Below are 72,089 nucleotides of genomic sequence, written 5' to 3'. Positions count from 1 at the left end.
AAATTCATGGTATTTTATGTGTATTTGTATATATATTTTCATATAAATTTACATTATTTTATGTGTATTTTGTACAAATATTTCATTACAAATTTACCTTATTTTATGTTTATTTTGTATGTGTATTTTGTACATTTATATTTATACAAATACACATTCTTTTATTGGTATTTTGTTTATTTATTTTGTTTCGAATTTACATTATTTTATGTGTATTTTGTTTACATTTTTTTATACGTATTTACTTAGTTTTATATGTATTTTGTATATATATTTTTATAGAAATCTACCTTATTTTATGTGTATTCGTATATATATTTTGAAACAAATTTACATTGTTTTATATGTATTTTTGCATATCTCTTTCAATAGAAGTTTACCTTATTGTATGTGCATTTTGTATATTTATTTCAATACAAATTTAAATATTTTATGTGTATACATGTACAAAAAATACATAAAATAATGTAGATTTGTATGAAATGAAAACAAATACATTTTATATAAAATATATATACAAAATACACATAGAATAATGTAAAATCATATTAAAATAAATACACAGAATATCAATAAAATAATGTAAATTTGTATGAAATTAAAGATGCAAAATACCCATAAAATAAAGCATATTTTATAAAATACATATACAAAATACACATAGATTAATCAAATTTGTATTAAAATTAATATACAAAATGCACATACAATAAGGTAAATTTGTATTGATAAAATATGCAAATACACATAAAACAATGTAAATTTGTTTCAAAATATATATACGAATACACATAAAATAACGCAGATTTCTAAAGAAATATATATACAAAATACACTTGAAATAATGTAAATACGTATAAAAATATATATACAAAATACACATTAAATAATGTTAATTCGTGTCAAAATAAATAAACAAAATATCATGAAAAGAATGTGTATTTGTATGAAAATAGATATACAAAATACATAAAATAACCTAAATTTGTATAAAACTATAAACAAAAATACACAAAAACAATTTAAACTTGTATGAAAATAAATATACAAAAAACATATAAAATTAGGTAAATTTGTATTGAAATACATATACAAAATACACATAAAATAATGTAAATTTGAATGAAAATATATAAACATATAGACTTAAAATAACGTAAATTTGTATCAAATATATATACAAAAAACACATTAAATAATGTAAATATGTATAAAAAATATATATACTAAACACAAATAAAATAATGTAAAATCGTATCAAAATAAATACACAGAATATCAATAAAATAATGTAATTTTGTATGAAAATAAAGATGCAAAATACCCATAAAATAAAGCATATTTTTTTTAAAAATACATATACAAAAATACACATAGAATAATTAAATTTGTGTTAAAATTAATATAAAAAATGCACGTACAATAAGGTAAATTTGTATTGAAAAAATATACAAAATGCACTTTAAAGCGTAAATTTGTTTAAAAATCTATAAACGAATACACATAAAATAACGTAGATTTCTATGGAAACATATATACAAAATACACATGAAATGATGTAAATACGTATAAAAATATATATACAAAATACACATTAAATAATTTAAATTCTCGTCAAAATAAATAAACAAAATATCAATAAAAGAATGTGTATTTGTATGAAAATAGATATACAAAATATTCATAAAATAACCTAAGTTTGTATAAAACTATATACAAAAAAACACAAAAATAATTTAAATTTGTATGGAAATAAATATACAAAATACACATAAAATTAGGTAAATTTGTATTGAAATACATATACAAAATACACATAAAATATTGGAAATTTGAATGAAAATATATAAACATATACACTTAAAATAACGTAAATTTGTATCAAATATATATACAAAATACTAATTAAATAATGTAAATATGTATAAAAAAATATATACAAAACACAAATAGAATAATGTAAAATCGTATCAAAATAAATACACAGAATATTAATTAAATAATGTAAATTTGTATGAAAATAAAGATGCAAAATAGCCATAAAATAACGCATTTTTTATAAAAATATATATACCAAAATACACATAAAATATTAAAATTTGTATTAAAATAAATATAAAAAATGCACATACTGTAAGGTAAATTTGTATTGAAATAGATATGCAAAATACATATAAAACAATGTAAATTTGTTTCAAAATATATATACGAATACACATAAAATAACGTTGATTTCTATAAAAATATATACAAAATACATTGAAATAGATATGCAAAATACATATAAAACAATGTAAATTTGTTTCAAAATATATATACGAATACACATAAAATAACGTTGATTCTATAAAAAATATATACAAAATACACATAAAATGAATTAAATACGTATAAAAAAATGAATACAAAATACACATAAAAATCGTATCAAAATAAATAAACAAAATACCAGTAAAAGAATGTGTATTTGTATAAATATATATATACAAATTACACATAAAATATCGTAAATTTGTATAAAACTATATACAAAAATACACAGAACAAATACACATTCTTTTATTGGTATTTTGTTTATTTATTTTGTTTGGAATTTATATTATTTTATGTGTATTTTGTTTACATTTTTTTATACGTATTTATCTAGTTTTACGTGTATTTTGTATATATATTTTTATAGAAATCTGCGCTATTTTATATGTATTCGTATATATATTTTGAAACAAATTTACAATTTTTTATATGTATTTTTGCATATCTCTTTCAACAGAAGTTTACTTTACTCTATGTGCATTTTGTATATTTATTTCAATACAAATTTAAATATTTTATGTGTATTTTGGTATATATATTTTTATAAGAAATGCGCTATTTGATGGGAATTTTGCATCTTTATTTTCATACAAATTTACATTATTTTATTAATATTCGGTGTATTTATTTTGATACGATTTTACATTATTCTATTTGTTTTTTGTATATATTTTTTTTTATACAGATTTACTTTATTTAATGTGTATCTTGCATATATATTACATACAAATTTATTATCTATTATTTATTTTCATACAAATACACATTCTTTTCATGATACTTTGTTTATTTATTTTGTCACGAATTTACATTACTTAATATGTATTTAATATATATTTTTTTATACGTATTTACATAATTTCATGTGTATTTTGTGTATATATTTCTATAGAAATCTACGTTATTATATGTGTATTCGTATATATATTTCGAAACAAATTTACACTCTTTTATTTGTATTTTGCGTTTTTTTTCAATACAAATTTACCTTATTGTATGTGTGCATTTTGTATATTAATTTTAATACAAATTTAATTATTCTATGTGTATTTTTGTATATGTATTTTTTTTTTTAAATTATGCTTTTTCTTATGGGTATTTTGCATCTTTATTTTCATACAAATTTAAATTATTTTATTGATATTCTGTGTACCTATTTTGATACGATTTTACATTATTCTATGTATAACAAAAATAAATTCAGAATACACAAAAATAGATATGCAAAATACATATAAACAATGTAAATTTGTTTCAAAATATATATACGAATACACATGAAATAAGGTAGATTTTTATAAAAATATATATACAAAATACACATAAAATTAAAACAAACAAATAAACAAAATACCAATAACAGACTGTGTTTTTGTATATATATATATATATATATATATATATATATATATATATATATATATATATATATATATATATATATATATATATATATATATATATATATATACAAAATACACATTAAATAATATAAATTTGTTTAAAACTATACAAAATACACATGAAATGATAAATACGTATAAATATATATATATATATATATACACATTAAATAATGTAAATTCGTCAAAATAAATAAACAAAATATCAATAAAAGAATGTGTATTTGCATGAAAATAGATATACAAAATACACATAAAATAACCTAAATTTGTATCACACTATATACAAAAATACACAAAAATATTTTAAATCTGTATGAAAATAAATATACAAAATACACATAAAATTAGGTAAATGTATTGAAATACATATGCAAAATACACTTGAAATAACGTAAATTTGTACAAAAAAATATGTACAAAACACAAATAGAATAATGTAAAATCGTATCAAAATAAATACACAGAATATTAATAAAATAATGTAAATTTGTATGAAAATAAAGAGGCAAAATACCCATAAAATAACGCATTTTTTTTATTTATAAAATTATATATACCAAAATACACATCAAAAAACTAGATTTGCATTAAAATAAATATATAAAAAACACATACAATAAGGTAAATTTGTATTGAAATAGATATGCAAAATACATATAAAACAATGTAAATTTGTTTCAAAATATATATACGAATACACATAAAATAACGTAGATTTCTATAAAAATATATATACAAAATACACATAAAATGAAGTAAATACGTATAAAAAATTTATACAAAATACAAATAAAATAATTTAAATTATTATCAAAATAAATAAACAAAATACCAATAAAAGAATGTGTATTTGTATAAATATAAATATACAAAATACACATAAAATAACGTAAATTTATATAAAACTATATACAAAAATACACAGAAGTAATTAAATTTGTATGAATATATACAAAATACACACAAAATAAGCTAAATTTGAATTGAAATATATATACAAAATACATGAAATAAAGTAAATTTGTATCAAAATATTTATACAAATACATATAATAACGTAAATTTGTATGAAATATATAAACAAAATTCACATTAAATAATGTAAATACGTATAAAAAATATGTATAAAATACATATATAATCATACATTCGTATCCAAAATAAATAAACAAAATACCAATAAAATAATATAAATTTGTATGCATGTATGTGCATATTTTTCAATACAAATTTACCTTATTATATACGCATTTGTATATTAATTTTAATGTAATATATTTGAATATATATTTATTTTGATACAAATTTACATTATTTTATATTTATTTCAAATTCAAATTTAGCTTATTTTTTTGTATATTTATTTCTATTTTCAAATTTAATTATTTCGTTTTATTTTGTATATAGTTTTATACAATTTTACGTTATTTATGTGTTTGTATATTTATACAAGTAAACATTCTTTTATTGGCATTTAGTTTATTTATTTTGATACGAGTTTACATTATTTTATATTTGTATACATTTTCTTATACGTATTTACTTCATTTTATGTATTTTGTATATATATTTATAGAAATCTACGTTATTTTATGTATTCGTATATATATTTATTTTGAAACAAATTTACATTGTTTTATGTATTATTTATATTTATTTCAATACAAATTTACCTTATTGTATGTGCATTTTGTATATTATGTAATACAAATTTAAATATTTTATGTATTTTGGTATATATATTTTCATAAAATGTGTTTGTTTTATATATTTATTTATTTTAAATACATTATTTATTAATTTCTGTATTTATTTTGATACTATTTACATTATTCTATTTGTACATTATTGTATATATTTTTTATACATATTTACATTATTTAATGTGTATTTTCTATATTTCATATAAATTTACGTTATTTTAAGTGTTTATGTTTATATATTTTCATTCAAACTTAAATTATTTTATGTGTATATTTTATATGTATTTAAATAAAAATTTAACTAGTTTTTATGTATTTTGTATATATATTTTATACAAATTTAAATTATTTTGTGTATTTTTTAATAGAGTTTTATACAAATTTACAATATTTTATGTGTATTTTGTATATCTATTTTCATACAAATACACATTCTTTTATTGATATTTTGTTTATTTATTTTGATTCAATTTACATTATTTAATGTGTATTGTGTATATATTTTATACGTATTTACGTCATTTCATGTGTATTTTGTATATATATTTCTATAGAAATATACGTTATTTTATGTGTATTCGTATATATTTTTGAAACAAATATACATTGTTTGATGTGCATTTGTATATTTTTCAATACAAATTTACCTTATTGTACGTGCATTTTGTATATTAATTTTAATACAAATTTAATTATTCTATGTGTATTCTTGTATATGTATTTTTAAAAAATATGCTTTATTTTATGGGTATTTTGCATCTTTATTTTCATACAAAATTACATTATTTTATTGATATTCTGTGTATTTATTTTGATACGATTTTACATTATTCTATGTATATTTTGTATATCTATTTTATACAAATGTACGTTATTTTATGTGAATTTGTTTTCATTTCATACAAATTTACATTATTTTATGTGTATTTTGTACATGTATTTAAATACAAATTTAACTAATTATATGTGTATTTTGTATATCTATTTTCATACAAATTGAAATTTATTTTTTTGTTTTTGTGTATACTTTTATTCAATTTTCGTAATTTTATTTGTATTTTGTATATTTATTTTCCTATAAATATACGTTCTTTTATCGGAGATTTGTTTATTTATTTTGATACGTATTTTCATTTTTATAGGTGTATTTGATATATATATTTTTATACTTATTTACATAATTTTATATCTATCTTGAATATATATTTTCATAGAAATTTACTCTATATGTATATACAAAAAAACACAAAAATAATTTAAATTTGTATGAAAATAAATATACAAAATACACATAAAATTAGGTAAATTTGTATTGAAATACATATACAAAATAAACTTAAAATAATGTAAATTTGAATGAAATTCTATAAACAAATACACTTAAAATGACGTTAATTTGTATAAAATATATATAAAAATACATTAAATAATGAAAATATGTATAAAAATATATACAAAACACAAATAGTATAATATAAAATCGTATCAAAATATATACACAGAATATTAATAAAATAATGTACATTTGTATGAAAACTAAGATGCAAAATACCTATAAAATAACGCATTTTTTATAAAATTATATATACCAAAATACACATAAAATATTTGAATTTGTATTAAAATAAATATTTGAAATAGATATGCAAAAAACATATAAAACAATGTAAATTTGTTTCAAAATATATATACGAATACACATAAAATAACGTAGATTTCTATAAAAATATATATACAAAATAAAAATAAAATTAATTAAATAATTATAAAAAAATTTATAAAAAATAAAAATAAAATAATTTAAATTATTATAAAAATAAATAAACAAAATACCAATAAAAGAATGTGTATTTGTATAAATATAAATATACAAAATACACATAAAATAACGTAAATTTGTATAAAACTATATACAAAAATAATTAAATTTGTGAAAATAGATATACAAAATACACAAAATAAGCTAAATTTGAATTGAAACATATATACAAAATACATAAAATAAAGTAAATTCGTTTCAAAATATTTTTAACAAATACACATATAATAACGTAAATTTGTAAAAAATATATAAACAAACAAAATACATATTAAGTAATGTAAATACGTATAAAAAATATTTACAAAATACACCAATAATCAAGTCATTCGTATCAAAATAAATAAACAAAAAACTAATTAAATAATGTAAATTTATGATAAAACATATACAAAATACACATAAAATAACGTTTTAAGTTTCTATAAAAATATATGTACAAAAATGCACATAAAATTAGTTTGCATAAAAAAATATAAACAAAACACATATTAGAGAATGTAAATGAGTATAAAAAATATGTATACAAAATACCTATGAAATAATCTAAATTCGTATCGAGTTAAATTAAGAAAATAACAATAAAATAATGTAATTTTGGATGAAAATATATATAGAAAACACACATAAATAACCTAAATACAAATACAAATATACACATTAAATAATTTAAAATTGAATGAAATAAATATACAAAATAAACATAAAATAAGGTAAATTTGTAATAAAATATATGTAAGAATACACATAAAATAATATAAATTTGTATGAAAATATATATACAAATACACATAAAATAACATGAATTTGTATAAAATGATTCAAAATATATACGAATACACACAATAAAATAACGTAAATTTTTATGAAAATGTATATATAAAATACACATAAAATAGTTTAAATACGTAGAAAAATATATATACAAAATACACATAAAATAATGTAAATTCGTAAAAAAATTATTACACAAAATTCCAAAAAAAGAATGTATATTTGTAGGAAAATATATATACAAAAAACAAATAAAATAACTAAAATTTGTATAATATATATACAAATATTACACAAAATATTTTAAATTTTGATTGAAATAGATTATTCAAAATACACATAAAGTTAGGCAAATTTGTATTGAAATACATATACAAAACTCACATAAAATAATAAATTTGTATGAAAATATAAACAAATACATATAAAATAACGTAAATTTGGATAAAATATATATATACAAAATATACATTAAATATTTTAAATATGTATAAAAATATATTATATTATATATATTTTATTGATATTTGCGTTAATTATGTGTATTTTCTATATGTTTTCATAAATTTACATTATTTTATTAATTATTTTGTCTATTTATTTTGATACGAATTACATGATTATTTGTGTATTTTTTACATTTTTTATACGTATTTACATTATTTAATGTGTATTTTGTTTATATATTTTATACAAATTTACGTTATTATATGTGTATTTGTATATATTTTTGATACAAATTTACATTATTTATATATTTTATATATATTTCAATTCAAATTTAGCTTATTTTATGTATTTTGTATATCTATTTATTTTAATACAAAATCAAATATTTTATGTTTTTCGTATTTATATTTTTAAAAAATGCGTTATTTTATGGGTATTTTGCATCTTAATTTTCATACATATTTACATTATTTATTAATATTTTCTGTATTTATTTTGATACGATTTTACATTATTTTATTTGTGTTTTTGTATATATTTTTTTTATACATATTACATTATTTAATGTTTTTTTGTATATATATATATACAATATATTTGATACAAATTTACGTTAAGTTATGTTTATATATTTTCATTCAAATCTACATTATTTTATGTGTATATGTATTTCAATACAAATTTACCTATTTTTATATGTTTTTTGTATATTTATTTTCATACAAGTTTAAATTATTTTTTGTGTATTTTGTATATAGTTTTATACAAATTAGGTTATTTATGTGTATTTTGTATATCTTTTTCATACAAATACACATTCTTTTCATGATATTAAGTTTATTTATTTACACACTAATTAACATTATTTAATGTGTATTTTGTATATATATATTTATACGTATTTACATTATTTCAAGTGTATTTTGTATATATATTTCTATAGAAATCTGCGTTATTTTATGTTTATTCGTATATATATTTTGAAACAAATTTACATTATTTTATGTGTATTTTGCATATTTTTTCAATACAAATTTACCTTATTGTATGTGCATTTTGTATATTAATTTTAATACAAATTTGATTAATCTATGTGTATTTTTGTATATGTATTTTATAAAATATGCTTTATTTTATGGGTATTTTGCATCTTTACTTTCATACAAATTTACATTATTTTATTGATATTCTGTGTATTTATTTTGATATGATTTTACATTATTCTATGTGTATTTTGTATATATATTTTATATAAAATGTATTTGTTTTCATTTCATACAAATCTACATTATTTTATGTGTTTTTTGTACATGTATTTAAATACAAATTTAACTAGTTATATGTGTATTTTGTATATCTATTTTGTATGTATATTTTCATAGAAAGTTACTCTATTTTATGAGTATTCGTATATATATTTTGATACAAATTTACATTATTGATATGTATTTTGCATTTCTATTTCAATACATATTTACTTTGTTTCACGTGCATTTTGTATATTTATATTAATACAAATTTAACTATTTTATATGTATTTTTGTATATATATTTTTATGCAAATATGCGTTATTATATGGATATTTTGCATCTTTATTTTCATACAAATTTACATTATTTTATTGATATTCTCTTTATTTATTTTGATACGATTTAACATTATTCTATGTGTATTTTGTATATATTTTTTATACATATTTACATTATTTAATGTTCATTTTGTATATATATTTTATCCAAATTTACATTATTTTATGTGTATTTGTTTATATATTTTCATACAAATTTACATTATTTTATGTGTTTTTTGTATATATATTTTCTACGTATTTAAATTATTTTATGTGTATTTTGTATATACATTTTCATAAAAAATTACGTTATTTTATTGTGTGTATAAGTATATATTTTGATACAAATTTTATACAAATTCATGTTATTTAATGTGTATTTGTTTATATATTTTCATACAAATTTATATTATTTTATGTGTATTTTTTCATATATTTCATTACAAATTTACCTTATTTTATGTTTATTTTGTATATTTATTTCATTCAATTTTAAATTATTGTATTTGTATATTTGTATTTGTATTTAGGTTATTTTATGTGTATTTTGTATATATATTTTCATCCAAAATTACATTATTTTATTGATATTTTCTTAATTTAATTCGATACGAATTTAGATTATTTCATAGGTATTTTGTATACATATTTACATTATCTAAAGTGTGTTTTGAATATATATTTTTATGCAAATTTATTTTATGTTCATTTTTGTACATATATTTTTATAGAAATTTGCGTTATTTTATGTATATAGTTTTATATAAATTTACGTTATTTTATGTGCATTTTGTATATTTATATTTATACAAATACACATTCTTTTATTGGTATATTGTTTATTTACATTTATACGAATTTACATTATTTTATGTGTATTTTGTATACATTTTTTATACGTATTTACTTAATATTATGTGTATTTTGTATATGTATTTTTATAGAAATCTACGTTATTTTATGTTTATTCGTATATATATTTTGAAACAAATTTACATTATTTTATATGTATTTTGCATATCTATTTCAATACAAATTTACGTTATTGTATGTGCATTTTGTATATTTATTTTAATACAAATTCAAATATTTTATGTGTATTTTGGTATCAATATTTTTTTTAAAAATGCGTTATTTTATAGGTATTTTGCATCTTAATTTTCATACAAATTTACATTATTTTATTAATATTCTTTGTATATATTTTGATACGATTTTACATTATTCTATTTGCGTTTTGTATATATTTTTTAATACATATTTACATTATTTAATGTGTATTTTGATTATATATTTCATACAAACTTACGTTATTATATGTGTATTTGTTTATATATTTTCTTTCAAATTTACATTATTTTATATGTATTTTGTATATGTATTTCAATACAAATTAACCTAATTTTATGTGTATTTTGTATATTTCTTTTCATACAAATTTAAATTATTTTTGTGTATTTTTGTATATAGTTTTTTACAAATTTAGGTTATTTTATGTTCGGATTTACATTATTTAATGTGTGTTTTGTATATATATTTTTATCCAAAGTTACTTTATTTTACGTTCATTTTTGGACATATATTTTTATGGAAATTAGCGTTATTTTATATGTATTTGTATATGTTTTCTCTTACAAATTTACATTATTTTATTGATATTTTGTTTATTTAGTTTGATACGAATTACATGATTATATGTGTATTTTGTACATATTTTTTATACGTATTTACATTACTTAATGTGTATTTTGTTTATATATTTTTAAGCAAATTTACGTTATTATATGTATTTTTATAAATATTTTGATACAAATTTACATTATTTTATGTATTTTCTATATACATTTCAATTCAAATTTAGCTTATTTTATCTGTATTTTGTATATCTATTTTCATACGAATTTAATAACTTCTGTGTATTTTTGTATATAGTTTTATAAAAATTTACATTTTATGTGTATTTTGTATATTTATATTTATACAAATACACATTCTTTTATTGGTATTTTGTTTATTTATTTTGATACGAATTTACATTATTTTATGTGTATTTTGTATACATTTTCTTATACGTATTTACTTCATTTTATATGTATTTTGTATATATATTTTTATACAAATCTACGTTATTTTATGTGTATTCGTATATATATTTTGAAACAAACTTACATTGTTTTATATGTATTTTGCATATCTATTTCAATACAGATTTACCTTATTGTATGTGTATTTTGTATATTTATTTTAATACAAATTAATTTTTTCATGTGTGTTTTGGTATATATATTTTTATAAAAAAATGCGTTATTTAATGGGTATTTTGCATCTTTATTTTCATACAAATTTACATTGTTTTATTAATATTCAGTGTATTTATTTTGATACAATTTTACATTATTCTATTTGTGTTTTGTATATATTTTTTTAATTCATATTTACATTATTTAATGTGTATTTTGTATATTTTAAAACAAATTTACGTTATTTTATGCGCATCTGTTAAAATATTTTGATACAATTTTACATTATTTTATGTATTTTGTATATATATTTTAATACAAATTTAGTTTATTTTATGTATATTTTGTATATCTATTTTCATTCGTATCAAAATAAATAAACAAAATAGCAATCAAATAATGTAAATTTGTATGAGAAAACATATACAAATACACATAAATTAACGCAAATTTCTAAAAAAATATATGTACAAAAATGCACATAAAATTAAGTAAATTTGCATAAAAATATATATACAAAACACACATTAAATAAAGTAAATGCGTACATAAAATAACCTAAATTTGTATAAAACTATATACAAAAATACACAAAAATATTTAAAATTTGTATGAAAAGAAATATACAAAATACACATAAAATTAGGTAAATTTGTATTGAAATACATATACAAAATACACATAGAATAATGTAAATTTGAATGAAAATATATAAACAAATACACTTAAAATAACGTAAATTTGTATAAAATATATATGCAAGATACACATTAAATAATGTAAATGTGTATAAAAAAATATTTACAAAAAAGAAATAGAATAATGTAAAATCCTATCAATATAAATACACAGAATATCAATAAAATAATGTAAATTTGTATGAAAAGAAAGATGCAAAATTCCCATAAAATAGCGCATTTTTTTATAAAAATATATATACCAAAATACACATAAAATATTTAAATTTGTATTGAAATAAATATACAAAATGCATATACAGTAAGGTAAATATGTATTGAAAGAGATATTAAAAAATACATATAAAACAAAGTAAATTTGTTTCAAAATATATATACGAATACACATAAAATAACGTAGATTTCTATAGCAATATATATACAAAATACACATGAAATTATGTAAATACGTATAAAAATATATATAAAAATACATATCTAATTAAATTCGTGTCAAAATAAATAAACAAAATATCATAAAAAGATTGTATATTTGTATGAAAATAAATAATAGATAATAAATTTGTATGAAATATATATGCAAGATACACATTAAATAATGTAAATATGTATAAAAAATATATATACAAAAATCAAATAGAATAACGTGAAATCGTATCAAAATAAATACACCGAATATTAATAAAATAATGTAAATTTGTATGAAAATAAAGATGGAAAATTCCCATCAAATAGCGCATTTCTTATAAAAATATATATACCAAAATACACATAAAATATTTAAATTTGTATTGAAGTAAATATACAAAATGCACATACAATAAGGTAAACTTGTATTGAAGGAGATATGCAAAAATACATATAAAACAATGTAAATTTGTTTCAAAATATATACGAATACACATAAAATAACGTAGATTTCTATAAAAATATATATACAAAATACACATAAATTGAGTAAATACGTATAAAAATAGACATACAATATACACATAGAATAATGTAAAAATGTTTCAAAAAAAAATAAACAGCATATAAATAAAATAATGTAAATTTGTATGAAAATAAAAATGCAAAATACCCATAAAATAAAGCATATTTTTATAAAAATACATATACAAAAATACACATAGCATAATTAAATTTGTATTAAAATTAATATACAAAATGCATATACAATAAGGAAAATTTGTATTGAAAAAATATGCAAAATACACATAAAACAGTGTAAATTTATTTCAAAATCTATATACGAATACTCATAAATCAACGTAGATTTCTATAGAAATATATATACAAAATACACATCAAATGATGTAAACACGTATAAAATATATATATATATATATATATATATATATATATATATATATATATATATATATATATATATATATATATATATATATATATATATATATAAATATATATATATATATATATATATATATATATATATATATATATATATATATATATATATATATATATATATATAAAATACACATTAAATAATGTAAATTCGCGTCAAAATAAATAAACAAAATATCAATAAAAGAATGTGTATTTGTATGAAAATAGATATACAATATACACATAAAATCACCTAAATTTGTATAAAACTATATACAAAAATACACAAAAACAATTTTAATTTGTATGAAAATAAATATATAAAATTCACATAAAATTAGGTAAATTTGTATTGAAATACATTTACAAAATACATATAAAATAATGTAATTTTGAATGAAAATATATAAACAAATACACTTAAAATAACGCAAATTTGTATAAAATATATATAAAAAATACACATTAAATGATGTAAAAATGTATAAAAGAATATATACAAAACACAAATAGAATAATATAAAATGGTATCAAAATAAATACACAGAATATTAATAAAATAATGTAAATTTGTATGAAAATTAAGATGCAAAATTCCCATAAAATAACGCATTTTTTCTAAAAATATTTATACCAAGACACACATAAAATATTTGAATTTGTATTAAAATAAATATACAAAATGCACATACAATAAGGTAAATTTGTATTGAAATAGATATGCAAAATATATATAAATTCATGTAAATTTTTTTAAAAATATATATACGAATACACATAAAATAACGTAGATTTCTATGAAAATAAATATACAAAATACACATAAAATGAAGCAAATACGTATAAAAAAAAGGTATACAAAGTACACATAAAATAATGTAAACTTGTATCAAAATAAATAAACAAAATACTAATAAAAGAAAGTGTATTGTATATATATAAATTTACAAAATACAAATAAAATAACGTAAATTTATATAAAACTATATGCAAAAATACACAAAAGTAATTAAATTTGTGTGAAAATAGATATACAAAATACATGTGTATTTTGTATATTTATTTTCATACAAATTGAAATTATTTTTTTTTTTTTTTTTTTATATATTTTCATACAAATTTTCGTTATTTAATGTGTATTTTGTATATTTATTTTTTCTACAAATATACGTTCTTTTATCTGAATTTTGTTTATTGAATTTGTAACGAATTTACCTTATTTTGTATATCTATTTTCATACAAATTAAAATACTTCTGTGTATTTTTGTATATAGTTTTATATAAATTTACGTTATTTTATGTGTATTTTGTATATTTATATTTATACAAATACACATTCTTTTATTGGTATTTTGTATATTTATTTTGATACGAAATTTACATTATTTTATGTGTATTTTGTATACATTTTTTTATATGTATTTACTTCATTTTCTGTGCATTTTGTATATATATTTTTATAGAAATCTACGTTATTTTATGTGTATTCGTATATATATTTTGAAACAAATTTACATTGTTTTATATGTATTTTGCATATCTATTTCAATACAAATTTACCTTATTGAATGTGTTTTTTGTATATTTATTTTAATACAAATTTAATTTTTTGATGTGTATTTTGGTATATATATTTTTATAAATAAAAAAAATGCGTTATTTTATGGGTATTTTTATAAATATTTTGATACAAATCTACATTATTTTATGTATTTTGTATATACATTTCAATTCAAATTTAGCTTATTTTATCTGTATTTTGTATATCTATTTTCATACGAATTTAATTACTTCTGTGTATTTTTGTATATAGTTTTATACAAATTTACGTTATTTTATGTGTATTTTGTATATTTATATTTATACAAATACACATTCTTTTATTGGTATTTAGTTTATTTATTTTGATACGAATTTACATTATTTTATGTGTATTTTGTATACTTTTTCTATACGTATTTACTTCATTTTATGTGTATTTTGTATATATATTTTTATACAAATCTACGTAATTTTATGTGTATTCGTATATATATTTTGAAACAAATTTACATTGTTTTATATGTATTTTGCATATCTGTTTCAATACAGATTTACCTTATTGTATGTGTATTTTGTATATTTATTTTAATACAAATTAATTTTTTCATGTGTATTTTGGTATATATATTTTTATAGAAAATGCGTTATTTAATCGGTATTTTGCATCTTTATTTTCATACAAATTTACATTGTTTTATTAATATTCTGTGTATTTATTTTGATACGATTTTACATTATTCTATTTGTGTTTTGTATATATTTTTTTTATACATATTTACATTATTTAATGTGTATTTTGTATATTTTAAAACAAATTTACGTTATTTTATGCGCACCTGTTAAAATATTTTGATACAAATTTACATTATTTTATGTATTTTGTATATATATTTCAATACAAATTTAGTTTATTTTATGAATATTTTGTATATCTTTTTTCATTTGAATCAAAATAAATAAACAAAATAGCAATAAAATAATGTAAATTCGTATGAGAAAACATATACAAATGCACATAAAATAAAGTAAATTTGCAAATTTGTATTGAAATAGATATGCAAAATACATATAAAACAATGTAAATTTGTTTCAAAATATATATACAAATACACATAAAATAACATAGATTTCAATAAAAATATATACAAAATACACATAAAATGAAGTAAATACGTATAAAAAATGAATACAAAATACACATAAAAATCGTATCAAAATAAATAAACAAAATACCAGTACAAGAATGTGTATTTGTATAAATATAAATATACAAAATACACAAAAAATATCGTAAATTTGTATAAAACTATATACAAAAATACACAGAAGTAATTAAATTTCTATGAAAATATATATACAAAATATAGCTAAAATAAGCTAAATTTGAATTGAAATGTACATACAAAATACATAAAATAATGTAAATCTGTATCAAAATATTTATACAAATACATATAATAACGTAGATTTGTTTAAAAATATATAAACAAAATACACTTTAAGTAATGTAAATACGTATAATAAATATGTACAAAATACACATATAATCATGTAACTCGTATGAAAATAAATAAACAAAAAAGTTTATACAAAAAACAAATAGAATAATGTGACATCGTATCAAAATAAATACACCGAATATTAATAAAATAATGTAAATTTGTTTGAAAATAAAGATGCAAAATTCCCATAAAATAGCGCATTTCTTATAAAAATATATATACCAAAATACACATAAAATATTTAAATTTGCATTGAAATAAATATACAAAATGCACATACAATAAGGTAAATTTGTATTGAAAGAGATATGCAAAAATACATATAAAACAATGTAAATTTGTTTCAAAAAATATATACGAATTCAAATAAAAAAACGTAGATTTCTATAAAAATATATATACTAAATACACATAAAATTAAGTAAATACATATAAAAAAATGTATACAAAATACATATAAAATAATGTAATTTCGAATTAAAATAAATGAAAATTTGAATGAAAATATAAAAACAAATACACTTAAAATAACGTAAATTTGTATAAAATATATAAGCAAGATACACATTAAATAATGTAAATGTGTATAAAAAATTATATACAAAAAACAAATAGAATAATGTAAAATCGTATCAAAATAAAAACTCAGAATATCAATAAAATAATGTAAATTTGTATGAAAATAAAGATGCAAAATTCCCAAAAATTATCGCATTTTTTATAAAAATATATATACCAAAATACACATAAAATATTTAAATTTTTATTGAAATAAATATACAAAATGCATATACAGTAAGGTAAATTTGTATTAAAAGAGATATTCAAAAATACATATAAAACAATGTAAATTTGTTTCAAAATATATATACGAATACACATAAAATAAAGTAGATTTCTATAGAAATATATATACAAAATACATATGAAATTATGTAAATACGTATAAAAATATATATACAAAATACATATCAAATAATGTAAATTCGTGTCAAAATAAATTAACAAAATATCATGAAAAGAATGTGTATTTGTATAAAAATAGATAATAGATAATAAATTTGTATAAAATATATATGCAAGATACTCATTAAATAATGTAAATATGTATAAAAAAGTATATACAAAAACAAATAGAATAATGTAAATTCGTATCAAAATAAATACACCGAATATTAATAAAATAATGTAAATTTGTATGAAAATTAAGATGCAAAATTCCCATAAAATAGCGCATTTCTTATAAAAATATATATACCAAAATACACATAAAATATTTAAATTTGTATTGAAATAAATATACAAAATGCACATACAATAAGGTAAATTTGTATTGAAAGAGATATGCAAAAATACATATAAAACAATGTAAATTTGTTTCAAAATATATATACGAATACAAATAAAAAAACGTAGATTTCTATAAAAATATATATACAAAATACACATAAAATTAGGTAAATACGTATGAAAAAATGTGTATTTGTAAATATATAAATATACAAAATACACATAAAATATCGTAAATTTGTATAAAACTGTATACAAAAATTCACAGAAGTAATTAAATTTGTATGAAAATATATATACAAAATACAGCTAAAATAAGCTAAATTTGAATTGAAATGTACATACAAAATACATAAAATAATGTTAATCTGTATCAAAATATTTATACAAATACATATAATAACGTAGATTTGTTTAAAAATATATGAACAAAATACAGATTAAGTAATGTAAATACGTATAAAAAATATGTACAAAATACACCTATAATCATGTAATTCTTATCAAAATAAATAAACAAAATAGCAATAAAATAATGTAAATTTGTATGAGAAAACATATACAAATAACGCAAATTTCTATAAAAATATATGTACAAAAATGCTCATAAAATAAAGTAAATTTGCAAAAAAATATATATACAAAACACACACTAAATAATGTAAATGCGTACATAAAATAACCTAAATTTGTATAAAACTATATACAAAAATACACAAAAATAATTTAAATTTGTTTGAAAAGAAATATACAAAATACACATAAAATTAGGTAAATTTGTATTTAAATACATATACAAAATACACATCAAATAATGTAAATTTGAATGAAAATATATAAACAAATACACTTAAAATAACGTAAATTTGTATAAAATATATATGCAAGATACACATTAAATAATGTAAATGTATAAAAATATATATACAAAAAAAAATAGAATAATGTAAAATCGTATCAAAATAAATACACAGAATATCAATAAAATAATGTAAATTTGTATGAAAATAAAGATACAAAATTCCCAAAAATTATCGCATTTTTTATAAAAATATATTTTCCAAAATACACATAAAATATTTAAATTTGTATTGAAATAAATATACAAAATGCATATACAGTAAGGTAAATTTGTATTGAAAGAGATATTCAAAAATACATATAAAACAATGTAAATTTGTTTCAAAATATATATACGAATACACATAAAGTAAAGTAGATTTCTATAGAAATATATATACAAAATACATATGAAATTATGTAAATACGTATAAAAATATATATACAAAATACATATCAAATAATGTAAATTCGTGTCAAAATAAATAAACAAAATATCATGAAAAAAATGTGTATTTGTATGAAAATAGATAATAGATAATAAATTTGTATAAAATATATATGCAAGATACACATTAAATAATGTAAATATGTATAAAAAAGTATATACCAAAAACAAATATAATAATGTAACATCGTATCAAAATAAATACACCGAAAAATAAAAAAATAATGTAAATTTGTATGAAAATAAAGATGCAAAATTCCCATAAAATAGCGCATTTCTTATAAAAATATATATACCAAAATACACATAAAATATTTAAATTTGTATTGAAATAAATATACAAAATGCACATACAATAAGGTAAATTTGTATTGAAAGAGATATGCAAAAATACATATAAAACAATGTAAATTTGTTTCAAAATATATATACGAATACAAATAAACATAAAATACCATGAATTTGTATAAAAATATATATTCAAAATAAATATTTAATAATGTACAAGCGTATAAATATATATATACAAAGTACATATAAAATAATGTAAATTCGTATCAATATAAATCAACAAAACACCAATAAAATAATATATATTTGAATGAAAATAAATTTACAAAATACACATAACATTACTGAAATTTGTATTAAAATATATACAAAAATACATAGAAATAATTTGAGTTTGTATGAAAATAGATATACAAAATCTGATAATCTGATTTTATATTATTTTTATAAAATCTGAATTTTGTTTATTGAATTTGAAACGAAATTACCTTATTTTGTATATCTATTTTCATACAAATTAAAATACTTCTGTGCATTTTTGTATATAGTTTTGTATAAATTTACGTTATTTTATGTGTATTTTGTATATTTATATTTATACAAATACACATTCTTTTATTGGTATTTTGTATATTTATTTTAATGCGTATTTACATTATTTTATGTGTATTTTGTATACATTTTTTTATACGTATTTACTTCATTTTATGTGTATTTTGTATATATATTTTTATAGAAATCGACGTTATTTTATGTGTATTCGTATATATATTTTGAAACAAATTTACATTGTTTTATATGTATTTTGCATATCTATTTCAATACAAATTTACCTTATTGTATGTGTTTTTTAAATATTTATTTTAATACAAATTTAATTTTTTTATGTGTATTTTGGTAAATATGGAGAGGTAAATTTGTATTGAAAGATATATTCAAAAATACATATAAAACAATGTAAATTTGTTTCAAAATATATATATGAATACACATAAAATAACGTAGATTTCAATAAAAATATATAAAAAATACACATAAAATGAAGTAAATACGTATAAAAAAATGAATACAAAATACACATAAAAATCGTATCAAAATAAATAAACAAAATACCAGTAAAAGAATGTGTATTTGTATAAATATAAATATACAAAATACACAAAAAATATCGTAAATTTGTATAAAACTATATACAAAAATACACAGAAGTAATTAAATTTGTATGAAAATATATATACAAAATACAGCTAAAATAAGCTAAATTTGAATTGAAATGTACTTACAAAATACATAAAATAATGTAAATCTGTATCAAAATATTTATACAAATACATATAATAACGTAGATTTGTTTAAAAATATATAAACAAAATACACATTAAGTAATGTAAATACGTATAATAAATATGTACAAAATACACATATAATCATGTAACTCGTATCAAAATAAATAAACAAAATAGCAATAAAATAATGTAAATTTGTATGAGAAAACATATACAAATAACGCAAATTTCTATAAAAATATATGTACAAAAATGCACATAAAATAAAGTAAATTTGCATAAATATATATATACAAAACACACACTAAATAATGTAAATGCGTACAAAAAATAACCTAAATTTGTATAAAACTATATACAAAAATACACAAAAATAATTTAAATTCGTTTGAAAAGAAATATACAAAATACACATAAAATTAGGTAAATTTGTATTGAAATACATATACAAAATACACATCAAATAATGTAAATTTGAATGAAAATATATAAACAAATACACTTAAAATAACGTAAATTTTTATAAAATATATATGCAAGATACACATTAAATAATGTAAATGTATAAAAAATATATACAAAAAACAAATAGAATAATGTAAAATCGTATCAAAATAAATACACAGAATATGAATAAAATTATGTAAATTTGTATGAAAATAAAGATGCAAAATTCCCAAAAATTTTCGCATTTTTTATAAAAATATATTTACCAAAATACACATAAAATATTTAAATTTGTATTGAAATAAATATACAAAATGCATATACAGTAAGGTAAATTTGTATTGAAAGAGATATTCAAAAATACATATAAAACAATGTAAATCTGTTTCAAAATATATATACGAATACACATAAAATAAAGTAGATTTCTATAGAAATATATATACAAAATACATATGAAATTATGTAAATACGTATAAAAATATATATATACAAAATACATATCAAATAATGTAAATTCGTGTCAAAATAAATAAACAAAATATCATGAAAAGAATGTGTATTTGTATGAAAATAGATAATAGATAATAAATTTGTATAAAATATATATGCAAGATACACATTAAATAATGTAAATATGTATAAAAAAGTATATACCAAAAACAAATAGAATAATGTAACATCGTATCAAAATAAATACACCGAAAATTAAAAAAATAATGTAAATTTGTATGAAAATAAAGATGTAAAATTCCCATAAAATAGCGCATTTCTTATAAAAATATATATACCAAAATACACATAAAATATTTAAATTTGCATTGAAATAAATATACAAAATGGACATACAATAAGGTAAATTTGTATTGAAAGAGATATGCAAAAATACATATAAAACAATGTAAATTTGTTTCAAAATATATATACGAATACAAATGAACATAAAATACCATGAATTTGTATAAAAATATATATTCAAAATAAATATTTAATAATGTACAAGCGTATAAATATATATATACAAAGTACATATAAAATAATGTAAATTCGTATCAATATAAATCAACAAAACACCAATAAAATAATATATATTTGAATGAAAATAAATTTACAAAATACACATAACATTACTGAAATTTGTATTAAAATATATACAAAAATACATAGAAATAATTTGAGTTTGTATGAAAATAGATATACAAAATCTGATAATCTGATTTTATATTATTTTTATAAAATCTGAATTTTGTTTATTGAATTTGAAACGAATTTACCTTATTTTGTATATCTATTTTCATACAAATTAAAATACTTCTGTGCATTTTTGTATATAGTTTTGTATAAATTTACGTTATTTTATGTGTATTTTGTATATTTATATGTATACAAATACACATTCTTTGATTGGTATTTTGTATATTTATTTTAATGCGTATTTACATTATTTTATGTGTATTTTGTATACATTTTTTTTTATACGTATTTACTTCATTTTATGTGTTTTTTGTATATATACTTTTATAGAAATCGACGTTATTTTATGTGTATTCGTATATATATTTTGAAACAAATTTACATTGTTTTATATGTATTTTGCATATCTATTTCAATACAAATTTACCTTATTGTATGTGTTTTTTAAATATTTATTTTAATACAAATTTAATTTTTTTATGTGTATTTTGGTATATATGGAGAGGTAAATTTGTATTGAAAGATATATTCAAAAATACATATAAAACAATGTAAATTTGTTTCAAAATATATATATGAATACACATAAAATAACGTAGATTTCAATAAAAATATATACAAAATACACATAAAATGAAGTAAATACGTATAAAAAAATGAATACAAAATACACATAAAAATCGTATCAAAATAAATAAACAAAATACCAGTAAAAGAATGTGTATTTGTATAAATATAAATATACAAAATACACAAAAAATATCGTAAATTTGTATAAAACTATATACAAAAATACACAGAAGTAATTAAATTTGTATGAAAATATATACAAAATACAGCTAAAATAAGCTAAATTTGAATTGAAATGTACTTACAAAATACATAAAATAATGTAAATCTGTATCAAAATATTTATACAAATACATATAATAACGTAGATTTGTTTAAAAATATATAAACAAAATACACATTAAGTAATATAAATACGTATAATAAATATGTACAAAATACACATATAATCATGTAACTCGTATCAAAATAAATAAACAAAATAGCAATAAAATAATGTAAATTTGTATGAGAAAACATATACAAATAACGCAAATTTCTATAAAAATATATGTACAAAAATGCACATAAAATAAAGTAAATTTGCATAAATATATATATACAAAACACACACTAAATAATGTAAATGCGTACAAAAAATAACCTAAATTTGTATAAAACTATATACAAAAATACACAAAAATAATTTAAATTCGTTTGAAAAGAAATATACAAAATACACATAAAATTAGGTAAATTTGTATTGAAATACATATACAAAATACACATCAAATAATGTAAATTTGAATGAAAATATATAAACAAATACACTTAAAATAACGTAAATTTTTATAAAATATATATGCAAGATACTCATTAAATAATGAAAATGTGTATAAAAAAATATATACAAAAAACAAATAGAATAATGTAAAATCGTATCAAAATAAATACACAGAATATCAATAAAATTATGTAAATTTGTATGAAAATAAAGATGCAAAATTCCCAAAAATTATCGCATTTTTTATAAAAATATATTTACCAAAATACACATAAAATATTTAAATTTGTATTGAAATAAATATACAAAATGCATATACAGTAAGGTAAATTTGTATTGAAAGAGATATTCAAAAATACATATAAAACAATGTAAATCTGTTTCAAAATATATATACGAATACACATAAAATAAAGTAGATTTCTATAGAAATATATATACAAAATACATATGAAATTATGTAAATACGTATAAAAATATATATACAAAATACATATCAAATAATGTAAATTCGTGTCAAAATAAATAAACAAAATATCATGAAAAGAATGTGTATTTGTATGAAAATAGATAATAGATAATGAATTTGTATAAAATATATATGCAAGATACACATTAAATAATGTAAATATGTATAAAAAAAGTATATACAAAAATCAAATAGAATAATGTAACATCGTATCAAAATAAATACAATGAATATTAATAAAATAATGTAAATTTGTATGAAAATAAAGATGCAAAATTCCCATAAAATAGCGCATTTCTTATAAAAATATATATACCAAAATACACATAAAATATTTAAATTTGCAATGAAATAAATATACAAAATGCACATACAATCAGGGAAATTTATATTGAAAGAGATATGCAAAAATACATATAAAACAATGTAAATTTGTTTCAAAATATATATACAAATTCAAATAAAAAAACGTAGATTTCTATAAAAATATATATACAAAATACACATAAAATTAAGTAAATACGTATAAAAAAAATGTATACAAAATACACATAAAATAATGTAATTTCGCATTAAAATAAATGTAAATTTGAATGAAAATATAAAATCAAATACACTTAAAATAACGTAAATTTGTATAAAATATATATGCAGGATACACATTAAATAATGTAAATGTGTATAAAAAAATATATACAAAAAACAAATAGAATAATGTAAAATCGTATCAAAATAAATACACAGAATATCAATAAAATAATGTAAATTTGTATGAAAATAAAGATGCAAAATTCCCAAAAATTATCGCATTTTTTATAAAAATAAATATACAAAATACACATAAAATATTTAAATTTGTATTCAAATAAATAAACAAAATGCATATACAGTAAGGTAAATTTGTATTAAAAGAGATATTCAAAAATACATATAAAACAATGTAAATTTGTTTCAAAATATATATACGAATACATACAAAATAAAGTAGATTTCTATAGAAATATATATACAAAATACATATGAAATTATGTAAATACGTATAAAAATATATATACAAAATACATATCAAATAATGCAAATTCGTGTCAAAATAAATAAACAAAATATCATGAAAAGAATGTGTATTTGTATAAAAATAGATAATAGATAATAAATTTGTATAAAATATATATGCAAGATACTCATTAAATAATGTAAATATGTATAAAAAAGTGTATACAAAAAACAAATAGAATAATGTAAATTCGTATCAAAATAAATACACCGAATATTAATAAAATAATGTAAATTTGTATGAAAATAAAGATGCAAAATTCCCATAAAATAGCGCATTTCTTATAAAAATATATATACCAAAATACACATAAAATATTTAAATTTGTATTGAAATAAATATACAAAATGCACATACAATAAGGTAAATTTGTATTGAAAGAGATATGCAAAAATACATATAAAACAATGTAAATTTGTTTCAAAATATATATACGAATACAAATAAAAAAAATGTATACAAAATACACATAAAATAATGTAAATTCGATTTAAAATAAATCAACAAAATACCAATAAAAGAATGTGTATTTGGATAAATATAAATATACAAAATACATATACAAAATAAACATAAAATAAGGTAGATTTGTAATAAAATATATGTACAAAATACACATAAAATAATGTAAATTTATATGAAATATATATACAAATACACATAAAATACCATGAATTTGAATAAAAATATATATTCAAAATAAATATTAAATAATGTAAAAGCGTATAAAAATATATATACAAAGTACATATAAAATAATGTAAATTCGTATCAATATAAATCAACAAAACACCAATAAAATAATATATATATATATATATATATATATATATATATATATATATATATATATATATATATATATATATATATATATATATATATATATATATCTATATATATATATATATATATATATATATATATATATATATATATATATATATATATCAGTGAAAATAAATTTACAAAATACACATAACATAACTAAAATATGTATTAAAATATACACAAAAATACATAGAAATAATTTGAGTTTGTATGAAAATAGATATTCAAAATACACATAAAACTAGGTAAATTTCTTTTGAAATGTATATACAAAATAGCCATAAAATATTGTAAATTTGTGTCAAAATATATAAACAAATACACATAAAATAACGTAAATTTGTATGAAAAATATATACAAAATACACATAGAATAATGTCAATTCGTATCAAAATGAATGAGCAGAATATCAATAAAATAATGTATATTTGTATGAAAATAAAGATGCAAAATATCCAAAAAATAAAGCATATGTTTAAAAAAATATAGATACAAAAATACACATCGAAAAATTAAATTTGTATTAAAATTAATATACAAAATGCGTATATAATAAGGTAAATTTGTATTGAAAAAATATGCAACATACACGTTTACTCATACAAATTTATATTATTTTATTGGTGTTTTATTTATTTATTTTGATACGAATTACATGATTATATGTGTATTTTGTACACATTTTTTTATACGTATTTACATTATTTAATGTGTATTTTGTTTATATATTTTCATACAAATTTACGTTGTTATATGTGTAAATATTGTATAAATACAAATTTACTTTATTTCATGTATTTTGTATATATATTTCAATTCAAATTTAGCCTATTTTGTGTGTATTTTGTATATTTTCATACAAATTAATTACTTCTGTGTATTTATGTATATATAAATTTACGTTATTTTATGTACTTTGTATATTTATATTTATACAACACATTCTTTTATTGGTATTTTGTTTATTTATTTTGATACGAGTTACATTATTTTATGTATTTTGTATACATTTTATACGTATTTACTTAATTTTATGTATTTATATATATATATATATATATATATATATATATATATATATATATATATATATATATATATATATATATATATATATATATATATATATATATATATATATATATATATATATATATATATATATATATATATATATATATATATATATATATATTTATAGAAATCTACGTTATTTTATGTGTATTCGTATACATATTTTGAAACAAATTTACATTGCTTTATATGTATTTTGCGTATCTATTTCAATACAAATTTACCTTATTGTAAGTGTTTTTTATATATTTATTTTAATACAAATCTTATTTTTTTATGTGTATTTTGGTATATATATTTTTATAAATAAAAAAATGCGTTATTTTACGGGTATTTTGCCTCTTTATTTTCATACAATTTACATTATTTTATTAATATTCTGTGTATTTATTTTGATACGATTTTACATTATTCTATTTGTGTTTCGTATATATATATTTTTTATCCAAATATACGTTATTTTAAGTGTATTTGTTTATGTATTTTCATTCAAATTTACATTATTTTATGTGTATTTTGTATACGTATTTCCATAAAAATTTACCTAATTTTATGTGTATTTTGTATATTTATTTTCATACAAATTTATAATATTTTTGTGTATTTTTGTATAATTTATAGTTTGATACAAATTTAGGTTATTTTATGTGTTTTTTGAATATCTATTAAATATATATACAAAATACATATGAAACTATGTAAATAAGTATGAAATATATATACAAAATATATATCAAATAATGTAAATTCTTGTAAAAATGAAATGAAAATAGATAATAGATAATAAATTTGTATAAAATATATATGCAAGATACACATTAAATAATGTAAATATGTATAAAAAAGTATATACAAAAAACAAATAATATAATGTAAAATCGTATCAAAATAAATACACCGAATATTAATAAAATAATGTAAATTTGTATGAAAATAAAGATGAAAAATTCCCATAAAATAGCGCATTTCTTATAAAAATATATATTCCAAAATACACATAAAAAAATTAGATTTGTATTAAAATATATATATAAAAAACACATACAATAAGGTAAATTTGTATTGAAATAGATACGCAAAATACATATAAAGCAAAGCAAATTTGTTTCAAAATATGTATACGAATACACAAAAATAACGTAGATTTCTATAAATATATATATACAAAATACACATAGAATAATTAAATTTGTATTGAAATATATATACAAAATGCATATACAATAAGGTAAATTTGTATTGAAAGAGATATGCAAAAATACATATAAAACAATGTAAATTTGTTTCAAAATATATATACGAATACAAATAAAAAAACGTAGTTTTCTATAAAAATATACATAAAAAATACACATAAAATTAAGTAAATACGTATAAAAAGATGTATTCAAAATACACATAAAATAATGTAAATTCGAATTAAAATAAATAAACAAAATACCAATAAAAGAATGTGTATTTGGATGAATAAAAGTATACAAAATACACATACAAAATAAACATAAAATAAGGTAGATTTGTAATAAAATATATATACAAAATACACATACAATAATGTAAATTTATATGAAAATATATATATAAATACACATAAAATACCATGAATTTGTATAAAAAATTATATTCAAAATAGATATTAAATAATGTAAGAGCGTATAAAAATATATATACAAAGTACATATAAAATGAAAATTAAGATGCAAAATACCTATAAAATAACGCATTTTTTTATAAAATTATTGATACCAAAATACACATAAAATATTTGAACTTGTATTAAATAAATATACAAAATGCACATACAATAAGGTAAATTTGTATTGAAATAGATATGGAAAATACATATAAAATAATGTAAATTTGTTTCAAAATATATATACGAATACACATAAAATAACGTAGATTTCTATAGAAATACATATACAAAATACACATAAAATTAAGTAAATACGTATAAAAAAATGTAAACAAAATACACATAAAATAATGTAAATTCGTATAAATGTAAATAAACAATTTAACAATAAAAGAATGTGTATTTGTATAAATATAAATATACAAAATGCACATAAAATAACGTAAATTTATATAAAACTATATACATAAAATAACGCAAATTTCTATAAAAATATATGTACAAAAATGAACATTACATAAATTTGCATAAAAATATATATACAAAACACACATTAGATAATGTAAATTAGTATAAAAATATGTATACAAAATACCTATAAGATAATCTAAATTCGTATCGAATTAAATTAAGAAATACCAATAAAATAATGTAATTTTGGATGAAAATATATATACAAAATACACATAAAATAACCTAAATACAAATACAAATATACACATGAAATAATTTAAAACTGAATAAAATAAATATATAAAATAAACATAAAATAAGGTAAATTTGTAATGAAATATATAAAAAAATACACATAAAATAATATAAAAATGTATGAAAATATATATACAAATACACATTAAATAACATGAATTTGTATAAAATTTGTATCAAAATATATACTTATACACACAATAAAATAACGTAATTTTTTTATGAAAATGTATATACAAAATACACATAAAATAATTTAAATACGTAGAAAAATAGATATACAAAAAACACATAAAATAGTGTAAATATGTATGAAAATATATAAACAAATACACATAAAATGTAAATTTGGACAAAAATATATACAAATTAATATATATATATATATATATATATATATATATATATATATATATATATATATATATATATATATATATATATATATATATATATATATATATATATATATATATATATATATATATATATATAAAATATAAAAACACATAGAATAATGTTAAATCGTATCAAAATAAATAAAGAGAATATCAATAAAATAACGTAAATTTGTATGAAAATAAAGATGCAAAATATCCATATAATAACGCATATTTGCATAAAAATATATATACAAAAATACATAAAAAATAATTAAATTTGCATTAAAAAAATGTACAAAATGCACGTAAAATAAAGTAAATTTGTATTGAAATAGATATGCAAAATACACATTAATAATGTAAATTTTTATCAAAATATATATACGAATACTCATAAAATAGAGTAAATTTCTATGCAAATATACATACAAAATAGATATACAAAATACACATATAACTAGTTAAATTTGTATTTAAATACATGTACAAAAAACACATAAAATAGTGTAGATTTGTATGAAATGAAAACAAATACATTTTATATAAAATATATATACAAAATACACATAGAATAATGTAAAATCATATCAAAATAAATACACAGAATATCAATAAAATAATGTAAATTTTTATGAAAATAATGATGCAAAATACACATAAAATAAAGCATATTTTTATAAAAATACATATACAAAAATACACATAGATAAATCAAATTTGTATTAAAATTGATATGCAAAATACACATAAAACAATGTAAATTTGTTTCAAAATATATATACGAATACACATAAAATAACGCAGATTTCTATAGAAATATATATACAAAATACACTTGAAATAATGTAAATACGTATAAAAATATATATACAAAATACACATTAAATAATGTTAATTCGTGTCAAAATAAATAAACAAAATATCATGAAAAGAATGTGTATTTGTATGAAAATAGATATACAAAATACACATAAAATAACTTAAATTTGTTTAAAACTATATACAAAAATACACAAAAATAATTAAAACTTGTATGAAAATAAATATACAAAAAACATATAAAACTAGGTAAATTTGTATTGAAATACATATACAAAATACACTGAAAATAATGTAAATTTGAATGAAAATATATAATATATAGACTTAAAATAACGTAAATTTGTATCAAATATATATACAAAAAAAAACATTAAATAATGTAAATATGTATAAAAAAATATATACAAAACACAAATAAAATAATGTAAAATCGTATCAAAATAAATATAGAAAATATTAATGAAATATTGTAAATTTGTATGAAATTGAAGATGCAAAATACCCATAAAATAATGCATTTTTTATAAAAATATATATACGAAAAAACAAAATATTTGATTTTGTATTAAAATAAATAGATATACAAATTACTCATAAAATAAGCTAATTTTGAATTGAAATATATATACAAAATACATAAAATAATGTAAATTTGTATCAAAATACTTTTACAAATACACATATAATAACGTAAATTTGTATAAAAATATATAAACAAAATACACATTAAATAATGTAAATACGTATAAAAAATGTACAAAATACGTAAATTTCTTTTGAAATGTATATACAAAATAGCCATAAAATATTGAAATTTGTGTCAAAATATATAAACAAATACTCATAAAATAACGTAAATTTGTATGAAAAATATATACAAAATACACATAGAATAATGTCAATTCGTATCAAAATGAATGAGCAGAATATCAATAAAATAATATATATTTGTATGAAAATAAAGATGCAAAATACCCAAAAAATAAAGCATATGTTTATAAAAATACAGATACAAAAATACACATCGAATAATTAAATTTGTATTAAAATTAATAAAAAAATGCGTATATAATAAGGTAAATTTGTTTTGAAAAAATATGCAATATACACGTTTACTCATACAAATTTATATTATTTTATTGGTATTTTGTTTATTTATTTTGATACGAATTACATGATTATATGTGTATTTTGTACATTTTTAATACGTATTTACATTATTTAATGTATTTTGTTTATATATTTTCATACAAATTTACGTTATTATATGTGTATTTGTATAAATATTTTGATACAAATTTACTTTATTTCATGTATTTTGTATATATATTTCAATTCAAATTTAGCTTATTTTGAGTGTATTTTGTATATATTTTCATACAAATTTAATTACTTCTGTGTATTTATGTATATAGTTTTATATAAATTTACGTTATTCTATGTGTATTTTGTATATTTATATTTATACAAATACACATTCTTTTATTGGTATTTTGTTTATTTATTTTGATACGAGTTTACATTATTTTATTCGTATTTTGTATACATTTTTTTAAACGTATTTACTTCATTTTATGTGTTTTTTGTATATATATATATATATATATATATATATATATATATATATATATATATATATATATATATATATAGATATATAGGGTATTTTTTGTGTGTTGGTATACATATTTTGAAACAAATTTACATTGCTTTATATGTATTTTGCGTATCTATTTCAATACAAATTTACCTTATTGTAAGTGTTTTTTATATATTTATTTTAATACAAATGTGTATTTTGGTATATATATTTTTATAAATAAAAAAATGCGTTATTTTACGATTATTTTGCCTCTTTATTTTCATACAAATCTACATTATTTTATTAATATTCTGTGTATTTATTTTGATACGATTTTACATTATTCTATTTGTGTTTTGTATATATTTTTTTTATCCAAATATACGTTATTTTAAGTGTATTTGTTTATATATTTTCATTCAAATTTACATTATTTTATGTGTATTTTGTATATGTATTTCCATACAAATTTACCTAATTTTATGTGTATTTTGTATGTTTATTTTCATACAAATGTAAAATATTTTTGTGTATTTTTGTATATAGTTTGATACAAATTTAGTTTATTTTATGTGTTTTTTGAATATCTATTAAATATATATACAAAATACTTATGAAACTATGTAAATACGTATAAAAATATATATACAAAATATATATCAAATAATGTAAATTCGTGTCAAAATAAATAAACAAAATATCATGAAAAGAATGTGTATTTGTATGAAAATAGATAATAGATAATAAATTTGTATAAAATATATATGCAAGATACACATTAAATAATGTAAATATGTATAAAAAAGTATATACAAAAAACAAATAGAATAATGTAAAATCGTATCAAAATAAATACACCAAATATTAATAAAATAATGTAAATTTGTATGAAAATAAAGATGCAAAATTCCCATAAAATAGCGCATTTCTTATAAAAATATATATACCAAAATACACATAAAAAAATTAGATTTTGTATTAAAATAAATATATAAAAAACACATACAATAAGGCAAGTTTGTATTGAAATAGATACGCAAAATACATATAAAGCAAATCAAATTTGTTTCAAAATATGTGTACGAATACACATAAAATAACGAAGATTTCTATAAATATATATATACAAAATACACATAGAATAATTAAATTTGTATTGAAATAAATATACAAAATGCATATACAATAAGGTAAATTTGTATTGAAAGAGATAAGCAAAAATACATATAAAACAATGTAAATTTGTTTCAAAATATATATACGAATACAAATAAAAAAACGTAGATTTCTATAAAAATATACATACAAAATACACATAAAATTAAGTAAATACGTATAAAAAAATGTATTCAAAATACACATAAAATAATGTAAATTCGAATTAAAATAAATAAACAAAATACCAATAAAAGAATGTTTATTTGGATAAATAAAAATATACAAAATACACATACAAAATAAACATAAAATAAGGTAGATTTGTAATAAAATATATGTACAAAATACACATACAATAATGTAAATTTATATGAAATAATATATATAGAAATACACATAAAATACCATGAATTTGTATAAAAAATTATATTCAAAATAAATATTAAATAATGTAAGAGCGTATAAAAATATATATACAAAGTACATATAAAATGAAAATTAAGATGCAAAATACCTATAAAATGCATTTTTTTATAAAATTATTGATACCAAAATACACATAAAATATTTGAACTTGTATTAAAATAAATATACAAAATGCACATACAATAAGGTAAATTTGTATTGAAATAGATATGGAAAATACATATAAAATAATGTAAATTTGTTTCAAAATATATATACGAATACACATAAAATAACGTAGATTTCTATAAAAATACATATACAAAATACACATAATATTAAGTAAATACGTATAAAAAATGTATACAAAATACACATAAAATAATGTAAATTCGTATAAATGTAAATAAACAATATACCAATAAAAGAATGTGTATTTGTATAAATATAAATATACAAAATGCACATAAAATAACGTAGATTTATATAAAACTATATACATAAAATAACGCAAATTTCTATAAAAATATATGTACAAAAATGAACATAAAATAAATTTGCATAAAAATATATATACAAAACACACTTTAGATAATGTAAATGAGAATAAAAATATGTATACAAAATACATATGAAATAATCTAAATTCGTATCGAATTAAATTAAGAAATACCAATAAAATAATGTAATTTTGGATGAAAATATATATACAAAATACATATAAAATAACCTAAATACAAATACAAATATACACATAAAATAATTTAAAATTGAATGAAATAAATATACAAAATAAACATAAAATAAGGTAAATTTGTAATGAAATATATGAAAAAATACACATAAAATAATATAAATTTGTATGAAAATATATATACAAATAAACATTAAATAACATGAATTTGTATAAAATTTGTATCAAAATATATACTTATACACACAATAAAATAACGTAATTTTTTTATGAAAATATATATAGAAAATACACATAGAATAATTTAAATACGTAGAAAAATATATATACAAAAAACACATAAAATAGTGTAAATTTGTATGAAAATATATAAACAAATACACATAAAATAATGTAAATTTGGATAAAATATATATACAAAATGAACATTAAATAATACATAAATACACATAAAATTAAGCAAATACGTATAAAAAAAAGTATACAAAAAACACATAAAATAATGTAAATTCGAATTAAAATAAATAAACAAAATACCAATAAAAGAATGTGTATTTGGATAAATATAAATATACAAAATACACATACAAAATAAACATAAAATAAGGTAGATTTTTAAAAAAAATATATGTACAAAATACACATAAAATAATGTAAATTTATAAAAAAATATATATACAAATACACATAAAATACCATGAATTTGTATAAAAATATATATTCAAAATAAATATTAAATAATGTAAAAGCGTATAAAAATATATATACAAAGTACATATAAAATAATGTAAATTCGTATCAATATAAATCAACAAAACACCAATAAAATAATATATATTTGAATGAAAATAAATTTACAAAATACACATAACATAACTAAAATTTGTATTAAAATATATACAAAAAACATGAAAATAATTTGAGTTTGTATGAAAATAGATATACAAAATACACAAAAAACTAGGTAAATTTCTTTTGAAATGTATATACAAAATACCCATAAAATGTTGTAAATTTGTGTCAAAATATATAAACAAATACACATAAAATAACGTCAATTTGTATGAAAAATATATACAAAATACACATAGAATAATGTCAATTCGTATCAAAATGAATGAGCAGAATATCAATAAAATAATGTAAATTTGTATGAAAATAAAGATGCAAAATACCCAAAAAATAAAGCATATGTTTATAAAAATACAGATACAAAAATACACATCGAATAATTAAATTTGTATTAAAATTAATATACAAAATGCGTATGTAATAAGGTAAATTTGTATTGAAAAAATATGCAACATTCACGTTTACTCATATAAATTTATATTATTTTATTGGTATTTTGTTTATTTATTTTGATACGAATTACATGATTATATGTGTATTTTGTACATATTTTTAAACATAAAATAACGTAAATTTGTATGAAAAATATATACAAAATACACATAGAATAATGTCAATTCGTATCAAAATGAATGAGCAAAATATCAATAAAATAATGTAAATTTGCATGAAAATAAAGATGCAAAATACTAAAAAAATAAAGCATATGTTTATAAAAATACAGATACAAAAATACACATCGAATAATTAAATTTGTATTAAAATTAATATACAAAATGCGTATATAATAAGGTAAATTTGTAATGAAAAAATATGCAACATACACGTTTACTCATACAAATTTATATTATTTTAATGGTATTTTGTTTATTTATTTTGATACGAATTACATGATTATATGTGTATTTTGTACACATTTTTTTTATACGTATTTACATTATTTAATGTGTATTTTGTTTATATATTTTCATACAAATTTACGTTATTATATGTGTATTTGTATAAATATTTTGATACAAATTTACTTTATTTCATGTATTTTGTATATATATTTCAATTCAAATTTAGCTTATTTCGTGTGTATTTTGTATATATTTTCATGCAAATTTAATTGCTTCTGTGTATTTTTGTATATAGTTTTATATAAATTTATATTATTTTATGTGTATTTTGTATATTTATATTCATACAAATACACATTCTTTTATTGGTATTTTGTTTATTTATTTTGATACAAATTTACATTATTTTATGTATTTTGTATACATTTTTTTATAGGTATTTACTTCATTTTATGTGTATTTTCTATATATATTTTTATAGAAATCTACGTTATTTTATGTGTATTCGTATATATATTTTGAAACAAATTTACATTGTTTTATATGTATTTTGCATATCTATTTCAATACAAATTTACCTTATTGTATGTGTTTTTTGTATATTTATTTTAATATAAATTTAATTTTTTGATGTGTCTTTTGGTATATATATTTTTATAAATAAAAAAAATCCGTTATTTTATGGGTATTTTGCTTCTTTATTTTCATACAAATTTACATTATTTTATTGATATTCTGTGTATTTATTTTGATACGATTTTACATTATTCTATTTGTGTTTTGTACATATTTTTTTTATACAAATTTACGTTATTTTAAGTGTATTTGTTTATGTATTTTCATTCAAATTTACATTATTTTATGTGTATTTTGTGTATGTATTTCAATACAAATTTACCTAATTTTATGTGTATTTTGTAAATATATTTTCATACAAATTTAAAAAAAATTTGTGTATTTTTGTATATAGTTTGATACAAATTTAGGTTATTTTAGGTGTATTTTGTATATCTATTTTCATACAAATACACATTCTTTTACTGACATTTTGTTTATTTATTTTGACGCGAGTTTACATTATTTAATGTGTATTTTGTATATATATTTTTATACGTATTTACATCATTTCATGTCTATTTTGTATAGTTTTAAACAAATTTATATTATTTAATGTATATTTTGTATATATATATTTATACAAATACACATTCTTTTATTGGTATTTTGTTTATTTATTTTGATACTAATTTACATTATTTTATGTGTATTTTTTATACATTTTTTATACGTATTTACTTAATTTTATGTGTATTTTGTATATATATTTTTATAGAAATCTACCTTATTTCAAGTGTATTCGTATATATTTTTTGAAACAAATTTACATTGTTTATATGTATTTTGCATATCTATTTTTGTGTATTCTGTATTTATTTTTGTTATACATAGAATAATGTAAAATCGTATCAAAATAAGTACACAGAATATCAATAAAATAATTTAAATTTATATGAAAATAAAGATGCAAAATACCCATAAGATAAAGCATATTTTTTTTTAAAAATACATATACAAAAATACACATAGAATAATTAAATTTGTATTAAAATTAATATACAAAATGCACACATACAATAAGGTAAATTTGTATTGAAAAAAAAACGCAAAATACAAATAAAACTGTAAATTTGTTTCAAAATATATATACGAATACACATAAAATAACGTAGATTTCTATAGAAATATATATACAAAATACATATGAAATTATGTAAATACGTATAAAAATATATATACAAAATACATATCAAATAATGTAAATTCGTGTCAAAATAAATAAACAAAATATCATGAAAAGAATGTGTATTTGTATGAAAATAGATAATAGATAATGAATTTGTATAAAATATATATGCAAGATACACATTAAATAATGTAAATATGTATAAAAAAAGTATATACAAAAAACAAATTGAATAATGTAACATCGTATCAAAATAAATACACCGAATATTAATAAAATAATGTAAATTTGTATGAAAATAAAGATGCAAAATTCCCATAAAATAGCGCATTTCTTATAAAAATATATATACCAAAATACACATAAAATATTTAAATTTCTATTGAAATAAATATACAAAATGCACATACAATAAGGTAAACTTGTATTGAAAGAGATATGCAAAAATACATATAAAACAATGTAAATTTGTTTCAAAATATATATACGAATACACATAAAATAACGTAGATTTCTATAAAAATAAATATACAAAATACACATAAAATTAAATAAATACGTATAAAAAATGTAAACAAAATACACATAAAATAATGTAAATTCGAAACAAAATAAATAAACAAAATACCAATAAAAGAATGTATATCTATTTATTTTAATAGAAAATCTAGTATTTTGTGTTTTTTCGTATATATATTTTTATAAAAAATGTGTTATTTTATGGGTATTTTGCATCTTAATTTTCATAAAAATTTACATTATTTTATTAATATTTTCTGTATTTATTTTGATACGATTTTACATTATTTTATTTATGTTTTGTATATATTTTTTATACATATTTACATTATTTAATGTGTTTTTTGTATATATATTTGATACATATTTACGTTATTTTAAGTTTTTTTATGTGTATTTGTTTATATATTTTGACACAAATTTACAATATTTTATGGGTATTTTGTATATATATTTCAAAAGAAATTTACCTAGTTTTATATGTATTTTGAATATCTATTTTCATACAAACTCAAATTATTTGTATGTATTTTTGTATATATTTCAATACAAATTTTAGTTATGTAATGTTTTTTTTTGCAAATCTATTATCATTCAAATATATATTATTTTATTGGTATTTTGTTGATTTATATTGATACGAATTTACATTATTTTATATGTACTTTGTATATATATTTTTATACGCATTTACATTATTTAATATTTATTTTGTATATATAAGTTTATACAAATTCATGGTATTTTATGTGTATTTGTATATATATTTTCATATAAATTTACATTATTTTATGTGTATTTTGTACATATATTTCATTACAAATTTACCTTATTTTATGTTTATTTTGTATGTGTATTTTGTACATTTATATTTATACAAATACACATTCTTTTATTGGTATTTTGTTTATTTATTTTGTTTCGAGTTTACATTATTTTATGTGTATTTTGTTTACATTTTTTTATACGTATTTACTTAATTTTATGTGTTTTTTGTATATATATTTCTATAGAAATCTACGTTATTTTATGTGTATTCGTATATATATTTTGAAACAAATTTACATTGTTTTATATGTATTTTTGCATATCTCTTTCAATACAAGTTTACCTTATTGTATGTGCATTTTGTATATTTATTTCAATACAAATTTAAATATTTTATGTGTATACATGTACAAAAAATACATAAAATAATGTAGATTTGTATGAAATGAAAACAAATACATTTTATATAAAATATATATACAAAATACACATAGAATAATGTAAAATTATATTTAAATAAATACACAGAATATCAATAAAATAATGTAAATTTGTATGAAAATAAAGATGCAAAATACCCATAAAATAAAGCATATTTTTATAAAAATATGCTTTATGACAAATTTACCTTATTGTATGTGTGCATTTTGTATATTAATTTTAATACAAATTTAATTATTCTATGTGTATTTTTGTATATGTATTTAAAAAAAAATGCTTTATCTTATGGGTATTTTGCATCTTTATTTTCATATAAATTTAAATTATTTTATTGATATACTGTGTACTTATTTTGATACGATTTTACATTATTCTATGTATAACAAAAATAAATACAGAATACACAAAAACAGATATGCAAAATACATATAAACAATGTAAATTTGTTTCAAAAAATATATACGAATACACATGAAATAAGGTAGATTTCTATAAAAATATATATACAAAATACACATAAAATTAAGTAAATACGTATAAAAAATGTATACAAAATACACATAAAATAATGTAAATTAGTATCAAAATAAATAAACAAAATTCCAATAAAACAATGTGTATTTGTATAAATATATATATACAAAATACACATTAAATAATATAAATTTGTTTAAAACTATACAAAATAGACATGAAATGATGTAAATACGTATAAAAATATATATACAAAATACACATTAAATAATGTAAACTCGCGTCAAAATAAATAAACAAAATGTCAGTAAAAGAATGTGTATTTGTATGAAAATAGATATACAAAAAACACCTAAAATAACCTAAATTAGTATCAAACTATAAACAAAAATACACAAAAATATTTTAAATTTGTATGAAAATAAATATACAAAATACACATAAAATTAGGTAAATTTGTATTGAAATACATACACAAAATACACATAAAATAATGTAAATTTGAATGAAAATACATAAACAAATACATTTAAAATAACGTAAATTTGTATAAAAAAATATGTACAAAACACAAATAGAATAATGTAAAATCGTATCAAAATAAATACACAGAATATTTATAAAATAATGTAAATTTGTATGAAAATAAAGAAGCAAAATACCCATAAAATAACGCATTTTTTATATATATAAAAATATATATACCAAAAGACACATCAAAAAATTAAATTTATATTAAAATAAATATACAAAAAACACACACAATAAGGTAAATTTGTATTGAAATAGATATGCAAAATACATATAAAACAATGTAAATTTGTTTCAAAATATATATACGAATACACATAAAATAACGTAGATTTCTATAAAAATAAATATAGAAAATACACATAAAATGAAATAAATACCTATAAAAAAATGTATACAAAATACACATAAAATAATGTAAATTCGTATCAAAATAATTAAACAAAATACCAATAAAAGAATGTGTATTTGTATGAATATAAATATACAAAATACACATAAAATAATGTAAATTTATATAAAACTATATACAAAAATACACAGAAGTAATTAAATTTGTATGAAAATATATACAAAATACACACGAAATAAGCTAAATTTGAATTGAAATGTATATACAAAACACATGAAATAAAGTAAATTTGTATCAAAATATTTATACAAATAAACATATAATAACGTAAATTTGTATGAAAATATATAAACAAAATACACATTAAATAATGTAAATACGTATAAAAAAAATATGTACAAAATACACATATAATCATGTAATTCGTATCAAAATAAATAAACAAAATACCAATAAAATAATATAAATTTGTATGAGTAAACGTGTATGTTGCATATTTTTTCAATACAAATTTACCTTATTATATAGGCATTTTGTATATTAATTTTAATACAAATTTAATTATTCGATGTGTATTTTTGTATCTGTATTTTTATAAACATATGCTTTATTTTGTGAGTATTTTGCATCTTTATTTTCATACAAATTTACATTATTTTATTGATATTCTGCTCATTCATTTTGATACGAATTGACATTATTCTATGTGTATTTTGTATATATTTTTCATACAAATTTACGTTATTTTATGTTTAAAAATATGTACAAAATACACATATAATCATGTAATTCGTATCAAAATAAATAAACAAAATACCAATAAAATAATATAAATTTGTATGAGTAAACGTGTATGTTGCATATTTTTTCAATACAAATTTACCTTATTATATACGCATTTTGTATATTAGTTTTAATACAAATTTAATTATTCGATGTGTATTTTGTATCTGTATTTTATAAACATATGCTTTATTTTTGGGTATTTTGCATCTTTTTTCATACAAATTTACATTATTTTATTGATATTCTGCTCATTCATTTTGCTATGAATTGACATTATTCTATGTGTATTTTGTATATATTTTTCATACAAATTTACGTTATTTTATGTGTATTTGCTTATATATTTTGACACAAATTTACAATATTTTATTGGTATTTTGTATATACATTTCAAAAGAAATTTACCTAGTTTTATGTGTATTTTGTATATCTATTTTCATACAAACTCAAATTATTTCTATGTATTTTTGTATATATTTTAATACAAATTTTAGTTATGTTATGTGTATTTTGGAAATTTATTTTCATTCAAATATATGTTATTTTATTGGTGTTTTGTTGATTTATATTGATAGGAATTTACATTATTTTACATGTACTTTGTATATATATATTTTTATACGCTTTTACATTATTTAATATTTATTTTGAATATATATTTTTATACAAATTCATGGTATTTTATGTGTATTTGTATATATATTTTTATATAAATTTACATTATTTTATGTGTATTTTGTACATATATTTTTTTACAAATCTACCTTATTTTATGTTTTTTTTGTATGTGTATTTTCTATATTTATATTTATCCAAATACACATTCTTTTATTGGTATTTTATTTATTTATTTTAATTCGAGTTTACATTATTTTATGTGTATTTTGTATTCATTATTTTATACGTATTTACTTAATTTTATGTGTGTTTTGTGTATATATTTTATAGAAATCTACGTTTTTTTATTTGTATTCGTATATATATTTTGAAACAAATTTACATTGTTTTATATGTATTTTTGCATATCTCTTTCAATACAAATTTACCTTATTGTATGTGCATTTTGTATATTTATTTCAATGCAAATTTAAATATTTTATGTGTTTTTTGGTATATATATTTTTATAAGATTACGAAAATTTGAATAAAAATATATACAAAAAACAAAAACAAAAATTTCAATTTGTATGAAAATAGATATACAAAATACACATGTAATTAGTTAAATTTGTATTTAATTACATGTTCAAAATACACATAAAATAATGTAAATTTGTATGAAATGAAAACAAATTCACATAAAATTCGCGTCAAAATAAATAAACAAAATATCAATAAAGGAATGTGTATTTGTATGAAAATAGATATACAAAATACACATAAAATAACCTAAATTTGTATCAAACTATATACACAAATAAACAAAAATATTTTAAATTTGGCTGAAAATAAATATACAAAATACACATATAATTAGGTAAATTTGTATTGAAATACATACACAAAATACACATAAAATAATGTAAATTTGAATGAAAATACATAAACAAATACACTTAAAATAACGTAAATTTGTATAAAAAAATATATACAAAACACAAATAGAATAATGTAAAATCGTATCAAAATAAATACACAGAATATTAATAAAATAATGTAAATTTGTATGAAAATAAAGAAGCAAAATACCCATAAAATAACGCATTTTTAAAAATATATATACCAAAATACACATCAAAAAACTAAATTTGTATTAAAATAAATATACAAAAAACACATACAATAAGGTAAATTTGTATTGAAATAGATATGCAAAATACATATAAAACAATGTAAATTTGTTTCAAAATATATATACGAATGCACATAAAATAGCGTAGATTTCTATAAAAATATATATACAAAATACACATAAAATGTAGTAAATACCTATAAAAAAATGTATACAAAATACACATAAAATAATGTAAATTCGAATCAAAATAAATAAACAAAATACCAATAAAAGAATGTGTATTTGTATAAATATAAATATACAAAATACACATAAAATAACTTAAATTTATATAAAACTACATACAAAAATACACAGAAGTAATTAAATTTGTATGAAAATATATACAAAATACACACAAAATAAGCTAAATTTGAATTGAAATATATATACAAAGTACATGAAATAAAGTAAATTTGTATCAAAATATTTATACAAATACACATATAATAACGTAAATTTGTATGAAAATATATAAACAAAATACACATTAAATAATGTAAATACGTATAAAGAAATATGTACAAAATAGAAAATACACATAATCATGTAATTCGTATCAAAATAAATAAACAAAATACCAATAAAATAATATAAATTTGTATGAGTAAACGTGTATGTTGCATATTTTTTCAATAAAGATTTACCTTATTATACACGCATTTTGTATATTAATTTTAATATATGTGTATTTGAATATATATTTTGATACAAATTTACATTATTTTAAGTATTTTCTATATATATTTCAATTCAAATTTAGCTTATTTTATGTGTCTTTTGTATATCTATTTTCATACAAATTTAATTATTTTTTTTATTTTTGCATATAGGTTTATACAATTTAACGTTATTTTATGTGTATTTTGTATATTTATATTTATACTTTCTTTTATTGGCATTTAGTTTATTTATTTTGATACGAATTTACATTATTTTATGTGTATTTTGTATACATTTTCTTATACGTATTTACTTCATTTTATGTGTATTTTGTATATATATTTTTATAGAAATCTACGTTATTTTATGTGTATTCGTATATATATTTTGAAACAAATTTACATTGTTTTATGTGTATTTTGCATATCTATTTCAATACAAATTTACCTTATTGTATGTGTAAATTGTATATTCATTGTAATACAAATTTAAATATTTTGTGTATTTTGGTATATATATTTTCATAAAAAATGCGTTGTTTTATGGGTATTTTGCATCTTTATTTTCATACAAATATACATTATTTTATTAATATTCTGTGTATTTATTTTGATACTATTTTACATTATTCTATTTGTGTTTTGTATATACTTTTTTATACATATTTACATTATTTAATGTGTATTTTCTATATATATTTCATACAAATATATCTTCATATATTTTCATTCAAATTTACAGTATTTTATGTGTATTTTGTATATGTATTTCAATAGAAATTTAACTAGTTTTATGTGTATTTTGTATATATATTTTTATACAAATTTGAATTATTTTTGTGTATTTTTTAATAGTTTTATACAAATTTACAATATTTTATGTGTATTTTGTATATCTATTTTCATACAAATACACATTCTTTTATTGATATTTTGTTTATTTATTTTTATGCGAATTTACATTATTTAATGTGTATTGTGTATATATATTTTTATACGTATTTACGTCATTTCATGTGTATTTTGTATATATATTTCTATAGAAATATACGTTATTTTATGTGTATTCGTATATATATTTTGAAACAAATATACATTGTTTTATGTGCATTTTGTATATTTTGTATATGCAAAATACACATAAAGTTAGGCAAATTTGTATTGAAATACATATACAAAACTCACATAAAATAATGTAAATTTGTATGAAAATATATAAACAAATACATATAAAATCACGTAAATTTGGATAAAATATATATATACAAAATATACATTAAATATTTTAAATATGTATAAAAATATATTATATTATATATATTTTTATTGATATTTGCGTTATTTATGTGTATTTTGTATATGTTTTCTCATAGAAATTTACATTATTTTATTGGTATTTTGTCTATTTATTTTGATACGAATTACATGATTATTTCTGTATTTTTTACATTTTTTATACGTATTTACATTATTTAATGTGTATTTTGTTTATATATTTTTATACAAATTTACGTTATTATATATGTATTTGTATAGGTATTTTGATACAAATTTACATTATTTTATGTATTTTGTATATATATTTCAATTCAAATTTAGCTTATTTTATGTGTATTTTGTATATCTATTTATTTTAATACAAAATCAAATATTTTATGTTTTTTCGTATATATATTTTTATAAAAAATGCGTTATTGTATGGGTATTTTGCATCTTAATTTTCATACAAATATACATTATTTTATTAATATTTTCTGTATTTATTTTGATACGATTTTACATTATTTTATTTGTGTTTTGTATATATTTTTTTATACATATATACATTATTTAATGTTTTTTTTGTATATATATTTGATACAAATTTACGTTATTTTAAGTCTATATGTTTATATATTTTCATTCAAATTTACATTATTATATGTGTATTTTGTATATGTATTTCAATACAAATTTACCTATTTTTATATGTTTTTTGTATATTTATTTTCATACAAGTTTAAATTATTTTTGTGTATTTTTGTATAAAGTTTTATACAAATTTAGGTTATTTTATGTGTATTTTGTACATCTATTTTCATACAAATACACATTCTTTTCATGATATTTTGTTTATTTATTTTGACACGAATTAACATTATTTAATGTGTATTTTTTATATATATTTTTATACGTATTTACATTATTTCAAGTGTATTTTGTATATATATTTCTATAGAAATCTGCGTTATTTTATGTGTATTCGTATATTTATTTTCAGACAAATTTACATTGTTTTATGTGTATTTTGCATATTTTTTCAATACAAATTTACCTTATTGTATGTGCATTTTGTATATTAATTTTAATACAAATTTGATTAATCTATGTGTATTTTTGTATATGTATTTTTATAAAAATAAGCTTAATTTTATGGGTATTTTGCATCTTTATTTTCATACAAATTTACATTATTTTATTTTTGTTATACATAGAATAATGTAAAATCGTATCAAAATAAGTACACAGTATATCAATAAAATAATTTAAATTTATATGAAAATAAAGATGCAAAATACCCATAAGATAAAGCATTTTTTTTAAATACATATACAAAAATACACATAGAATAATTAAATTTGTATTAAAATTAATATACAAAATGCACACATACAATAAGGTAAATTTGTATTGAAAAAAAAAACGCAAAATACAAATAAAACAGTGTAAATTTGTTTCAAAATATATATACGAATACACATAAAATAACGTAGATTTCTATAAAAATATATATACAAAATACACATAAAATTAAGTAAATACGTATAAAAAAAATGTATACAAAATACACATAAAATAATGTAATTTCGCATTAAAATAAATGTAAATTTGAATGAAAATATAAAATCAAATACACTTAAAATAACGTAAATTTTTATAAAATATATATGCAAGGTACACATTAAATAATGTAAATGTGTATAAAAAATATATATACAAAAAACAAATAGAATAATGTAAAATCGTATCAAAATAAATACACAGAATATCAATAAAATAATGTAAATTTGTATGAAAATAAAGATGCAAAATTCCCAAAAATTATCGCATTTTTTATAAAAATATATTTACCAAAATACACATCAAATATTTAAATTTGTATTGAAATAAATATACAAAATGCATATACAGTAAGGTAAATTTGTATTAAAAGAGATATTCAAAAATACATATAAAACAATGTAAATTTGTTTCAAAATATATATACGAATACATACAAAATAAAGTAGATTTCTATAGAAATATATATACAAAATACATATGAAATTATGTAAATACGTATAAAAAAAATTATTCAAAATACATATCAAATAATGCAAATTCGTGTCAAAATAAATAAACAAAATATCATGAAAAGAATGTGTATTTGTATAAAAATAGATAATAGATAATAAATTTGTATAAAATATATATGCAAGATACTCATTAAATAATGTTAATATGAATAAAAAAGTGTATACAAAAAACAAATAGAATAATGTAAATTCGTATCAAAATAAATACACCGAATATTAATAAAATAATGTAAATTTGTATGAAAATAAAGATGCAAAATTCACATAAAATAGCGCATTTCTTATAAAAATATATATACCAAAATACACATAAAATATTTAAATTTGTATTGAAATAAATATACAAAATGCACATTCAATAAGGTAAATTTGTATTGAAAGAGATATGCAAAAATACATATAAAACAATGTAAATTTGTTTCAAAATATATGTACGAATACAAATAAAAAAATGTATACAAAATACACATAAAATAATGTAAATTCGATTTAAAATAAATCAACAAAATACCAATAAAAGAATGTGTATTTGGATAAATATAAATATACAAAATACATATACAAAATAAACATAAAATAAGGTAGATTTGTAATAAAATATATGTACAAAATACACATAAAATAATGTAAATTTATATGAAAATATATATACAAATACACATAAAATACCATGAATTTGAATAAAAATATATATTCAAAATAAATATTAAATAATGTAAAAGCGTATAAAAATATATATACAAAGTACATATAAAATAATGTAAATTCGTATCAATATAAATCAACAAAACACCAATAAAATAATATATATATATATATATATATATATATATATATATATATATATATATATATATATATATCTATATATATATATATATATATATATATATATATATATATATATATATATATATATATATATATATATATATATATATATATATATATATATCAGTGAAAATAAATTTACAAAATACACATAACATAACTAAAATATGTATTAAAATATACACAAAAATGCATAGAAATAATTTGAGTTTGTATGAAAATAGATATACAAAATACACATAAAACTAGGTAAATTTCTTTTGAAATGTATATACAAAATACCCATAAAATATTGTAAATTTGTGTCAAAATATATAAGCAAATACACATAAAATAACGTAAATTTGTATGAAAAATATATACAAAATACACATAGAATAATGTCAATTCGTATCAAAATGAATGAGCAGAATATCAATAAAATAATGTAAATTTGTATGAAAATAAAGATGCAAAATACCCAAAAAATAAAGCATATGTTTAAAAAAATATAGATACAAAAATACACATCGAAAAATTAAATTTGTATTAAAATTAATATACAAAATGCGTATATAATAAGGTAAATTTGTATTGAAAAAATATGCAACATACGTTTACTCATACAAATTTATATTATTTTATTGTTTTTTTATTTATTTATTTTGATACGAATTACATGATTATATGTGTATTTTGTTCATATTTTTAATACGTATTTACATTATTTAATGTGTATTTTGTTTATATATTTTCATACAAATTTACGTTATTATATGTGTATTTGTATAAATATTTTGATACAAATTTACTTTATTTCATGTATTTTGTATATATATTTCAATTCAAATTTAGCCTATTTTGTGTGTATTTTGTATATATTTTCATACAAATTAATTACTTCTGTGTATTTATGTATATAGTTTTATATAAATTTACGTTATTTTATGTGTACTTTGTATATTTATATTTATACAAATACACATTCTTTTATTGGTATTTTGTTTATTTATTTTGATACGAGTTTACATTATTTTATGTGTATTTTGTATACATTTTATACGTATTTACTTAATTTTATGTGTATTTTTTCTATATATATATATATATATATATATATATATATATATATATATATATATATATATATATATATATATATATATATATATATATATATATATATATATATATATATATATATATATATATATATATATATATATATATATATATATATATATATATATATATATATATATATATATATATTTATCCAAATATACGTTATTTTAAGTGTATTTGTTTATGTATTTTCATTCAAATTTACATTATTTTATGTGTATTTTGTATACGTATTTCCATAAAAATTTACCTAATTTTATGTGTATTTTGTATATTTATTTTCATACAAATTTATAATTTTTGTGTATTTTTGTATAATTTATAGTTTGATACAAATTTAGGTTATTTTATGTGTTTTTTGAATATCTATTAAATATATATACAAAATACATATGAAACTATGTAAATAAGTATGAAATATATATACAAAATATATATATCAAATAATGTAAATTCTTGTAAAAATAAATAAACAAAATATCATGAAAAGAATGTGTATTTGTATGAAAATAGATAATAGATAATAAATTTGTATAAAATATATATGCAAGATACACATTAAATAATGTAAATATGTATAAAAAAGTATATACAAAAAACAAATAATATAATGTAAAATCGTATCAAAATAAATACACCGAATATTAATAAAATAATGTAAATTTGTATGAAAATAAAGATGAAAAATTCCCATAAAATAGCGCATTTCTTATAAAAATATATATTCCAAAATACACATAAAAAAATTAGATTTGTATTAAAATATATATATAAAAAACACATACAATAAGGTAAATTTGTATTGAAATAGATACGCAAAATACATATAAAGCAAAGCAAATTTGTTTCAAAATATGTATACGAATACACAAAAATAACGTAGATTTCTATAAATATATATATACAAAATACACATAGAATAATTAAATTTGTATTGAAATAAATATACAAAATGCATATACAATAAGGTAAATTTGTATTGAAAGAGATATGCAAAAATACATATAAAACAATGTAAATTTGTTTCAAAATATATATACGAATACAAATAAAAAAACGTAGTTTTCTATAAAAATATACATAAAAAATACACATAAAATTAAGTAAATACGTATAAAAAGATGTATTCAAAATACACATAAAATAATGTAAATTCGAATTAAAATAAATAAACAAAATACCAATAAAAGAATGTGTATTTGGATGAATAAAAGTATACAAAATACACATACAAAATAAACATAAAATAAGGTAGATTTGTAATAAAATATATATACAAAATACACATACAATAATGTAAATTTATATAAAATATATATAAATACACATAAAATACCATGAATTTGTATAAAAAATTATATTCAAAATAGATATTAAATAATGTAAGAGCGTATAAAAATATATATACAAAGTACATATAAAATGAAAATTAAGATGCAAAATACCTATAAAATAACGCATTTTTTTATAAAATTATTGATACCAAAATACACATAAAATATTTGAACTTGTATTAAATAAATATACAAAATGCACATACAATAAGGTAAATTTGTATTGAAATAGATATGGAAAATACATATAAAATAATGTAAATTTGTTTCAAAATATATATACGAATACACATAAAATAACGTAGATTTCTATAGAAATACATATACAAAATACACATAAAATTAAGTAAATACGTATAAAAAAAATGTAAACAAAATACACATAAAATAATGTAAATTCGTATAAATGTAAATAAACAATTTAACAATAAAAGAATGTGTATTTGTATAAATATAAATATACAAAATGCACATAAAATAACGTAAATTTATATAAAACTATATACATAAAATAACGCAAATTTCTATAAAAATATATGTACAAAAATGAACATTACATAAATTTGCATAAAAATATATATACAAAACACACATTAGATAATGTAAATTAGTATAAAAATATGTATACAAAATACCTATAAGATAATCTAAATTCGTATCGAATTAAATTAAGAAATACCAATAAAATAATGTAATTTTGGATGAAAATATATATACAAAATACACATAAAATAACCTAAATACAAATACAAATATACACATGAAATAATTTAAAACTGAATAAAATAAATATACAAAATAAACATAAAATAAGGTAAATTTGTAATGAAATATATAAAAAAATACACATAAAATAATATAAAAATGTATGAAAATATATATACAAATACACATTAAATAACATGAATTTGTATAAAATTTGTATCAAAATATATACTTATACACACAATAAAATAACGTAATTTTTTTATGAAAATGTATATACAAAATACACATAAAATAATTTAAATACGTAGAAAAATAGATATACAAAAAACACATAAAATAGTGTAAATATGCATGAAAATATATAAACAAATACACATAAAATAATGTAAATTTGGACAAAAAATATATACAAAATTAACATTAAATATATATATATATATATATATATATATAGATATATATATATATATATATATATATATATATATATATATATATATATATATATATATATATATATATATATATATATATATATATATATATATATATATATATATATATATATATATATATATATATATATATATATATATATATATATTCAAAAAACACATAGAATAATGTTAAATCGTATCAAAATAAATAAAGAGAATATCAATAAAATAATGTAAATTTGTATGAAAATAAAGATGCAAAATATCCATATAATAACGCATATTTGCATAAAAATATATACACAAAAATACATATAAAATAATTAAATTTGTATTAAAATAAATATACAAAATGTACGTAAAATAAAGTAAATTTGTATTGAAATAGATATGCAAAATACACATTAATAATGTAAATTTTTATCAAAATATATATACGAATACTCATAAAATAGAGTAAATTTCTATGAAAATATACATACAAAATAGATATACAAAATACACATATAACTAGTTAAATTTGTATTTAAATACATGTACAAAAAACACAAAAAATAATGTAGATTTGTATGAAATGAAAACAAATACATTTTATATAAAATATATATACAAAATACACATAGAATAATGTAAAATCATATCAAAATAAATATACAGAATATCAATAAAATAATGTAAATTTTTATGAAAATAAAGATGCAAAATACACATAAAATAAAGCATATGTTTATAAAAATACATATACAAAAATACACATAGATTAATCAAATTTGTATTAAAATTAATATGCAAAATACACATAAAACAATGTAAATTTGTTTCAAAATATATATACGAATACACATAAAATAACGCAGATTTCTATAGAAATATATATACAAAATACACTTGAAATAATGTAAATACGTATAAAAATATATATTCAAAATACACATTAAATAATGTTAATCCGTTTCAAAATAAATAAACAAAATATCATGAAAAGAATGTGTATTTGTATGAAAATAGATATACAAAATACACATAAAATAACCTAAATTTGTATAAAACTATATACAAAAATACACAAAAATAATTTAAACTTGTATGAAAATAAATATACAAGAAACATATAAAATTAAGTAAATTTGTATTGAAATACATATACAAAATACACTGAAAATAATGTAAATTTGAATGAAAATATATAATATATAGACTTAAAATAACGTAAATTTGTATCAAATATATATACAAAAAAAAACATTAAATAATGTAAATATGTATAAAAAAATATATACAAAACACAAATAAAATAATGTAAAATCGTATCAAAATAAATATAGAAAATATTAATGAAATATTGTAAATTTGTATGAAATTGAAGATGCAAAATACCCATAAAATAATGCATTTTTTATAAAAATATATATACGAAAAAACAAAATATTTGATTTTGTATTAAAATAAATAGATATACAAATTACTCATAAAATAAGCTAATTTTGAATTGAAATATATATACAAAATACATAAAATAATGTAAATTTGTATCAAAATACTTTTACAAATACACATATAATAACGTAAATTTGTATAAAAATATATAAACAAAATACACATTAAATAATGTAAATACGTATAAAAAATGTACAAAATACGTAAATTTCTTTTGAAATGTATATACAAAATAGCCATAAAATATTGAAATTTGTGTCAAAATATATAAACAAATACTCATAAAATAACGTAAATTTGTATGAAAAATATATACAAAATACACATAGAATAATGTCAATTCGTATCAAAATGAATGAGCAGAATATCAATAAAATAATATATATTTGTATGAAAATAAAGATGCAAAATACCCAAAAAATAAAGCATATGTTTATAAAAATACAGATACAAAAATACACATCGAAAAATTAAATTTGTATTAAAATTAATAAAAAAATGCGTATATAATAAGGTAAATTTGTTTTGAAAAAATATGCAATATACACGTTTACTCATACAAATTTATATTATTTTATTGGTATTTTGTTTATTTATTTTGATACGAATTACATGATTATATGTGTATTTTGTACACATTTTTTAATACGTATTTACATTATTTAATGTGTATTTTGTTTATATATTTTCATACAAATTTACGTTATTATATGTGTATTTGTATAAATATTTTGATACAAATTTACTTTATTTCATGTATTTTGTATATATATTTCAATTCAAATTTAGCTTATTTTGTGTGTATTTTGTATATATTTTCATACAAATTTAATTACTTCTGTGTATTTATGTATATAGTTTTATATAAATTTACGTTATTCTATGTGTATTTTGTATATTTATATTTATACAAATACACATTCTTTTATTGGTATTTTGTTTATTTATTTTGATACGAGTTTACATTATTTTATTCGTATTTTGTATACATTTTTTTAAACGTATTTACTTCATTTTATGTGTTTTTTGTATATATATATATATATATATATATATATATATATATATATATATATATATATATATATATATATATATATATATATATATATATATATATATATATATATATATATATATATATATATATATATATATATATATATATAGAAATCTACGTTATTTTATGTGTATTCGTATACATATTTTGAAACAAATTTACATTGCTTTATATGTATTTTGCGTATCTATTTCAATACAAATTTACCTTATTGTAAGTGTTTTTTATATATTTATTTTAATACAAATGTGTATTTTGGTATATATATTTTTATAAATAAAAAAATGCGTTATTTTACGATTATTTTGCCTCTTTATTTTCATACAAATCTACATTATTTTATTAATATTCTGTGTATTTATTTTGATACGATTTTACATTATTCTATTTGTGTTTTGTATATATTTTTTTTATCCAAATATACGTTATTTTAAGTGTATTTGTTTATGTATTTTCATTCAAATTTACATTATTTTATGTGTATTTTTTATATGTATTTCCATACAAATTTACCTAATTTTATGTGTATTTTGTATGTTTATTTTCATACAAATGAAAAATATTTTTGTGTATTTTTGTATATAGTTTGATACAAATTTAGTTTATTTTATGTGTTTTTTGAATATCTATTAAATATATATACAAAATACATATGAAACTATGTAAATACGTATAAAAATATATATACAAAATATATATCAAATAATGTAAATTCGTGTCAAAATAAATAAACAAAATATCATGAAAAGAATGTGTATTTGTATGAAAATAGATAATAGATAATAAATTTGTATAAAATATATATGCAAGATACACATTAAATAATGTAAATATGTATAAAAAAGTATATACAGAAAACAAATAGAATAATGTAAAATCGTATCAAAATAAATACACCAAATATTAATAAAATTATGTAAATTTGTATGAAAATAAAGATGCAAAATTCCCATAAAATAGCGCATTTCTTATAAAAATATATATACCAAAATACACATAAAAAAATTAGATTTTATATTAAAATAAATATATAAAAAACACATACAATAAGGCAAATTTGTATTGAAATAGATACGCAAAATACATATAAAGCAAATCAAATTTGTTTCAAAATATGTGTACGAATACACATAAAATAACGAAGATTTCTATAAATATATATATACAAAATACACATAGAATAATTAAATTTGTATTGAAAGAAATATACAAAATGCATATACAATAAGGTAAATTTGTATTGAAAGAGATAAGCAAAAATACATATAAAACAATGTAAATTTGTTTCAAAATATATATACGAATACAAATAAAAAAACGTAGATTTCTATAAAAATATACATACAAAATACACATAAAATTAAGTAAATACGTATAAAAAAATGTATTCAAAATACACATAAAATAATGTAAATTCGAATTAAAATAAATAAACAAAATACCAATAAAAGAATGTTTATTTGGATAAATAAAAATATCCAAAATACACATACAAAATAAACATAAAATAAGGTAGATTTGTAATAAAATATATGTACAAAATACACATACAATAATGTAAATTTATATGAACTAATATATATAGAAATACACATAAAATACCATGAATTTGTATAAAAAATTATATTCAAAATAAATAATAAATAATGTAAGAGCGTATAAAAATATATATACAAAGTACATATAAAATGAAAATTAAGATGCAAAATACCTATAAAATGCATTTTTTTATAAAATTATTGATACCAAAATACACATAAAATATTTGAACTTGTATTAAAATAAATATACAAAATGCACATACAATAAGATAAATTTGTATTGAAATAGATATGGTAAATACATATAAAATAATGTAAATTTGTTTCAAAATATATATACGAATACACATAAAATAACGTAGATTTCTATAAAAATACATATACAAAATACACATAATATTAAGTAAATACGTATAAAAAAATGTATACAAAATACACATAAAATAATGTAAATTCGTATAAATGTAAATAAACAATATACCAATAAAAGAATGTGTATTTGTATAAATATAAATATACAAAATGCACATAAATTAACGTAGATTTATATAAAACTATATACATAAAATAACGCAAATTTCTATAAAAATATATGTACAAAAATGAACATAAAATAAATTTGCATAAAAATATATATACAAAACACACTTTAGATAATGTAAATGAGAATAAAAATATGTATACAAAATACATATGAAATAATCTAAATTCGTATCGAATTAAATTAAGAAATACCAATAAAATAATGTAATTTTGGATGAAAATATATATACAAAATACATATAAAATAACCTAAATACAAATACAAATATACACATAAAATAATTTAAAATTGAATGAAATAAATATACAAAATAAACATAAAATAAGGTAAATTTGTAATGAAATATATGAAAAAATACACATAAAATAATATAAATTTGTATGAAAATATATATACAAATAAACATTAAATAACATGAATTTGTATAAAATTTGTATCAAAATATATACTTATACACACAATAAAATAACGTAATTTTTTATGAAAATGTATATACAAAATACACATAGAATAATTTAAATACGTAGAAAAATATATATACAAAAAACACATAAAATAGTGTAAATTTGTATGAAAATATATAAACAAATACACATAAAATAATGTAAATTTGGATAAAATATATATACAAAATGAACATTAAATAATACATAAATACACATAAAATTAAGCAAATACGTATAAAAAAAAGTATACAAAAAACACATAAAATAATGTAAATTCGAATTAAAATAAATAAACAAAATACCAATAAAAGAATGTGTATTTGGATAAATATAAATATACAAAATACACATACAAAATAAACATAAAATAAGGTAGATTTTTAAAAAAAATATATGTACAAAATACACATAAAATAATGTAAATTTATAAAAAAATATATATACAAATACACATAAAATACCATGAATTTGTATAAAAATATATATTCAAAATAAATATTAAATAATGTAAAAGCGTATAAAATATATATACAAAGTACATATAAAATAATGTAAATTCGTATCAATATAAATCAACAAAACACCAATAAAATAATATATATTTGAATGAAAATAAATTTACAAAATACACATAACATAACTAAAATTTGTATTAAAATATATACAAAAATACATAGAAATAATTTGAGTTTGTATGAAAATAGATATACAAAATACACAAAAAACTAGGTAAATTTCTTTTGAAATGTATATACAAAATACCCATAAAATGTTGTAAATTTGTGTCAAAATATATAAACAAATACACATAAAATAACGTCAATTTGTATGAAAAATATATACAAAATACACATAGAATAATGTCAATTCGTATCAAAATGAATGAGCAGAATATCAATAAAATAATGTAAATTTGTATGAAAATAAAGATGCAAAATACCCAAAAAATAAAGCATATGTTTATAAAAATACAGATACAAAAATACACATCGAATAATTAAATTTGTATTAAAATTAATATACAAAATGCGTATGTAATAAGGTAAATTTGTATTGAAAAAATATGCAACATTCACGTTTACTCATACAAATTTATATTATTTTATTGGTATTTTGTTTATTTATTTTGATACGAATTACATGATTATATGTGTATTTTGTACATATTTTTAAACATAAAATAACGTAAATTTGTATGAAAAATATATACAAAATACACATAGAATAATGTCAATTCGTATCAAAATGAATGAGCAGAATATCAATAAAATAATGTAAATTTGCAGGAAAATAAAGATGCAAAATACTAAAAAAATAAAGCATATGTTTATAAAAATACAGATACAAAAATACACATCGAATAATTAAATTTGTATTAAAATTAATATACAAAATGCGTATATAATAAGGTAAATTTGTAATGAAAAAATATGCAACATACACGTTTACTCATACAAATTTATATTATTTTAATGGTATTTTGTTTATTTATTTTGATACGAATTACATGATTATATGTGTATTTTGTACATATTTTTTTTTATACGTATTTACATTATTTAATGTGTATTTTGTTTATATATTTTCATACAAATTTACGTTATTATATGTGTATTTGTATAAATATTTTGATACAAATTTACTTTATTTCATGTATTTTGTATATATATTTCAATTCAAATTTAGCTTATTTCGGGTGTATTTTGTATATATTTTCATGCAAATTTAATTGCTTCTGTGTATTTTTGTATATAGTTTTATATAAATTTACATTATTTTATGTGTATTTTGTATATTTATATTCATACAAATACACATTCTTTTATTGGTATTTTGTTTATTTATTTTGATACGAATTTACATTATTTTATGTGTATTTTGTATACATTTTTTTATAGGTATTTACTTCATTTTATGTGTATTTTCTATATATATTTTTATAGAAATCTACGTTATTTTATGTGTATTCGTATATATATTTTGAAACAAATTTACATTGTTTTATATGTATTTTGCATATCTATTTCAATACAAATTTACCTTATTGTATGTGTTTTTTGTATATTTATTTTAATATAAATTTAATTTTTTGATGTGTCTTTTGGTATATATATTTTTATAAATAAAAAAAATCCGTTATTTTATGGGTATTTTGCTTCTTTATTTTCATACAAATTTACATTATTTTATTGATATTCTGTGTATTTATTTTGAAACGATTTTACATTATTCTATTTGTGTTTTGTACATATTTTTTTTATACAAATTTACGTTATTTTAAGTGTATTTGTTTATGTATTTTCATTCAAATTTACATTATTTTATGTGTATTTTGTGTATGTATTTCAATACAAATTTACCTAATTTTATGTGTATTTTGTAAATATTTTCATACAAATTTAAAAAAAATTTGTGTATTTTTGTATATAGTTTGATACAAATTTAGGTTATTTTAGGTGTATTTTGTATATCTATTTTCATACAAATACACATTCTTTTACTGACATTTTGTTTATTTATTTTGACGCGAGTTTACATTATTTAATGTGTATTTTGTATATATATTTTTATACGTATTTACATTATTTCATGTCTATTTTGTATAGTTTTAAACAAATTTATATTATTTAATGTATATTTTGTATATATATATTTATACAAATACACATTCTTTTATTGGTATTTTGTTTATTTATTTTGATACTAATTTACATTATTTTATGTGTATTTTTTATACATTTTTTATACGTATTTACTTAATTTTATGTGTATTTTGTATATATATTTTTATAGAAATCTACCTTATTTCAAGTGTATTCGTATATATTTTTTGAAACAAATTTACATTGTTTATATGTATTTTGCATATCTATTTTTGTGTATTCTGTATTTATTTTTGTTATACATAGAATAATGTAAAATCGTATCAAAATAAGTACACAGAATATCAATAAAATAATTTAAATTTATATGAAAATAAAGATGCAAAATACCCATAAAATAAAGCATATTTTTTTAAAGAATACATATACAAAAATACACATAGAATAATTAAATTTGTATTAAAATTAATATACAAAATGCACACATACAATAAGGTAAATTTGTATTGAAAAAAAAACGCAAAATACAAATAAAACTGTAAATTTGTTTCAAAATATATATACGAATACACATAAAATAACGTAGATTTCTATAGAAATATATATACAAAATACATATGAAATTATGTAAATACGTATAAAAATATATATACAAAATACATATCAAATAATGTAAATTCGTGTCAAAATAAATAAACAAAATATCATGAAAAGAATGTGTATTTGTATGAAAATAGATAATAGATAATGAATTTGTATAAAATATATATGCAAGATACACATTAAATAATGTAAATATGTATAAAAAAGTATATACAAAAAACAAATAGAATAATGTAACATCGTATCAAAATAAATACACCGAATATTAATAAAATAATGTAAATTTGTATGAAAATAAAGATGCAAAATTCCCATAAAATAGCGCATTTCTTATAAAAATATATATACCAAAATACACATAAAATATTTAAATTTCTATTGAAATAAATATACAAAATGCACATACAATAAGGTAAACTTGTATTGAAAGAGATATGCAAAAATACATATAAAACGATGTAAATTTGTTTCAAAATATATATACGAATACACATAAAATAACGTAGATTTCTATAAAAATAAATATACAAAATACACATAAAATTAAATAAATACGTATAAAAAATGTAAACAAAATACACATAAAATAATGTAAATTCGAAACAAAATAAATAAACAAAATACCAATAAAAGAATGTATATCTATTTATTTTAATAGAAAATCTAGTATTTTGTGTTTTTTCGTATATATATTTTTATAAAAAATGTGTTATTTTATGGGTATTTTGCATCTTAATTTTCATAAAAATTTACATTATTTTATTAATATTTTCTGTATTTATTTTGATACGATTTTACATTATTTTATTTATGTTTTGTATATATTTTTTATACATATTTACATTATTTAATGTGTTTTTTGTATATATATTTGATACATATTTACGTTATTTTAAGTTTTTTTATGTGTATTTGTTTATATATTTTGACACAAATTTACAATATTTTATGGGTATTTTGTATATATATTTCAAAAGAAATTTACCTAGTTTTATATGTATTTTGAATATCTATTTTCATACAAACTCAAATTATTTGTATGTATTTTTTTTATATATTTCAAAACAAATTTTAGTTATGTTATGTGTATTTTGTAAATCTATTTTCATTCAAATATATATTATTTTATTGGTATTTTGTTGATTTATATTGATACGAATTTACATTATTTTATATGTACTTTGTATATATATTTTTATACGCATTTACATTATTTAATATTTATTTTGTATATATAAGTTTATACAAATTCATGGTATTTTATGTGTATTTGTATATATATTTTCATATAAATTTACATTATTTTATGTGTATTTTGTACATATATTTCATAACAAATTTACCTTATTTTATGTTTATTTTGTATGTGTATTTTGTACATTTATATTTATACAAATACACATTCTTTTATTGGTATTTTGTTTATTTATTTTGTTTCGAGTTTACATTATTTTATGTGTATTTTGTTTACATTTTTTTATACGTATTTACTTAATTTTATGTGTTTTTTGTATATATATTTCTATAGAAATCTACGTTATTTTATGTGTATTCGTATATATATTTTGAAACAAATTTACATTGTTTTATATGTATTTTTGCATATCTCTTTCAATACAAGTTTACCTTATTGTATGTGCATTTTGTATATTTATTTAAATAAAAATTTAAATATTTTATGTGTATACATGTACAAAAAATACATAAAATAATGTAGATTTGTATGAAATGAAAACAAATACATTTTATATAAAATATATATACAAAATACACATAGAATACACATAAAACAATGTAAATTTGTTTCAAAATATATATACGAATACACATAAAATAACGCAGATTTCTATAAAAAATATATATACAAAATACACTTGAAATAATGTAAATACGTATAAAAATATATATACAAAATACACATTAAATAATGTTAACTCGTGTCAAAATAAATAAACAAAATATCATGGAAAGAATGTGTATTTGTATGAAAATAGATATACAAAATGCACATAAAATAACCTAAATTTGTATAAAACTATAAACAAAAATATACAAAAATAATTTAAACTTGTATGAAAATAAATATAGAAAAAACATATAAAAATAGGTAAATTTGTATTGAAATACATATACAAAATACACATAAAATAATGTAAATTTGAATGAAAATATATAAACATATAGACTTAAAATAACGTAAATTTGTATCAAAAATATAAACAAAAAACACATTAAATAATGTAAATATGAATAAAAAAATATATACAAAACACAAATAAAATAATGTAAAATCGTATGAAAATAAATACAGAAAATATTAATAAAATAATGTATATTTATATGAAAATTAAGATGCAAAATACCCATAAAATAACGCATTTTTTATAAAAATATATATACGAAAAAACATAAAATATTTGATTTTGTATTAAAATAAATAGATATACAAAATACACATAAAATAAGCTAAATTTGAATTGAAATATATACAAAATACATAAAATAATGTAAATTTGTATCAAAATACCTATACAAATACACATATAATAACGTAAATTTATAAAAATATATAAACAAAATACACATTAAATAATGTAAATACGTATAAAAAAATGTAAAAAATACACAAATAATCATGTAATTCGTATCAAAATAAATAGACAAAATACCAATAAAATAATGTAAATTTCTATGAGAAAACATATACAAAATACACATAAATAACGCAAATATCAATAAAAATATATATAATATAATATATTTTTATACATATTTAAAATATTTAATGTATATTTTGTATATATATATTTTATCCAAATTTACGTGATTTTATATGTATTTGTTTATATATTTTCATACAAATTTACATTATTTTATGTGAGTTTTGTATATGTATTTCAATACAAATTTGCCTAACTTTATGTGTATTTTGCATATACAAAATATACAAAATGCACATAAAACAATGTATATTTGTTTCAAAATATATATACGAATACACATAAAATAACGTATATTTCTATAGAAATATATATACAAAATACACATGAAATGACGTAAATACGTATAAAAATATATATACACAATACACATTAAATAATGTAAATTCGCATAAAAATAAATAAACAAAATATCAATAAAAGAATGTGTATTTGTATGAAAATAGATATACAAAATACACATAAAATATTGTAAATTTGTATAAAACTATTAAAAAATACACAAAAATAATTCAAATTTGTATAAAAATATATATACAAAATACACATAAAACTAGTTAAATTTCTATTGAAATACATATACAAAATACACATAAAATACTTAAAATTTGAATGAAAATATATGAAGATATATTTGTATGAAATATATATAGAAAATACACATTAAATAATGTAAATATGTATAAAAAAGTATATACAAAACACAAATAGAATAATGTAAAATAGTATCAAAATAAATACACAGAATATTAATAAAATAATGTATATTTGTATGAAAATAAAGATCCAAAATACCCATAAAACAACGCATTTTTTATGAAAATATATATACCAAAATACACAAAATATTTAAATTTGTATTACAATAAATATACAATTTGCACATACAATAAGGTAAATTTGTATTGAAATAGATATGCAAAATACACATAAAACAATGTAAATTTGTTTCAAAATATATATACGAATACACATAAAATAACGTAGATTTCTATAAAAATATACATACAAAATACACATAAAATGAAGTAAATACGTATAAGAAAATGTATACAAAATACACATAAAATAATGTAAATTCGTATCAAAATAAATAAACTAAATGCCAATAAAAGAAAGTATAAATATAAATATACAAAATACACATAAAATAACGTTAAATTGTATAAAACTATATACAAAAATAAACAAAAATAATTAAATTTGTATGAAAATAGATATACAAAAGACACATAAAATAAGCTAAATTTGAATTGAAATATATATAGAAAATACTTAAAATAATGTAAATTTGTATCAAAATATATATTCAAATACACATATATTAAAATTAATATACAAAATGCGTGTATAATAAGGTAAATCTGTATTGAAAAAATATGCAACATACACGTTTACTCATACAAATTTATATTATTTTATTGGTATTTTGTTTATTTATTTTGATACGAATTACATGATTATGTGTATTTTCTATTTTGTACATATTTCTTTATACGTATTTACATTATTTAATGTGTATTTTGTTTATATATTTTCATACAAATTTACGTTATTATATGTGTATTTGTATAAATATTTTGATACAAATTTACTTTATTTCATGTACTTTGTATATATATTTCAATTCAAATTTAGCTTATTTTGTGTGTATTTTGTATATATTTTCATACAAATTTAATTACTTCTGTGTATTTTTGTATATAGTTTTATATAAATTTACGTTATTTTATGTGTATTTTGTATATTTATATTTACAAATACACATTCTTTTATTGGTATTTTGTTTATTTATTTTGATACGAATTTACATTATTTTATGTGTATTTTGTATACATTTTTTTATAGGTATTTACTACATTTTATGTGTATTTTGTATATATATTTTTATAGAAATCTACGTTATTTTATGTGTATTCGTATATATATTTTGAAACAAATTTACATTGTTTTATATGTATTTTGCATATCTATTTCAATACAAATTTACCTTATTGTGATGTGCTTTTTGTATATTTATTTTAATACAAATTTAATTTTTTGATGTGTATTTTGGTATATATATTTTTAAAAATGCGTTATTTTATGGGTATTTTGCTTCTTTATTTTCATACAAATTTACATTATTTTATTAATATTCTGTGTATTTATTTTGATACGATTTTACATTATTCTATTTGTGTTTTGTACATATTTTTTTATACAAATTTACGTTATTTTAAGTGTATTTGTTTATGTATTTTCATTCAAATTTACATTATTTTATGTGTATTTTGTGTATGTATTTCAATACAAATTTACCTAATTTTATGTGTATTTTGTATATTTATTTTCAGCCAAATTTAAAATATTTTTGTTTATTTTTGTATATAGTTTGATACAAATTTAGGTTATTTTATGTGTATTTTGTATATCTATTTTCATACAAATACACATTATTTTATTGATATTTTGTTTATTTATTTTGACGCGAATTTTATGTGAATTTGTTTTCATTTCATACAAATTTACATTATTTTATGTGTATTTTGAACATGTATTTAAATACAAATTTAACTAATTACATGTGTATTTTGTATATCTATTTTCATACAAATTGAAATTTTTGTTTTGTTTTTTTGTATATATTTTTATTCAAATTTTCGTAATCTTATAAAAATATATATACCAAAAAACACATAAAATATTTAAATTTGCATTGAAATAAATATACAAAATGCACATACAATAAGGTAAATTTGTATTGAAAGAGATATGCAAAAATACATATAAAACAATGTAAATTTGTTTCAAAATATATATACGAATACAAATAAAAAAACGTAGATTTCTATAAAATATATACAAAACACACATAAAATTAAGTAAATACGTATAAAATAATGTATACAAAATACACATAAAATAATGTAAACTCGAATTAAAATAAATAAACAAAATACCAATAAAAGAATGTGTATTTGGATAAATATAAATATAGAAAATACACATACAAAATAAACATAAAATAAGGTAGATTTGTAAAAAAATATATGTACAAAATACACATAAAATAATGTAAATTTATATAAAAATATATATACAAATACACATAAAATACCATGAATTTGTATAAAAATATATATTCAAAATAAATATTAAATAATGTAAAAGCGTATAAAAATATATATACAAAGTACATGTAAAATAATGTAAATTCGTATCAATATAAATCAACAAAACACCATTAAAATAACATATATTTGAATGAAAAAAAAAATCCAAAATACACATAACATAACTAAAATTTGTATTAAAATGTATGTATGAAAATAGATATACAAAATACACATAAAACTAGGTAAATTTCTTTTGAAATGTATATAGAAAATACCAATAAAATATTGTAAATTTGTGTCAAAATATATAAGCAAATACACATAAAATAACGTAAATTTGTATGAAAAATATATACAAAATACACATAGAATAATGTCAATTCGTAGCAAAATGAATGAGCAGAATATCAATAAAATAATGTAAATTTGTATGAAAATAAAGATGCAAAATACCCAAAAATAAAGCATATGTTTATAAAATACAGATACAAAATACACATCGAATAATTAAATTTGTATTAAAATTAATATACAAAATGCGTATATAATAAGGTAAATTTGTATTGAAAAAATATGCAACATACACGTTTACTCATACAAATTTATATTATTTTATTGGTATTTTGTTTATTTATTTTGATACGAATTACATGATTATATGTGTATTTTGTACATATGTTTAAACATAAAATAACGTAAATTTGTATGAAAAATATATACAAAATACACATAGAATAATGTCAATTCGTATCAAAATGAATGAGCAGAATATCAATAAAATAATGTAAATTTGTATGAAAATAAAGATGCAAAATACTCAAAAAATAAAGCATATGTTTATAAAAATACAGATACAAAAATACACATCGAATAATTAAATTTGTATTAAAATTAATATACAAAATGCGTATATAATAAGGTAAATTTGTATTGAAAAAATATGCAACATACACGTTTACTCATACAAATTTATATTATTTTATTGGTATTTTGTTTATTTATTTTGATACGAATTACATGATTATATGTGTATTTTGTACATATTTTTTATACGTATTTACATTATTTAATGTGTATTTTGTTTATATATTTTCATACAAATTTACGTTATTATATGTGTATTTGTATAAATATTTTGATACAAATTTACTTTATTTCATGTATTTTGTATATATATTTCAATTCAAATTTAGCTTATTTTGTGTGTATTTTGTATATATTTTCATACAAATTTGATTACTTCTGTGTATTTTTGTATATAGTTTTATATAAATTTACATTATTTTATGTGTATTTTGTATATTTATATTCATACAAATACACATTCTTTTATTGGTATTTTGTTTATTTATTTTGATACGAATTTACATTATTTTATGTGTATTTTGTATACATTTTTTTATAGGTATTTATTTCATTTTATGTGTATTTTCTATATTTATTTTTATAGAAATCTACGTTATTTTATGTGTATTCGTATATATATTTTGAAACAAATTTACATTGTTTTATATGTATTTTGCATATCTATTTCAATACAAATTTACCTTATTGTGTGTGTTTTTTGTATATTTATTTTAATATAAATTTAATTTTTTGATGTGTCTTTTGGTATATATATTTTTATAAATAAAAAAAGGCGTTATTTTATGGGTATTTTGCTTCTTTATTTTTATACAAATTTACATTATTTTATTAATATTCTGTGTATTTATTTTGATACGATTTTACATTATTCTATTTGTGTTTTGTACATATTTTTTTATACAAATTTACGTTATTTTAAGTGTATTTGTTTATGTATTTTCATTCAAATTTACATTATTTTATGTGTATTTTGTGTATGTATTTCAATACAAATTTACCTAATTTTATGTGTATTTTGTATATTTATTTTCATACAAATTTAAAATATTTTTGTGTATTTTTGTATATAGTTTGATACAAATTTAGGTTATTTTAGGTGTATTTTGTATATCTATTTTCATACAATTACACATTCTTTTACTGACATTTTGTTTATTTATTTTGACGCGAGTTTACATTATTTAATGTGTATTTTGTATATATATTTTTATACGTATTTACATCATTTCATGTGTATTTTGTATAGTTTTAAACAAATTTATATTATTTAATGTGTATTTTGTATATATATATTTATACAAATACACATTCTTTTATTGGTATTTTGTTTATTTATTTTGATACTAATTTACATTATTTTATGTGTATTTTGTATACTTTTTTTATACGTATTTACTTAATTTTATGTGTATTTTGTATATATATTTTTATATAAATCTACCTTATTTCATGTGTATTCGTATATATATTTTGAAACAAATTTACATTGTTTATATGTATTTTGCATATCTGTTTTTGTGTATTCTGTATTTATTTTTGTTATACATAGAATAATGTAAAATCGTATCAAAATAAGTACACAGTATATCAATAAAATAATTTAAATTTATATGAAAATAAAGATGCAAAATACCCATAAGATAAAGCATTTTTTTTAAATACATATACAAAAATACACATAGAATAATTAAATTTGTATTAAAATTAATATACAAAATGCACACATACAATAAGGTAAATTTGTATTGAAAAAAAAAACGCAAAATACAAATAAAACAGTGTAAATTTGTTTCAAAATATATATACGAATACACATAAAATAACGTAGATTTCTATAGAAATATATATACAAAATACACGTGAAATTATGTAAATACGTATAAAAATATATATATAAAATACATATTAAGTAATGGAAATTCGTGACAAAATATATAAACAAAATATCATGAAAAGATTGTGTATTTGTATGAAAATAAATAATATATAATAAATTTGTATGTAATATATATGCAAGATACATTTAAATAATGTAAATATGTATATAAAAAAAATATATACAAAAAAAATAATGTAAAATCGTATCAAAATAAATACTCCGAATATTAATAAAATAATGCAAATTTGTATGAAAATAAAAATGCAAAATTCCCATCAAATAGCGCATTTCTTATAAAAATATATATACCAAAATACACATAAAATATTTAAATTTGTATTGAAATAAATATACAAAATGCACATACAATAAGGTAAACTTCTATTGAAAGAGATATGCAAAAATACATATAAAACAATGTAAATTTGTTTCAAAATATATATACGAATACACATAAAATAACGTAGATTTCTATAAAAATATATATACAAAATACACATAAAATTAAGTAAATACGTATGAAAAAATGTAAACAAAATACACATAAAATAATGTAAATTCGAAACAAAATAAATAAACAAAATACCAATAAAAGAATGTATATCTATTTATTTTAATACAAAATCTAGTATTTTGTGTTTTTTCGTATATATATTTTTATAAAAAAATGTGTTATTTTATGGGTATTTTGCATCTTAATTTTCATACAAATTTACATTATTTTATTAATATTTTCTGTATTTATTTTGATACGATTTTACATTATTTTATTTATATTTTGTATATATTTTTTATACATATTTACATTATTTAATGTGTTTTTTGTATATATATTTGATACATATTTACGTTATTTTAAGTTATTTTATGTGTATTTGTTTATATATTTTGACACAAATTTACAATATTTTATGGGTTTTGTATATATATTTCAAAAGAAATTTACCTAGTTTTATATGTATTTTGAATATCTATTTTCATACAAACTCAAATTATTTGTATGTATTTTTGTATATATTTCAATACAAATTTTAGTTATGTTATGTGTATTTTGTAAATCTATTTTCATTCAAATATATATTATTTTATTGGTATTTTGTTGATTTATATTGATACGAATTTACATTATTTTATATGTACTTTGTATATATATTTTTATACGCATTTACATTATTTAATATTTATTTTGAATATATAAGTTTATACAAATTCATGGTATTTTATGTGTATTTGTATATATATTTTCATATAAATTTACATTATTTTATGTGTATTTTGTACATATATTTCATTACAAATTTACCTTATTTTATGTTTATTTTGTATGTGTATTTTGTACATTTATATTTATACAAATACACATTCTTTTATTGGTATTTTGTTTATTTATTTTGTTTCGAGTTTACATTATTTTATGTGTATTTTGTTTACATTTTTTTATACGTATTTACTTAATTTTATGTGTATTTTGAATATATATTTTTATAGAAATCTACGTTATTTTATGTGTATTCGTATATATATTTTGAAACAAATTTACATTGTTTTATATGCATTTTTGCATATCTCTTTCAATACAAGTTTACCTTATTGTATGTGCATTTTGTATATTTATTTCAATTCAAATTTAGATATTTTATGTGTATACATGTACAAAAAATACATAAAATAATGTAGATTTGTATGAAATGAAAACAAATACATTTTATATAAAATATATATACAAAATACACATAGAATAATGTAAAATTATATTAAAATAAATACACAGAATATCAATAAAATAATGTAAATTTGTATGAAAATAAAGATGCAAAATACCCATAAAATAAAGCATATTTTTATAAAAATACATATACAAAAATACACATAGATTAATCAAATTTGTATTAAAATTAATATACAAAATGCACATACAATAAGGTAAATTTGTATTGAAAAAATATGCAAAATACACATAAAACAATGTAAATTTGTTTCAAAATATATATATACGAATACACATAAAATAACGCAGATTTCTATAGAAATATATATACAAAATACACTTGAAATAATGTAAATACGTATAAAAATATATATACAAAATACACATTAAATAATGTTAATTCGTGTCAAAATAAATAAACAATATATCATGAAAAGAATGTGTATTTGTATGAAAATAGATATACAAAATACACATAAAATAACCTAAATTTGTATAAAACTATAAACAAAAATTCACAAAAATAATTTAAACTTGTATGAAAATAAATATACAAAAAACATATAAAATTAGGTAAATTTGTATTGAAATACATATACAAAATACACATAAAATAATGTAAATTTGAATGAAAATATATAAACATATAGACTTAAAAAAACGTAAATTTGTATCAAATATATATACAAAAAACACATTAAATAATGTAAATATGTATAAAAAAATATATACAAAACACAAATAAAATAATGTAAAATCGTGTGAAAATAA

The sequence above is a fragment of the Eriocheir sinensis genome, chromosome 1 (genome assembly GCF_024679095.1).
Source record: "Eriocheir sinensis breed Jianghai 21 chromosome 1, ASM2467909v1, whole genome shotgun sequence".
NCBI classification, from domain to species: domain Eukaryota; kingdom Metazoa; phylum Arthropoda; class Malacostraca; order Decapoda; family Varunidae; genus Eriocheir; species Eriocheir sinensis.
The sequence above is the reverse complement of the archived record's forward strand: the minus strand, read 5'-3'. Positions refer to the sequence as shown.